Raw genomic sequence first — 72,089 nt, forward strand, 5'->3', positions numbered from 1 at the left:
GTAATTCTTGCATTCCTTTTACATTTCGTAAACATGTTCATGTTTCATGATTTTAGTTGAGAGATACTGTAAGAATTATCAGTTTTAAAGTAAGACACAACAAATTTCCGCTTTCTTGAGACTCATTTAGTCGAACCGGGTTTTCGGGTGACGAGTGAACGCTTTAACCACTAGGCTACCCTACCGCCCCTTGAACTGGTCGAATAACAAACGTAATGGTCTGTCATACAGACCCTGAAAAAATACAACCAAGAAATCACATGGAACTCTAGATTATGTGGCAAGTCCAGATTATGTGGCAAATCTAGATTATGTCGCAAGTCTAGATTATGCTCCAAGTGTAGATTTCAGTTTCAGCTGATGAAAATGAAGAAGTCTTGTTTGTTTGTTTGTTTGTTTTATTCAGCATTGAAAGGGATTGGACACATATTATTCAACTTATCAAAGCCCTCTCCCGACAGTTACATGGAAAAATACATGTAATGGACAGTGGAACATGGCAAGATACATTACACATTAATTGGAACGCTTATAATAAGTACAATGATTTCATGGACGAGGCTTAAAATATTTTGATTTATATTTTTTGTCAGACTAAGACTGCCGTACAGAATGGTTTTACTATCTAAACTTACTTTTAGGATTTCAAAGCCTTGTGTAAAATCAAACCGACAGCTGATATACTTTGGACATTTTAGAAAGAATGGATTGGCTTCTTCCACAAGAGCACCACAAAGGCAAGCTTTACTTTCAGAAAATTGACACGGAAAAGATCAGCATCTAAACAACTACATGAATGTCATAACTTAGTGTGTAGAATAATTATCTTCCTTTCACCAACTAGGAAATATTCAGGAATTTTATCATTTTTTCTGATAACTTAAATTTATACCATTCTAATGAATTGGTGCATTTTATTGTGGGTGAGAGATTACTCTATACATAAGTACAGTCATAGATAAGAGAGTTTGGGGAAATGTGATTCGATATTTTGAGGTAGCCAAATATAACTTGTTACTTGTTAAGACCTGAAACGCTCGGGGCTATATTGATAGATAGATTATGAACTGTTATATCTGTAAAATATGTTCATTTCAGAGACTCGTTGTTAGTCTACAAATATGATATTATATCAAGGTAGAAATATGTAGAGTTGTTCTTAACATACAGGAAGTGTAAGCATATACACTTGTTAAAATCAACTTGAATTTACCTTCAAGGAAATAGCCTTTCAAACCGATATAGAGTTCTTGTTAGATGATATATCTGCATTCTTGGTAGGTCGTGTTATCAAATTTATCCAACTGGTTTATCTTCTTACGAAGCAAGACAACTAGTACTGAAGACAAACATGAACGTTGCCAGAACGAGGTGGCGATGACTACACTGAAATGAATATGCACCCGTGGTAGGAGGTGTAGCAGCAATTGTCGTCGTTGTAGTGTCAGGTGTAGTTGCCGGTGTTGTGGTGGGTGTAGCAGATATTTCGCAGTTACAGGATTCAAAGCCCAAGAGACACTTTGCAAAACTAGTGACGTTGGACCTTTCATAGAGATAGCGCCGTCCATATTCCCACTCCGTGCCCTGGAAACACTTGTGCTCCTTCGCAGCCATGACAGGCTGCACGAATTCCTTGAGACAGATGCCTATAGTAATACAGTTGCTAGTGATGTTGCTGATCTGAGCGCCGAGTGGATTATCTACAAATAAGGGATCTAAGCCGGCCCAGTCACAGGTGCTGTTGTTCGGCTTGACACGAGCGCCACTTCATCAGAAACGTGACAGTCCTCTTATCCATGGAAAGAGATCTCATCAGAAACCTCCACATGTCACCTTGCAAACACTTGTGCTGCTTTGCCGTCTGAATGGCGTTGTAACATGAGGGCGAACACTTCTCGAAAAGGTTACAGTTTTGGTCGATGAGGAAATACAGGCTCAGAAGTTTGGGGCCAGTTAACGACAATGCTGCCCTCCAAGGACAACCTTCATATGTGTCCAGCATGTCAAGCATACAGTAATGAATACTCAGGAAGCTGTTGAAGAATAATCTCTTGGCGTTTTGTCGAGGGTAGTAGACGATGAAGCTGTAGCACATCTCGTTGGACGTCCTACACCTACACCTACACCTTCACCTACACCTACACCTACACCTTCACCTACATCTACACCTACACCTTTATCTACACCATATATTGTTGTCGTTAACTTCTTGGAAGACTCGAACTCACACCGTGTCCGCAGTTCGTCCCCAGGTTGGATCTCAATGGATCCTTGAATCTGCAGATATACATTACAAATGAACAATTCAAAGTTTCATTTACTCTGTTTTACTTCCCACCGAACTGATTATTACGATTGATATTTGTAAACCATTTTGTTTGACGTCAGTGAGAGTTCTTTTCTATGGCCACTTCAGAGTAAGCCACGCTGATGCAGAGGTGCAGGTCTACTGTGGTTGTAGCTGTAGTTGTAGGTGAAGGTGTCGTGTAGTGTAGGTGTAGTGTAGTTGTTGTATGTTTAGGTGTAGGTGTAGGTGTAGGTGAAGATGTAGGTGTAGTGTAGGTGTAGGTGTAGGTGTAGGTGTAGGTGTAGGTGTAGGTGAAGGTGTAGGTGTAGGTGTAGGTTTAGGTGTAGGTGTAGCTGAAGGTGTAGGTGTAGGTGTAGTGTAGGTGTAGGTGTAGGTGAAGGTGTAGGTGTAGGTGTAGGTGTAGGTGTAGGTGTAGGTGTAGGTGTAGGTGTAGGTGAAAGTGTAGGTGGAGATGTAGGTGAAGGTGTAAGTGTAGGTGTAGGTGTAAGTGCAGGTGTATTTGTAGGTGTAGGTGTAGGTGTAGGTGTAGGTGAAGGTGTAGGTGTAGGTGAAGGTGTAAGTGCAGGTGTATTTGTAGGTGTAGGTGTAGGTGATGGTGTAGGTGTAGGTGAAGGTGTAGGTGTAGGTGTAGGTGTAGGTGAAGGTGTAGGTGTAGGTGAAGGTGTAAGTGCAGGTGTATTTGTAGGTGTAGGTGTAGGTGATGGTGTAGGTGTAGGTGAAGGTGTAGGTGTATGTGTAGTTGAGGTTGTAGCTATAGTTGTAGGTGTAGTTGTAGGGCTTTTTTCAGAGCAAGCACCACCATATTGGCCTAACTGGTAGTAGGAAGCGTGATACTGAGAAATATGAACATAGGTGTGAATCTTCCTACAATAGGCCGTTCTTAGTCGATAAGTTCGTTTTGGTTCCATTTCAATCTATCAGTTTTTCATTACAGGATGTTTGTTTATTTTAAACTTTAACATTTTTGTTCTGTTTTGGTTTCATGCCAGATAGATAGATAGATAGATAGATAGATAGATAGATAGATAGATAGATAAACAGACAGACAGACAGACAGACAGATAGATAGATAGATAGATAGATAGATAAACCGACAGGCAGACAGACAGACAGATAGCTAGATAGCTAGATAGCTAGATTGATTTGATTGCCCACATGACCAGTATGTGTGAAGCTCATTTCTGGTGTTCTCCGCAGTAATGTTGGAATATTGCTAACAAGCGGCGTAAAACCATACTTATTCACCCTACTTCATGACTGAATGAAGTGATTTTTAACTCTCTGTTGAATTCACAATTGTGTGCACTCTCTTCACCAACATATGGAACATTAGTGGAAAAGAAATGGGTGCGACAACATTTTCTGCAGATGCAGAACAAAGAGGCTTCTGTCGTGGATATCCGTGGTTAGTGAGTGAGAAGGGTTTTAAGCCGCCTTTAGCAATGTTTCTACAATAGCAAATCGTTGAACACTAGAAATGGGCTTCACACGTTATGCACATGTGGGGAATAGAACCCGGGTCTTCGGTGTGACGAGGGAAAACTTTAACCACTAGACTACTCCACCGTCCCTCGCGAGCGCCCTTGCGACAGAGGGCTTGCGAGTAGGCACATTTTATACATTGATTTGAATATATCTAGGAGAATAAATATTATAATATTTAGATTGGATAAATTACCTTGATGTGATGACTCACCTGTGGATTATAGGGTTGTCATAGTTATATTTGGGGTCAGCTGAAAGATCTCTGATTTTCACACCATTCCTGTACAGCTCAAGAGTCTGGGAAACACCTTCGTAAAGTAACAGATATTGCAGTTATTTTAATCAATTCTCAACCGTTAGTGGGATATATGTGTAGGAGAAAACAAGGTGGAGAGTTTACTGACACCGATGGTTTCACATTGTCTACCAAAACCGAGAAGTGTTTTCTCTAACACATATACTGTCAATGGTGGATAATTACAATTAATTTAGAGTTAATGAACCTACACAACAAAAACTAAAGCGCACGCGAGTTCGGCATGTTTACAACGGCTTTCCTGAATCATGTCAGTCACATTGTTGTCAAATGGAAATAATTTTACTATAAATTATAGATTTAAATAATTAACTAATTAGTTACAAAGGCGACTACCCAGTACACTACCAAATACATAGATGTCCTATTTAGTGTATTTTACAATAACTGTACAGTTTCATAATAAACAAATGTTATGAGGAAGTGATCCATATGAATATATGTCCTACAACATACAAATACTCGAAGTTCCGTCAGCCGCCACCCTCACAATATCACACGTCAGGCAATTCCGAAAAAACAATCAGGAATATAATGTTACTTCTTAGAAATTGTATCTCAGCAGGTGCTCAGTCAGCCTTGGGAGTCTAAGAACAAATTCAGAGCTGCTTTACTTGACTAACTAGCATTCAGAATCGTTCGGGTACAAACCTTTTCGAGGTAAAAGTTCCAAAGTTATGTGCGAATGTCAACGGTTAGGTACCGTAAGGTGTGTTCTGATTGGTCAATCCCAAAGATTACCTGACGCAACCTCATACTAGGATTTGTTAGACTCAGTGTAGGATTGTAGCTAATAATACTGAGGCTACCTTTACTTTGGCGATTGTTTTCTCTTGTTTTACAAGCTGGACTATGGTATATGTTTGAAAAGCTGCGGCCGCATGACATAAACATTTCTGGTCCCGACAACGGTAACATCATCAACGTTTCTAATGTATTTCCCAAATATTGATTAAATATTTTTTGAATCGAAGCGAGAAAAGTACGTTGCCAAACTTTGCTCGCATGTAAGAAGACACGTCATTTTCTGTATGCTGCGCAACCCATTTGCGCTACAGTTAGCCTGTTCTTGACTGGAATCACTGTGATGGCTGAGAGCTTGATTGATGAAACCAAGAGTAAACATGAAGTTTTGTTACAATGAGTTACGAAACTTCTAACAACAACGACGATAGAAAAGACAAATAAATCCCAACAGGTTCATGAAAAATTAGGCAATAAGGTGTTTCTTTTTTATTTTTGCTTATTCTTGTTCCGTCACTCCGTTCAACCGGAAGGTGGCGAAGGGAAATCGCGGCGAAAAACGATTTGAATACCAAGTTGGGCTTAAAATGTTGAATAAAATATATTTCACGTGAGTAATTATCAAATATGAGGTTGGAAATATGTGAGCACAACCAAGTGAGGAAATGCAAGCGTACCTTCGATGGTGGCGATATGTTATTTCGACATGTAAAATATTTTTCGAACCGAAGCTTCGCTCACAAACAAGTATAAGAAGACTGGTCATATTCTCTGTGCTGCGCAACCCCATTTGCGCAACAGTTTGCCGGTGGTTGTACTTTGTATAGCAGTGTAATAAATAACACTGAGCCCACGTTTACTTAGACTGAAAGTACATACCTAGGTAATGCATATGGTTCATTGCCGCTGTCACATATATTGTCCCTGTAAAGAAGCGGCTAGTACAGGCACTCGGAACGATAGAATGAGCCTTCACACTTGTTTCTCCAGGTGGGATCAGCAGTGCGTCTTGACCAGTGGTCAGGATACCTGCATCGTAAGTTCGCAGGTTCGGGGTGTAGTAGATCCTCATTCCTGATTGGTCGAAATAGTCACTTCTCTTCTTGGGATTGTTCCAGTGCACCTTTGAGAAGAGCGAATGGGTCAGAAATATTTTGACAAGCTGTTGACATATGTTGGTATACCTTTGAAAAGCTGGGGCCGCATGACACAAACATTTCTGGTCGCGACAACAGCAACATCATCAAAGTTTTTAATGTATTTCCCAAACAGGCAGACGCGTTTAAGCATATCCCGGTCCAGTCCCAAAACAACCCATTCATGTTGCACTCGCTTATCGTTATTTTAAAAGAAGTATGGATAGCTTGGGTGAAAATATAAATGCTATTGACTCACGCATGAGTGCCTCTCTCGAACTCTCTCTCTCTCCATCTCAAGTGTGCAACTTACCTGAAGAGCCAGCTTCTTAAAGCCGTTCATCCCAAACCTGATTCCCACATTCTCGTGTTTACAATCACCATTGTTGCCCAGTGACCAGAGGCTAACGATGGCATTACAACTCAAACCCGGCAGCATACCACACGGATAAGGGTGGGGGGTTGCAGCTTCATCTGAAAGATCCCACAGCGTCCGGTGGTTCATCATATCCAACATGTTACAATCTGTACATCTTACTTTATACTTCTTGCAACCCATGGAGGTCCGGGTTAGAATGTTGGGACTTCAGTCATCCTCGTGAGAGGCGACTAACGGGATATTGTGGACAGACTCGCTGACTTGGTTGGCACATGTCATCGGAGCCCACTTGCGCTGAACGATACCGTTGATGACTGGATTGTTTACAGATCGCTGCCATATAACTGGAATATTGCTGAGTGCTGCGTAAAGCTAAACACACTCACTCACCCTTGGAGAAAGTGAATCACATGATTCTAATAGCAAGTCTACATTGGATCTGTTTGCATCCAGAATGTCTACAGATGGGAGTTATGTATACAGTTGTGGCGGGCGTCAAGGGTCGGGGTGGATGTCCACAGACAGGACGGATGTCCACAGTCGGAATGGGTGTCTAATGTTAGAGCGGATACCCATTGTCAGGATGGTTGTCTAATGTCAGAGTGGATGTCCACAGTCAGGATGGGTGTCTAATGTTAGGGCCGATGTCCACAGTCGGAATGGGTGTCTAATGTTAGAGCGGATACCCATTGTCAGGATGGTTGTCTAATGTCAGAGTGGATGTCTACAATCGGGGTTGGTGTCTAATGTTAGAGCGGATGTCCACAGTCGGGGTTGGTGTCTAATGTTAGAGTGGATGTCCACAGTCGGGTTTGGTGTCTAATGTTAGAGTGGATGTCTACAATCGGGGTTGGTGTCTAATGTTAGAGCGGATGTCCACAGTCGGGGTTGGGGTCGAATGTTAGAGTGGATGTCCACAGTCGGGGTTGGTGTCTAATGTTAGAGTGGATGTCCACAGTCGGGTTTGGTGTCTAATGTTAGGGCGGATGTCCACAGTAGGGATGGGTGGCTAATGTTCGAGCGGATGTGTACAGTTTTAAACAGACGGATTACCATTGTGGGCTTTACAGTTACCTTCAGTGCAGCCGAAGACGATGGCGTGGTGCATGATGTTGACGTTGTCGATGAGGGGCTGGGTGGCAATGATGTGGTAGTCTGTGTCGTTGGGAATGGAGAAGATCTGACACATATAGGTAGTTTCTGCTGCAGGCACAACAGTTCTGGGTAACTTCAGATCCTTTTTTTTCACGTCTAGTCAGGAAAGAACAGATAAAGTTAAACAGCGTGTACCGAAACAACGTAATTCCGGAATCATTTACCGGATGCACGGCGAGGGTATGTGAGCATGTTAATGCGGCTTTCGAATACCAATATCGTTTATGTGAGTTAAATACCGCTATATTCCAGCTTTATGATACCGCTCTGTGATGCGTGAGTGAATTAATGAGTGTGGTCTTACGTCGCTTTGAACAATAGCCCATACAGATCACGCCTGGGGACACCGGAAATGTGTTTCATTCTCTGTGATAAGAAAATTCTAGACCGGACAATCTGGTGAATGACTTTATCACGAACTGCACTCTACGAAGGGTGAGTCTAACCACGTGTCATATCTAGTCTCTTGCGACAAGCATTGGTGGCTGACGACAATTATTCCTACACGGAATACTCACGGGGTGCGTGGATACAAAGGAAGCAGCTCCTTTTCAGAGAACGCATGTATGTATGTGCGACAGAGGGATGTTCCTAAAAAGAACATGTGGCACAACTTTTCATTTGACCTTCTGTCCTTTGACAATCGCTCTTATGAGTATGTTTCTCATCCATTTTTACCAGTTGGAAGATCACTATGACAGGCGACTATATGTGTGAGTGAGTTCAGTTTTATCCCGCACTCAGCAATATTCCTGCGAATTGTAATAATCGAGTCGGGACCAGACAATCCAGTGATCAACAGCATGATGATCGATCTGCGCAACTGGGAACCGATGCCGTGTCATCCAAGTCGGCTAGTCTGACCACCTGATCCTGTTAGTCACGACAAGCATGCGTTACTGAAGGCCAATATTCTAGACCTTCACGGGTGCGAATTTATAAAATAAATTGGTGCCACTTGCTGACTTAGTTGATACATGTCATCATATCGGAGTTGCGTGGATCGGTACTGCTGCTATTGACCACTGGATTGTTTGTTCCAGACTCGAATGTTGCTAAGTGCGGCGTAAAACTAAACTCAGTCTCCCACGCAATGTGATGGATACGTACTGACGTCATTGATGCCGTTACAAGTGAATTCCGAATTCTGACAGGTTGGCAGTACCCAGCTCCCGTCTCTGGCCAGACACTTAGGGTCGGTCCAGGGGTCACAAACACCTAGGAACAGTGGACAGAATGCGGCAATGAGAATAAGGATAGTGGAGAGAGAGAGAGAGAGAGAGAGAGAGAGAGAGAGAGAGAGAGAGAGAGAGAGAGAGAGAGAGAGAGAGAGAGAGAGAGAGAGAGAGAGAGAGAGAGAGAGAGAGAGAGAGAGAGAGAGAGAGAGAGAGAGACTCATACGAGAATGAAACAGATGCAATAGCAGTACACTGCCGCTGTTACAGGTCATTGGCTCCCTCCCACTGCGGGCAGTCTGCGCTCTGCTGTTTATTTTGTTGACACTTACATGTCTGACAAAACATCCACTGAGATCGATACGATCATTGGATGAAGAGATATTTACAAAAAACCGCCCACATGCATTTCATGCCAAACTATAAGTATTTGTATGACGCAACAATTTTCAAGCAACTGTCCATTCAAGAAGAATTAATGTCTTAGTCGACCAGCCTTGCTGAATACAATAAATTTGCTTTTATCAATATTAATTTTCAATTTCTACTTGTTACAATACGAAACTAGCTTATCTAGCCTCTTTTGCTAACCTTTAATTGTAAAATCGAAAAGCGCAATATCATCACCAAACAATTGGATGAACAACTCTACTAGGTATATTGATACCCCTCTGACCATCAACGGATAGAGAATCAGCAATGTCGTTGATAAAGAAGGCGAATAGAAAGGAAGAAAACTGCCATTCCTGACGAATTCCTGATAAACAGTCAAAGATCGGTGAGCAACCTACACACAAGCTTTAACATTTTGGTATATGTTTTTTTTGTAAATAGGACGACAGGTGAATGACGGCAGGCCATGCATGGGGTTTTGTATTGTCTGTTTGATTAAATCCCAGCTATCATATATCTGGCAATGGAAGGCCATGTCGCGCGGAACATGTCTATTAACTATTTAAGTTGTTGGACTGTTCTAACACTCACCTGGATGGGATAGCGGTGAACCCGTGGAGTTAGTCGTCCCCTGGGACCAGGTACAGTTGGGGTCACCCAGCTCTTGGCCATTTGTCCATCCGTCACCATCGGAATCCTTTTCGCACAACGCTCTGGTCCATTCCTCGGTGAAAAAGAACCCATTTCCAAGTTGTTTATAATTGTTTGTTTATAGGAGTCATGCAATCACCCATTTTACAAATGTGTCATAAATTCTTGGAAACAATCAGACAACATATTGTTGAATCTGGTTTGTATATGGTTATTATGTGATACTATTTTGTATTTTCAATCTGTGCATTGGGTACCATATGTAATAGTACTTTGTATGTTTAATCAGCGTTTTGTGCTGTGGACTACACCAGTTGTAGTAAAAGACTGGAGATATTTAACATTAGATAACTCTGGATGGGTTCAGGCACGGAGAGTTGAAACTTCCAGATAAAATGTTGACGGTGGGGAAATGAACTGACCATACCTGATTCACTGTCGACACACCAAACATATTATTAGCCTACAACATTTTCATAACAAATGCCTGTTGTTGCACGGAGATCTCACCCTGCCGCTGTCTGCAAAGTCCTGTCCGAAAGCGTTCCTGGCACCGCCCCCGGACACCAGTTTGTGCCCCACGCCTGGCCACGTCTCCCCAGCTTTGCAGGGACTGGGGACATTGTTGCCGTTGGGTATTTTAGCTTGGTAGTCAAAGTACCCAGAGGCCGTGTGCAGCAGTGTCACGAGAAATAGAGTCCATCTGAAACAGGTCGCATGATATAATGTACATAACAGTGAGTGAGTGGGTTTACGTTTATGCCGCGTTTAGCAATATTGGAGTGACATCACGGCGGGGAACTCCAGAAATGGACTTGACACATTGTACCCATATCGGGAATCGAACACGGGTCTTCGACGTGACGAGCGTACGCTCCGACCACTGCACTAGATCGAAGATCTTCTTCCTTGAAGGGTTCACCTGCAATGATCTAACAGAACATGTGGATCGAGAATCAAAGATTCATGACAGATAAATTTAATGTCTATGACAAGAGATCTGTGGTGCTGAGGAGTTGATTTGTGGCAGAGATAAGTCCTCGATAGTGTGAGATCCGTGACATAGGGTAAGAATACATTGTAGAGAGGAGTCCTCGGTAGAGAGAGATGCTGGTGGATAGATCTGTGCTCATGGTAGAGAGAGAGATCCGTGATATTGGTGGATAGATCTGTGCTCATGGTAGGGAGAGATCCGTGATACTGGTGGACATAGGGGTTAGATCCATTGTAAAGGGAGGTCCTCGATATAGAGAGATGTGAGATACAGGTGGATAGATCCGTGGTAGAGAGAGCTTCCCGATAGAGAGAGATCTGTGATGTTGGTGGATAGATCCGTGGTGAAGAAAGGTCCTTGGTTGAGAGAGACCTGTGACAAAGGAGGTAGATCCATGGTAAAGTGAGTTCCTTAATAGAGAGATCAACTTCATAAGCAGAGATCCTTCACACGTAGTCATTACTGCAACATGTGCTTTAGTTCCTGTGATCAGAGACCATATAATATATTATATGGTCTCTGCTGTGATGAACCATCAACGGGATGGCCTAAATATCGGGCCGGGCCGGGCCACGGCGGGCCAAATATATTATTGGATAATGAACCCATTAAAGAGCACCATGTCTACAAATGATGAATGCAACATACATCTTGACAATAATAATGAATTTTAAGCCACAAACGCGTGCCATATACAGTTTACTACGAATAAATCGGCTAAACCTCGTGAAGACGAGTTTCCTGCGAGCTGGCTGACCGAGGTTACGTCTAAAAGTGGAATCGATAATCGAAACATGATTTAAAATGCATAAATATTTGTCTTCATTCGGACACAGGTTTCTATCCGCACGAAAACGTTTTCTACGTCTACATCCAATTAATACCATCCCATAAATTCACTATTCATAGTATTTAAAGCATGCAAGATATGAACTCTTCCCCACACTCTAAACATCATCTCAACCACAATAGTTCATCCCGGCTTGGCCCGACTTCTCAAACACAGCTTAAACCTAACACACGTGTACTGTTTTGTGTTTACAATGACAGATGACTATTCTATCTGCCTAAATACCTCTTTGTTGAGTCTCAAAACGTAGTATTTGAAGCAAGCACGTCGCTTAAAGTCAACCCTATTTTCTCAATAAAGACACAGTATCACAATCTTTCGGTCCGGCTTGGACCGACTCCTCAAAAGCAACTTCAACCTAACTAATGACAACGGAAAGGAGTAGCACAGCACTGTGAAATTTAGTATACAAAACATTATGTGCACCCATCCGATCTTTTCCCCGCCCGCTGAAATCTGAAATATCGAATTTATCTGAATAACTAGTCTGTAGTCGGACAATGCCTTGGCCTTTAGACCTTACTTTGCAACCGCTTGTATAAGTAAATGTCAGATCAAACCGTTCTTATTCATAAAAACGTAACAGGCATTCAAATGTCATGTTTTAAATAGATACATAAAACTAGATGAAATACCCTGGGTTCCGTTTCCTATGATGTCAACCAGTTTCGAAAAGTTGACCAAGACCTGTCCAGGCGTCCTAGGTATGTACGCCAGGTCATTAATCCCTGCGTGGACGATGATGAACTGGAAACAATTTAGAATTAAAAAGTTACTTCAGAAATGAATCGATATGGGCGATCAAAATATGATATGCGCTTTGTAGCTTGCAATATCCAATGATATATTACGACCACGCAAGTGAAATAATCCTCCTTCTGTGCAAAATCCTACATACTTCAACTGTTTCCTACGTTAAAGTTCTCAATGTCCCGCAAGAGATCGGGAATATCAGCCACCTTGGCTCCGGACAGAGACCTTGTCACGATCCCTTCTTTCTCCGTATAACGTTCAACATACTTCAACAACGAGTCGCCAAGATGCAATGTAGAAATTTTGAGATCATATGACTTGAAAACAGTGTTATAGTGATACATTTGGAGAAGGTTACGTGAGACACTGAGGGTTTATGAAAATATACTTCTCCCACGGCCCTCTTTAATGTTTTTATTGTCTGTATGTGTGTTCAGGAAAGCAAGTGTATCTGAAAGGTTGGATGTTTACAACATCCGGAAACAGCATCTCCGAGTAGTCCTTTGTGTTGCAAAGCTCATGCAGTGAAACCAAATTTCTATTGGTCCGGAGCTGGACAACCTAGAGACGTATTGGATGTGTTTTCATAGTTTCGTATGTTCAAATTATGTAACCATGATATGTCATACTCAAATTCCGTAAGATGTCTCGTGTTACCTATCTTCTGATCTGTATTAAGTTTCTGATATGTTTAAATCATGCCATGAATAGCCTCACTCGTCTGTCTGTATCTGTGATAGTATTCATTGATGTCTATGCTATAAACATGTGCGGGAAAGTTCTATATTCTTAACCACTGAAATAAAACCCAAGCCTTTCAAGCATTTCATGTCATATAATTGGGTGTAATATCTTCTACTATTTTTCTCATTTTAATATATGTGTACATGCTCATAAATATATAATGAAACAAATGTCTCATTTTAGTATTTGTAATTTAGTCATTTATTGTGAAAAACGTTATAAAGAAACGGTGGAGTAATCAACAACTCTGAAGGCCCCTGACAGGTAATTAAGGGCAACAGTATGTTGATTGAATCGCAACACCTAGCTGATTGCAATTAGACAAGGGTAATTAAGCAAGCTGGATGCAGGTGTAATTAACAGGTCCATCAAGTTCCCCGTCCTCGGTGCTGACCATACACTGGGCGTCACTTTGAGCAAGGTGCTTGCTTCAAATACTCCGTTTTGAGACTCTATAAAGAACTAGTAAGGCAGATATATTACTATTCCATGGATGTAAACATTAATCAGTATACGTGTGATGTTTAAGGTGTTCTTGAGAGAACGGGCCGAGCCGGGTTCTCGTTAAACAACGTGTTTGTTTCCAATACAACCGTCTGAAACTCTATAAAGTGATATCTAGGTAGATATGATTCTAACCTATGGAATAAAACGAATTTAAGATACATCTATGAGCCTTAAATTTGACGGCCAGAGAAAGTCCTGAGTGTCTTTGTTGAGAATATATGGAAGAGAGTGTTGCACTTTGAGCAACAGTTTTTCCATCAAATACTTCGCTTTTAGACTCTAGAAAGGATTAGTTAAGTAGATATAAGACTATTCTATGTATATAAACACTAATCATTATCCATGCGTGGGGTTTAAGCTGTGTTTGAGTGCTCGGGTCAAGTCGGGCCGAACAGAGACTTAACACTTTTGAATGAGGCTATGTTGAGAATGTAGAGCGAAAAGGGCTTCGATGGATTTCAAATATGTCTGGATACATATGTCAGGTTTATGCTGCTTTAGTGAGCTTGGGCCAAGCCGGACCGAAAGCTTGTGATACTGACTTGGGTTAAATTCTTCACCATGTATTGGAACAAGTCGGTCGAAATTCTCGGATCTTCCTTGTGGAATCCTGTCAATAACTGATCATAAAGTCCGAACATTCCTCCCTCACACTTGCCTTGATTTCCGTTTTCTAGTTGTGGTTACGCTTTCTTCCATGGCCTGATCTTGCTGTATTTGCTGGTCTTCAAGATGTAATATTCAAAATGGAACACTCTATTCCGTATCCGTTCTTCGATTCCGCAGTTTAAGAAAGAAGTAAAACTGTTCGCCATGTGCTTAATGGCCCGATTTCAAGTGTGTCTGGTTGTTTTATAGAATGTGAACATAAACCATCAGGTTCACATAACTTGCACAGACGTGTGTTCTCTACCGTGAAGATACACCATCACAGCGGGGACAAATCTTAGGTATTCAACGAATGTCGTTTGTATACAATAGCTGCCGTTGGTGTGTGTTGTTACAGAAGACTGTCTTTATACATGTCCGCCAGGACGAACCAGTAAAGCCACTCTGACACTTGCACGAATTTAGTACCTTCCCTGGTACGCAATTTTCAGAACCTTTAGAAACCTCCTTCCGCTCCTTGTCAGTTTGGGTGCACTTGAGTACTTTGTTGTTGTGGATCTAAATGATGGTTTTGAAGACCTCTATTATGAACTCTTTAGATTTACTAACTTCAACTCTGAAGATGTACTGTAGACAAAGAAGTGCGATTAAACAGGATATTGTGGACCCCTTGCCCTTGTTTGGTCACATCTCTTATATTCTACAATGAAAATAGTGATAAAATAGTGTGACACGGCTTGCGGTTGGATCGCTATGTATTTCGTCTGGCAGGGTGGCACAATTTAAGAGAAAACACAAAAAAGCGCACTAGAACATGTCTCAGCACCAGGGAGGGTAACAGATCCTAACAGATCGCGATAGATTATGGAAAGTTATCGTAATAGGCGTGTTAAAAAGCTCATAGAAATGCGTTGAGTATTATATCGAGATAGATTACGTACAGCGATCTTTATAGATCGTAGTACATCTTGGCAAAATCGTGGGACAATAGAAATAAACATTTGATTATTGTTATTACGATATATACTCTTCCAAAAAAGAAAGTGTACATGCTAAAAAATAACACTTAAAAAGTAATGTATCATTTTTTTTCATGGAAATTTCATTAAATCACAGATCAATCAATTTGTGATCAACTCAAATGTCATTACGCCTTGGTGCCATGGAACGTCAAAGACATTAGGGGTCAAACACAAAAATCACACACTCAATATCTGGTATGACCTCCATCTGCATCGACTACTTCTGTGCATCAACGCCTCATGAAAGCGAACATGTTAGCATGGAAGTGTTGTGGGATGTTGTTCCATATTCTGATAAGCTGTCTTTGGAGTTCCATAAGTGTTGACGGTGCACGAGGAGGCCGGAGTAGCTGACGTTTCATTTCGTCCCATACGTGCTCAATGGGTGAGATATCGGGCGAATTTGCGGGCCAGGGAAGAACAAGCACTTGTTGTTGCTGCAGATACTGTTGAACAACACGAGCTGCGTGGGGCCCTACTGTAGAATGACGCCGGGGCCGTGACGTTGCAGAAACGGGACAACATCAGGTGCAAGCACTTCATCACGACATCTGGCTGCATTGAGGTTGCCATCAATAATGACCAGCTCAGTTCTGTTACGGGCAGTGATGCCACCCCACACCATGAGAGATCCTCCCCCATAACGCTTTCGCTCCACGACACATGGATCTGCGTAGCGTTCGTTTCCACGTCTGTACACTCTCTGGCCATCTGATGGTGAAAGATGGAAACGACATTCATCTGTGAATAAAACACCAGTGTAGGGGATGCCTGAGATGTTGTCTACACCACTGCAGACGAGCACAATGATGACGTAAAGTCAAAATCGGGTGTATTGCAGGTCTCCGATGACGTAAGCCGTATTCTCTCAGCCGGTTGATTACTGTTTGGGGATGTATCCGTCTCAGGTTAGGGATGTTCCTGGTTGTCGTCTTTGCCGTTTGTTGCCAGTTCCGCAGATGGGTGACACGGATATACCGGTCTTGTGCGGGGGTGGTAACTCGGGGTCTCCCGGAGTGGGGTCGGTGTCTAACGTCAGCATGTTGTGCATGTCAATGGACTTGCCTGTCTACAGTGTTACGGTGGCAGTTGAAATGCTGGGCAACCTCTCTGTGTGTTCTGCCAGCTCTAATCATACCCAGGGCAAGGAGACGTTGATTTATTGTCAATCTTAGCATGCTAAATTGGAGTCGTTTTAACAGCAGCGCAAGTTTAAATGTGAACGATAGGAAGATCTTACTTTTGTGTTTAAATACCCAAGGTTTCACACTGTTTCATGAATTTTCACTCTCTCCACGTGCAAAACATGCCTTTTCACAAATGGGCAGTAAGTCATTTAACGTTGCCGTAATTTTAACGGGGAAAACCGTTTTTGTGTTCCACATAACTTATCCATGAACAGGTCAACATTTTTTACACATACGAATTTTTTTCGGGGTGGGGGTGGGGGTGGGGGGTGGGGTGGGGATGGGGGTGGGGGGTGAGTTTGATCAATTTCTTCAATGCACACTTTCTTTTTTGGGCGAGTATATTACGATCATCCCGTTACGCTCCAGTGCGCCTTTTCACGCTTTTCGACGCTCTTATACGATTTGTTCTGGTGCTCACAGTCTACTACGTTATCAAACGACAGCTAAAACATCGGCACGATCGTGGCGAATTATTGAACATGTTTATAATATCTTGAAACGATTATCAATATGCCTCACCATCATGGAGATCACTTGGGATCACCACGGTTTGGATCTGTCACGCTTTATAGTGTGAGTGAGTTTAGTTTTACGCCGCCCTCAGCAATATTTAAGCTATATGGCGGCTGTCTGTAAATAATCGAATCTGGACCAGATAATCCAGTGATCAACAACATGAGCATCGATCTACGCAATTTGGAACCGATGACATGTGTCTACCAAGTCAGCGAGCCTGACCACCCGACCCCATTATCCGCCTCTTACGACATGCATAGTCACCTTTATGGCAAGCATGGGTGGCTGAAGACCTATTCTACACCGGAACCTTCACGGGTCGCTTTATAAGATGAGTTACAATTTTAAAAAATATCTGAATCGTTCCTGTCGTAGCCTAATCGTGGTCTTGTCTAAACGGAGCAGGTGTCTTGACTGACCATGACGAATCCATCTTCAAGTACTCCATACAGTAGTGATATTCATTATGTAAGCGCTTATCTTCAGAACAGCACAATGCCATGTCCGTGTTTCTGTGCCGTGAAAACATTTTACTCGTTACCCTTCCTTCTTAACAGTAAAGCAGTAAAGAAAGGTAAATGGCGCCCTACCTGGACGAGAGGAAAACTGCATCCAACATGTTGAAGGCACGTCGGTTTTAATGACGTGAGGCTCAGTAGCAGTAAGTATGAACATCTGGTCAAACAGACCGTGACTTCATGTGATCTGTCATAATCAAAGAGATCACGACATACCTTTTGACTACAGGATACGGCTTGGTGATTGTGCAATAGGATAATGGGATGTGTGTGTTTGTAAAGGGGTCTGCTGCTGCTAACCTGAATCTTCATAAGACAGAGTTAAACGAATGAGTGAGGTTACTGTTATGTCGCTCTCAGCAATAAGCCAGCAATAGCACTGCAGAGGACACCAGAAATAGGCTTCACACACTACATCCATGTGGGAGAATCGAATCCGGGTCTGGCGTGACGAGTTAACGCTTTTACTACTGGGCTACTCCGCTTCCCCAAGGAAAAGAAAAATTAAACTAATATTCAAAATTTTATATTTTCATCATCTACGTATGCGGTGTATTGTCCTTCAAATCACAGGCCCTCGTGTCTTTGCGAGGATTAAGGGTGATAAAAAATTGAGGTGACCCCCTCCCTCCCACCACCGACTCGAAATAATCCCAAAACGTTCAAATTACCCCATTTTCACCGTTTAAAGGTTACAAAATAACAGAGCACATTCCAACTGTAATTTCCCACATCTGGAGAGGTTTCTGTGATATGTTGGCTGAAAGGTCGGTTTGACGTAATCCGTAATGGGATGGCTTGAGATCTTTGTTTAGCGGTAGCCAGAGATGTGGTGGGATTATAATGAACCTGACTCACACCAAAAGCTGACCATGACCGCTGTACCCGTCCTGCTGGCTCTCCTGTTGATGACCATCTCGTGTAAGTGTTGCCGACCCTATCCTCATAGTGTTAGACACACAGCTAGTACCTTGTATCATTAATCATTTTTAGTGATCATTTTCTATCTTCCATCATTTTCACAGCTATATTCCTATTAAATACAATAACACAATGTCATCTGGACAGTGGCCAAATATAACATGTTATATTTGTGATTACACTTTCCCAGTAAAGTGCAGATTGTGGTACTTTGTAAGGTGGATTTCCATCCGGGATTCGAACCTACACTCACACAGTCAGGCCCCTAATCGCCAGGACACAAAGTGAGCCGGCTAACCGACTCAGCCACATATTATATCCCTAGATATATTTGCTTCTTGGGAATGTGAAGACCGGACATTCTTTTGCACTAACGCTCTACATTCATAATGAAGAATTTTGCGATGACGCTCTATATTCACAATGAAGAATTTTGCATTGACGTTCTATATTCATAGTGAAGAATTTAAAGACATTGTTTAACACATAAATTATTTCATTCACTAAATTAACTTTCAAGGCATTTTATGGGAGTGTAATACCTGAGCATGACTCCCCTTAATATATCGACGGTTTTGTATAACTGCAAAAGACAGTAGACAGTAGACACCCCCTAATATTTTGGGCAAGGCGTTTGATAATCTGTCCGCTGTCTCCAAATTAATGGCGTAGAAACCTTGCGGTATTCGAACAACATTCATTAAATTTAGGTAATTTTAACATTGGTTGACCCTCCGTGTATTGACAATATTGGTGCATAACCTGTGCATGTAGCTGGTGGGCGTCCTTAACATTAACGTTGCTGTTAAGTTGTTCTTACCAAAGACATTTATTTTGAAGAAGAACTACTCCCTGTGACAAGATTGTCGTGTGTTACATTCAAACATCTGATGGTAGTTTTGCCAATTCTATTGGTGCCATGGTTGTGCCAATTCTATCGGCGCCATGGTTGTGCCAATTCCTGTAATCTGGCCACTCACTTGTTTAGATTTTTCATCTTGCCATCCGGGATGCCAACGAAGTTTCAAGATCAGTATTGAATAGTATTGGCGTCCTGGTGAGAGCCGTTACCTTTCAAAAACGATGTTGTTTTACGCCGTCGTCAACACAGACAGGTTTGGTCGACAGAGGGTGGTTATCAGAAGGTGATACAACGTTTGCATTGAGAATTGGGCAGTCAGTCGTCCTATTCTATCGCGCTCTGCGCATGTCTAGATTGAAGAATTAGGACAAGCTTCCCCGCTTGTGTGGGACGAATGTTGTATGGGTTCGTCTGTGACACATAACATCCGACCAGTGCACATGGAGGTTCCTCCATTTTGTTCCAGACATGTCAAACACCTGGTCAACCGGTGTAAACCGCTAAATATCTAAAGAACTGCATGCTGGACGCTTCGTTACTCTTTGATACCAAACTTCCGATTAAAATCGATTCCTTAATGTCGGTGATAATAATTGTCCGATGGTGTATCTACTTCTCCCTTCTTTATACAGATACTTGAGTTATACAGAGGAAACCGGCATCTGTCTAATCCAGCAAGTTGTCAATAACGGCATAAAATCCAAGTCCCTTCCGTGGCTAGTACATTTATCGTCAGCTCTGCAATCCAGCACATTCTCTAAAACGGACTATTTCCCCAGTCCCAATGAGTGCCGGATTAGACAGGTTCCACTGTATAAATGATGATGAAATATAAATATGAATGATGAGGAAATTGCCTGCTTTCTTTGCAAATAACGGTTTGTTAAATTAACAAGGCCCTTTGTGTCCTTTTCTGCATTAATGTACCCCCCTACCCTCTCCTCACGCACACACGCACACACACATACACACACACACGCACACACAGACGTGTTAACATCGTGCTCAATGCCAAGCATTATTGGCTTTTTGTATGGATGTCGTTGAAATGATATCTTGATATGTCAGCGTCTTGTGTGTCATAAATTTGACGTTATACACATCCTGTTATGATATGGTTCGATTCGTCTTAGTATTGACACAGCCTAGTCTTTAGCGTACGTAGCGCTGTTACGAGTGCTGAAAGGTATTGGTAAAGGGTCTGTTAAGCCGTTTTGTAATCGCTGATACCGCTGTACTTAGCACAACCTAATTACTCACAGAGTGCATCCTCCTTAAAAAAAGACTAAAGGTCAACATGCGACACTTGCAACATCAGGCATTCATCATGACTCGGACTTTTTAAGTTTACTCTGCTAAAGTATTAACATATTTTCGGTCTCATGCACGATAAATTACCGCACAGCCAATCCGTTCATGAGCGGGAGACTGTGTCTCGTTTATCCATTAACCAACAATTTGAAACAATTCTAAGTAACGTGATTGGTCCAGAGAAGAGTAATACAGTGGAAGCTGTCTAAACGGGCACTCATCGGGACTGAAGAAATAATCCAGTTTAGACGACGTGCCGGAATAGAGAGCTGATGATAAATGTACATGTCACAAATGGGACTGAGATTTTAGGCCGGTGTTGACAACTTGTCGGAAAGGACAGATGCCGGTTTTTGACAGCTTCCCACTGTATGTTCATTCGTAAGCAAAATACTGAAGCATACATTAGTTCAACTCAGAATATCTATTTATATTTTATTTGAAGTTCATCGAGAAAAATTGGTTAGATTCAGATTTCCTGTTCAGGCGTATAAAGTATAAAGTATAAAGAATAATAACATGTCTTTTCTTGTGTTTTTATTTATGTATTTATTTATGTATTTATTTATTTATTTATTTATTTATTTATTTATTTATTTATTTATTTATTTATTTATTTATTTATTTATTTATTTATTTATTTATTTATTTATTTATTTATTTATTTATTTATTTATTTATTTATTTATTTATTTATTTATTTATTTATTTTTAATTTTTAATTTTGATCGAATTTCACAACCGATGTTAAATGACGCAAATAACGAATATGTCACGAACATTAACTCTCTGGCGTCTTATAGAAATATTCAGTCATGAATTTTCAGTAGGCTAAGTGAAGTGTTTATGAATTAAAGTCGTTTTCGTACACTGTCGACTTTTAGCATACGTCAAGCGTTTCAAACACTGAAAGGTCCAAAATTGTTTGTGTTCGATCTTGTAATCGATTGCTTGTTCGTTGGGCACTGCAACCAATCTTCGATTATTTCAATTAATCGAAACACACTAGTGTGTACTAGTAAGTACTGTAATATCCCTTCTTCTTAAATTCCTACGTTTATATTTCGGAAATACCTTCATGCCCCGGGACAATTGTATTGGGGTTATTGACGCTGTTACTCGTATCCCTTCGTTTTGAGAGTGAAAACACAGCCCAACACGGGAAATTAATGGAATATTTGCCCAAGATTGATGAAATGGGATCAAGGCATGTTATTCAAGGAGAGCGAGTGTGTTGTGCAAATATATTTTCCGTGATAATAGACGTCTTTAACAGGTATATCGCATGCACTTAAGTATTCACTAATTGGTCAAAATATATACTTTCCAACATTCTTTTAATCCAACGCCCTGCAGATGTTAAGGCCCAGATGACGTGTGTTGAGAGTGTGAGGTCCCTCTACACCAACGACTCAGCCTACTGGTTTGGGACGAGGTACGAGTCTGACTGTCCACCTGGCAACAATAGTCCCATGTGTGGAAATACTGAGCCATTCAGAACCTCCCTCCTGTCTCGACTGATGGGGGAAGGCGCCACCGACGCTGGCGGCTTAACCTTCGTAGTCGACGTCACGTACCCCATTATTCTTCCAGATATACATTTATATTTCGGACAACAATATATATATATTGGAAGCTGTCTAATCCGACAGGCATTGGGACTGAGGAAATAATCCGTTTAGAGAATGTGCCGGATCGCAGAGCTGATGATAAGTGTAAAAGCCACGGAAGGGACTTGGATCGTATGCCGGTGTTGACAACTTCCTGGATTAGACAGATGCCGGTTTTGACAGCTTCAACTGTATATATATATACAGCAACTTTTACTTGACCTTACTTAAAAAGGCAGAACTCTTACATGAAAGTTGCTAACCCATGTTTAGCAGAGCGATGCTAATACAGAAGCCTATTTGTTTACGTCAATACTTTGCAGGGGAAATATCCTCAGATCAACAATATACTACTTCCAAATATAAACTGACAAATGAAATAAGTACACATTTGTTGGGGGAGGATTTTTCTAAAGTATCACCGTAAATATTTTGCGTGTGACTTGCAAGTCGCAAAGGACTGTTGTGTTTTGCGTGCGACTTGTAAGTCACAAACGATTGTTGCCATAACATACTCCTAAAGTGCCAGTGTACTTTCTTTTGTACGTCAGTCTATGTGATCTGCATCTTTTCAGATGATGGGTCCTACCGTGAGTACATACTATACATACTTCATTCAAACATGGGATGGTAGGGTAACCTCGTGGTTAAAGCGTTCGCTCGTCACGCCGAAGACCCTTGTTCGATTCCCTCTATGGGTCTGGTGTCGCCTGCGGTGATATTGCTGTAATATTTGCTAAAGCGTCGCAAAAAAACCCCCCAAAAAACATACTCACACTCATAAACACACGGACGCTGTGTTACTATTTGCTTGTAGATACAATATATCTATCTTATTGGATCAACAATTCTTTCATTTCTATCCACATATTCTATCTTAACATATCAGAAAATGATATTTATGATACCATGTCTAAATATTTTTGGTTCAGCGTAAAACGTATTTTTTAACATTAAAACAAACACACAAGATATTTTGATATATTTGTGTCATTACAGATGTTGCAAATCATGTAGATTGCTCTGACTCTCCTTAGGCTCTAAGATGATGTTATATATTTAGCCTTATTTTGTTTAAACTATATCATATGTGTAGCTGAATGTATGACATTCAGTTTCATATATTTGTTAAACACCAGAGACATACAACGGCTGCGGGAGGATAATGGACGTTCCACTGACAACACGGGAAGATTTCTGCATCAATCCCCTCTTTGACTCCGTCTATACCCCTTTTGACCTGCGTGAGCTGCCTGAAGTGACGTGGCCAGCGGAGGGAAATGCCCTGTACACTGTGATGATGTATGACCCGGGTCCGTTTTTCATGCATGCGCTTTACGTCAACGTCCCCGGTGGCAGACTGCAGAGCGGAGATGTAGGTGACATTTCCTGACTACACGTTACACGACCCCAAATGTTTTCCCATACACTTCTGTAGTAACCCTATATTTAAAAAAATATCCAGGCTATCAACAGCCATTCCATATACATAGGGTTGCAGTCTGGCCTTTAAACTACAACAAAACACTCCGTCCAACTTGTCCGGCGATATTTTTTCACACACAGGAAGCGGAACACATCAACCCTCCATTTCAAACCAAATGTCACCTACTTGAAAATATCGGTGCAGTAAATGCTTAAAATTGTTCTCAGTTTTAATTACTGAATGGATGTGGTTTTATAACACAGAAACATCTTACACTATTTCATCCAATCACAGCTGTCACAGGCCTCTGTCCGTTGTAGTTGTTTCCGCACGGTCCTAGCTCGGGGGAGCATATGTGATTCTGATATGGTGTAGTGGAACCTACGCGGGGAACACGGATCGCCCAGTTGTCTAAGCCCAGTTGGAACTACTCCTCGCCTGTATATCCTTTATTCTACCATGACCTCAGTAAATACTGGATTGTGATTGGTTAATCAACGTCATTCAGAGGTATATAATCACGTTATATACCTCTGATTTTCCAACACATTATGTATTTGTTTAAAATGTGAATAACGCAGTTATGGTAGAATGGAGATAAACGCCTTGCGTTGGAAAATCAGAGGTATATAACAAAATTATAATAGCTCTAAATTTTGTATTTAAAACGTAAGGCTACGCGTTAAATTAAATTTACAGCTCTTATAATTTCGTTACATGCCTCTGATGTTCCAACACAGTATGTTTGTCTCCTAAATATCGCCGATATATCCGCCTATTTATCCTTTTGGGAGCTAACCCCTCTTTGCTCATATCCTGTTTCCATGTTCGTCAGCACCACGCCTGTGGTCAGGCTAACACACAATGGCTCAGTGCCTAAAGGAAGCTGCTTTTAGCAATATTCCAGAAATATCACGGCGAGGGACGTCAGAGTGAGTGAGTGATTTTAGTTTTACGCCGTACTCAGCAATATTGCAGCTAAACGGCGGCAGGAACGTCAGAACTGAGGGCTACCCCAATGCCTGGCTAAAAGGGGACTATCAAAGGGAGTGATAGCATGCGAGTAAATGTTAAAATATAGCTCAAAACATCATGGGGGCCCAGTACTCAATCTCTGTTGTGCACCATCCTGAAGTTTATAAAGCTAGTAGGTCGCATATTGTGTGTTCATGGTTACAGCACTGTCATATGAGACCAACATCGTCATGACAACAACGGATGAGTACGCTGCTGTCCTCATCCGGTCAGTTGGATTTATGAACAGATGTCCAGTCTATTGTGGGCAGTGTAAGTAGTGAAGAAATCTATCTGTTAACTTGAAAATGTCATCATTTAGTTATTTCGCCGTAATGGAATGAAAAATGCAAGCATGCAATATCTAAACTCCCTACTCACCGCCATTTGTTCTTTCGCTCATAACACAGTCCAGATCTAATAGACTGGGAATGGGCAATATCCCTTTCTATATAGTGAATCCCAAGGAAGATGAGTGAGTGAGTGAGGGTTTACAGCAGTATTCAATACAGCAATATTCCAGCTATAAAATCGACAATCCAGTGATCAACAACATGAACATCGATCTGCGCAACTGGGAACCGATGACATGTGTCAACCAAATCAGCGAGCCTGACCACCCGATCCCGTTAGTCGCCTCTTACGACATGGCGAGGATGGGTTGCTGAAGGCCTAATATAAACCTAAAGTGTGCTTCTCACTATATTAGGTCATCTCTTGTTTTCCCAGAATAACCGCATTTGAGGTTTTTTTTTTGGAGGGACAGGTTTTACTTTTCGTTAGTAAGACCGCTTCCCAGGGTTTATTTTTCCTAACTTTATGTGAACATCAGCATTCAATTGATACATGAGTGTTTGAAATCAATTGAAAACTATCGTTCATGATTAAAGTCGCAATAGAAAGGTTTTCCGAAACGGGATGGGAGCCACTTTTCTTTCATCCGTAAGCAGACGCTCTACCGCACAGGCCAGAGGGTCGACGAACGTGGAGGGGGTAAATTATCTACTTATAGTTACGGTCATTAAATTGATTTTACGCGCGCTTCAGTTATTGTTACGTAGCTTCAGTAAATGATCATCTACATTGTAAGTACCCACAATTGACGGTATATATGTTAGAGAAAACATTTCTCTTCGGTTTTGGTAGACAAGGTAAAACCTCCGGGTTTACATTGTCTACCAAAACCTCGGAGGCGTGTTTTCTCCAATACGTCTACCCTGGGACCCTCACGGGTCAAGAAGATAAAATAATACCGACAATAGCTGATACCAGCGGTGTATTATATCAAAGATTGGATGATATTGCTAATCATTTTCGCTAAAAAATGAAATGCTGGTATTATAATAGTAAGTTTTCATCCAGGGTTGAGCAGCTACATCCAGGAGAGAGGTGGGCTGCCGTCTCTTCCGGAGTGTCTTGATCTCAGCGTTTCCACTGACGTCACCTTCACGGCCCCTGCTATAACGTACGAATCATGCAGAACCACCTATCAGTAAAGGTGAATCTATTCTTGTCTTCTTCATAAGGCACAGATCGAGCGTACTGTTTGCAGTCCCTGTATTACATTACACACGATGGAAATCTCAGGTCCCGTCTTCGCTATGCGGAGTTATTAACCCAGCGAGCAATGTTCTCTATGTTAGGGTCAAAGTCATTGTATTTTAGGTGCATTATTTTTAAAGGCATTCTCAAATGTTCTTGTGGTCATCTGTGTATAGGGAATAGCCAAGGGCTCATATACTACCATTCAGTGATGACACATGATAATTTATACCAATACCCTGCTGATTTAATTTGATACGAAATATACGTATCTGTCTTATTTCAGTATGGCTGTAATGGGGTATCGGTCTTTAATCAATTTCTCTGTTCCAGTCCTGTAAACGTCACTGTAGATTACCGGAACATGGATCTGTTGGGAGCCGTGGAGACCCGGATGCCCCCACAAGCCAGCCTGGCTCCCCTGGAGATCAGAGATCAACCCCCATCAATCACACTGAGAGGTGAGTGAACTCAGACCGCCACAAATTTTGGGATGGGATAGGATTTTTCTGAAGATAACCTTCACGAAATACGAAATATACGTATCTGTCTTATTTCAGTATGGCTGTAATAGGGTATCGGTTTTTAATCAATTTCTCTGTTCCAGTCCTGTAAACGTCACTGTAGATTACCGGAACATGGATCTGTTGAGAGCCGTGGAGACTCGGATGCCCCCACAAGCCAGCCTGGTTCCCCTGGAGATCAGAGATCAACCACCATCAGTCACACTGAGAAGTGAGTGAACTCAGACCGCCACAAATTTTGGGATGGGATAGGATGTTTCTGAAGATAACCTTCAGGTTAAATACAAATACCACATTGAAATCAGTGTAATAAACTGCGGCCCAGAAAAGAGTAAACACTTCAAAATTTGCCCTGTCAAAAAAATTACGAACGTTGTCAAAAGATATGCTCTTTCTTTCAAAGCTTTTCCTGGCTCATTCGGTAATGAAGGCAGTTATACTGTCTACACTTGATCTTTTGGTTTGACCAAAACATTAAGGCGATGAATGGAATTTCCCAAACACCGGAAACGTAATGTCCACAAGATATGCAGCTATGATATACATCACCATCGGTTAACAATTTTGTTTGTTATATTCATTGCTATCCTCAAACATTTGTGTTTACTCTTTTAGCTCTGCGGACTATCTATGAGTGTTTGTCTTCTTAGAAAGCAATCTTATTTACTAATCATTCATGATTCATTCATGACGTCAGACGGAGTCAAGGTTAAGAAAATGTCATTTCTTGGTTGCCCAGGGCTGTCCTTTTTACCCCAGTCTTTAAACACATGTGAACAAATGCTCTTTGTTTCAGACAAGATGTAGATACTGTTGATGTTCGACCCAACCCCAGAACTGGGACAAACAGAACAGGACTCCTACATCCACTGGATGGTCATCAACATTCGGGGTACTGACATCACTTCCGGTGACGAGGTGTATGACTGGCTTCTACCCATGACATCAAGGTTGAATCAACTCTATCTGTTTGCGTTGTTAGAACAGACGAAACCTATCAACGCCAGAAGAGTACGATCCTTTGGAGGAAAAGACTGTCATCCGTACATAGTCAGAAGGTACAATACACCTCAACACAATACATTTTCTTGTGAAACCGTGTCCATGGTCAAGTGGACGGAATGTTAAGCAGGAGGTTGGAAGGTGGTTGGATTCTATAACCATGCGACATAATGATTGTTGACACGTCCTGAAGACAACTGCGATATGAATCCGCATCAATACGTGTTTTTGTTTGTTGTTGTTGTTTTCAAATACACGGAAACATTCTCTATTACGGGACCGGGAAGATCCAGGTTAGAATTCTACTTCAGTAACTCAGTGCTTATTGTGAAAGGCGAGTAACGGGATCGGGTGGTCAGGCGAGCTGACTTTGTTGACACATGTCATTGTGCTGTTGATCACTGGATTAAAAAATATTGTCTGGTGCTGATTCGATTATTTACGGACCGATGCCAAATAGCTGAAACAAGAACCTACCAATTACGATAATCTAACAGCCATCATTTGCTGTTTTTGTACGCTTTACTCCAGTGAGTGTTTGTTTTTTAAGCTTTTAACAATATTCCAGCAAGGCGGGGGACAACAGAAATGGGCTTCACACAAATTTACTTTCAAACATGTTTTGAAACCTTACCAAAAGGTACATGATTTTGAAAAGATTTTGAAAGCATTTGAAATTTAGTATATCCCACTTGGTTACCAATACTACCGTGGCAATGAAATAATTTGCCATTTGACTGTACATAATTCATTCACGCTCTGTTTTCGATGCAATATACATCGCGCGGACAAAGAATAGTGAGTGAGTGAGTTTAGTTTTACGTCATTCTCAGCAATATTCTGTAAATGATTCCAGTTGTACCAGACAGTAAAAGTGATTAACAGCATGAGCATCGATCTACACTGTTACGATGATATAATATTATGTGTTTCATTTTCATTTATTTCCCAAACGCCTTTTTGTACTAGAGGACGTACGACTGGTGGCAACACTTAACTAACGAAAAAGACATTTTCAGTGCCAGATGCACTTTGTTTCTGTGAGTTTTGTTTTGTATGTTCTATGGTTAATGAAACTGATGATAAGTATAGTAAGTATATACAAATACACTATTGTTTTTATTTAATTTAAACATTTTATTTTCAGCGAAGAAAGGGATTAGGGACATTCATCCAATTCATCCAACTGAGGTATTTACAGCATGATAAATATACAACAACATACTTGTAATATAGAGGCGAATATGCTTGTCGTAAGAGGAGACTAACCTGATCGGGTGGTCAGGCTCTCTGACTTGGTTGACACATGTCATCGGTTCCCATTTGCGCAGATCAATGCTCATGTTGTTGATCACTGGCTTGTCTGGTCCAGACTCGATTATAACAGGAGATACTATGCACGCGGCAGAAATGACAAAGACGTACGTGGGTTAAATGACCTAGAGTGTGGGGCTGTTGAATTAGCAATGAAAATGCACTTAAGCTACCGCTGCCGCAGTAACTACCGTTACCAGGAAACCCTTGCCACTGCGCTACCGCTGCCAGGCACCGAATGTAAAAGAATATTGAGCCAGGGCAACTACCGTTGCCAAGCCAACTGTTTGCTGTAAAGCAGACCCTAGTCACCTGCTGTAAAGCAGAGTGGATATACCTGATCCTTGCTATAAAGCAGAAGACCCTAACCGTGCAAAATGTAGACGTGCAGGCAAATATAACAGCATCCCACGAGCACCCCGTCACAAGCACGAACGTGCTACCCCACACCCAGGCCATGCAGTAGATAAACCCACCATCTTCTTTCGAGAAAATAAACGTAAGGAAAAGGTGAAAACGTTTAAGCATTCAGTCTGGTGATTTTCCTCGGTTAAGGATCAAGTCCAAAGTTTTACCAATGTTGTTAGCAAAAACAGCCATGCCTCTCCGTGACAGGTGTACACCGTCGAAGGCATACAGATCCCTGTCTCTGGCGTTGAACTGGTGATGCGGGACCTGTATACCTCCAACACCACGCACCATGTTGTCAACCCTCCTGTTAAGTTTAGCTCTTGCTCTCTCTAGCATGCCCGACCAGATGATTATGGACTTGGGGAGCGGATCCGGAGCATCGACAGCTCAATCTCATGAAACAGCTCGCAGGTGGTGACTTGCCCTAGGTCGTTTGACCCTAAGTGAATGACGAGGGCCTTGGGGTAGCTGGTCGTCCTGGCCACTTGTCGGTCCACCATCTGCCGTAGTTCTGCCCATGGCATGCCTCCTCTCACCAGCTAGAGCATGTTGTCGCTGTCAAGCTGTTGGCATCGTTGGTTACTGACTCTCGCTAGGTAACTGGACCCGACCAGCCAAACTGAAACACGCGATCACTCAAAGGAGAAGAATGGACCGTACACAATGAAGCCAAAAGGATTATTTATGAACCAGAGAGACTATTACATTAATATTATGTGAAAAATGGAATGCGTATGTAAGTTTTGTAACACTCAGATCTCCATCGACCAAAGTGCTGAACTAGCTCTGAACTTACACCCTTGCACGCTGCAGTGGTAGCTGTTCCTATCCGAAAAGAATGGGATGTATACGAGGAAGTGTCAATCCCACTGAAAGCAAGTAAGTTGGATACTCTACAATGTGGTGAAGTCTGACCATTTGTCATTTGATTTTGTAACATACCGCACATTTCCTTGTTTACTTTGTGCAAAATATCAAATATATCTCACGCAAGGGACATCTACGTGTTACAATCTCACCAGAACTTGCATAAAATCCTACAAAGATACTGCTCCCCCATAGACTGATGTACTAATCCATGCTAGCCATGCGTTGTCTGTCTGGGTTCCTGCAATATCACGGTGGGGAACACCAGAAATGAGCTTCACACATATTGTACCCATGTAGGGTCCGTAAACGGCCTTGGTTGTGACGAGCGAACGCTTCACCCATTAGGCTCACTCAAGTATCCGCCGTAAAATGTCCTTTTCTAGGGGATACGTCTCGTCTTCTCTATGTACGATACACGTGGGTCCACAATAGCTTTATTCCGGTGCAAGTTACAGAAGTAGCTTTGACGCTCATGTTCCGAGTGTCCAGCATTGCTGGTTCACAATAATTCTAGATATACATACTACTAACATATTTTACATTCCTAACCATGATCCTGAAAAGGTTCCACGTATAGGAGAAAACCCGCCTCCGAAGTTTTTGGTAGACAATGTAAAACCGGAGGGGGAGGGATTTCCCGACCCCGATTGTTTTACATTGTCTACCAAAAACAAGAAGAAGTATTTTATCTAACATATATAGCATCCATGATGGGTAATTACGATGTAGATGATCATTTAATGAAATTACATAACAATAACTTAAGTCAATTTAATGACTGTTATTTAACACCTCAACTTTCGATAGCCCGGTGGTCGCGCGGTACAGTGTGTCTGCCCATGGATGTCATAACTGCGGTTCCAATATTAATCCAGTTTGGGAAAATATTAGTATTGTGAGTTTAATCTTGAAAGATATGTTCCAATTGATTTCAAACAGTCATCTATCATTTGAATGTTGATGTTCATATGAAGTTAGGACAAGGAAAACCTGGGAAGAGGTCTTCCTAGCGAAAAGTAAAACATATCCCTCCAAAATGTAAACCACCAGATCAGTAGTACCTCATCAGCAATCCTCTGCGTTCCCACTGCAGTGGTCATCAGTGTTCTAAGACTATTCGTGTCCGAGTCGCTTGGTGGACAATCGTCTGTGGTCAGTCTGTATATTCTGGCCAGGTCAAAAGTGCATCCCCCATCAGAGTGTTTGTCTCATGGCGGAGGGAGTGGGAACTGCTACTGATTAGTGTTTCTCATATGGGTTGGACCTGTAATCTTGACTGTGATATAAGTTCTGCTGAAGCCAGAAAATGTTTTCTCTGCTGTCATATGCATGAATATGTACATAGCAAATAGAATAGAAATATCTTTTGGACCAGTAAGAAGCCAAATGCACGCAACAGTTTTGTTGAGTGACTTCACAACTCGCAAAGTAAAACCCGCTGACGTTTGTTGTACTGTTTACAAAGGCCACTGGACACTAAACGCGCTTGTCCTTTGAGTGAGTGCGTGAGTGTAGTTTTACGTCGCACTCAGCTATATACCAGCTATCTGGCGGCGGTCTGTAAATAATCGAGTCTGGACCAGACAATCCAGTGATCAACAGCACGAGCATCGATCTGCGCAATTTGGAACCGATGACATGTGTCAACCAAGTCAGCGAGCCTGACCACCCGATCCCCTTAGTCTCCTCTTCCGACAAACAGAGTCGCCTTTCATGGTAAGCAAGGTTTCTTGAAGGCCTATTCTACCCCGGGACCTTCACGGGTCGCTGGTCCTTACGAATAAGATGGAGTGAGTGAGTGAGTGTCCGAGTAAGAAAGTGAGTGAGTGAGGTTCTATTTACCCTTTATGTAAGTGAGTAAATAAGCATAATTTCTGTAGCTGCCGAGTAAGCGAGTAAGTGACTGCGACACGCCTATATGACACTGATATTGATGAAGAGCTCAACCCTGTATGGACTGGACACGTCACCAGCAGCCCGTAGTAACAAGGTATTGCCTTTTACAATAATTCGTCAACAATAATTTGAGAAAATGAACGTAAAACGCTGTATGTTATTAATAGTGAAGCTTTTGGGTCAGAATTCTTGCATTCCTTTTACATTTCGTAAACATGTACACATTTCATGATTTTAGTTAAGAGATACTGTTAGAATTATCAGTTTTAAAGTAAGACACTACAAATTGCCACTTTCTTGTGACTCAGTTAGTTAGAAACCTTAATACTAAAACCATAATTTACTCTTAAAGTAAATAATAATTCCATCATCGTTTAATGACAGATTTTGAAGCTAACATGTAATGCATGTTCCTGATGAAAAGACATAAATGATATGATATCACTGCACACAATTAAAATTTCAGAGAAAGTCAATAGAAATGGCCAGAGCACTGGATGACATCTAGAAACAAAGAAAGAAAGGCACCGAGACAAAGAGCTAGGCACATCTCTCCGGAGATGAGAGTGAGTGGGTTTAGTTTTACGCCGCTTTTAACAATATTCCAGCAGTATGACAGTGTGGGACAACAGAAATGGGCTTCACACCTTGCACACATGTGGAGAATCGAACCGGGTTTTCGGGGTGACGAGCGAACGCTTTAACCACTAGGCTACCCTACCGCCCCTTGAACTGGTCGAATAACAAACATAATAGTCTGTCATACAGACCCTGAAAAAGTACAACCAAGAAAGCACATGGAACTCTAGTTTATGTGGCAAGTCCAGATTATGTGGCAAGTCTAGATTTCAGTTTCAGGTGATGAAAATGAAGAAGTGTTGTTTGTTTGTTTGTTTTATTCAGCATTGAAAGGGATTGGGCACATATTATTCAACTTATTAAAGCCCTCTCCCGACAGATACATGGAAAAATACATGTAATGGACAATGGAACATGGCAAGATACATTACACATTAATTGAAACGCTTATAACAAGTACAATGAATTTATGGACGAGGCTTAAAATATTTTCTTTTATATTTTTTTGTCAGACTAAGACTGCCGTACAGCATGGGTTTACTATCTAAACTTACTTTTAGGATTTCAAAGCCTTGTGTCAAATCAAACCGACAGCTGATATACTATGGACATTTTAGAAAGAATGGATTGGCTTCTTCCACAAGAGCACCACAAAGGCAAGCCTTACTTTCAGAAAATTGACACGGAAAAGATCAGCATCTAAACAACTACATGAATGTCATAACTTAGTGTGTAGAATAATTATCTTCCTTTCACCAACTAGGAAATATTGAGGAATTTTATCATTTTTTCTGATAACTTAAATTTATACCATTCTAATGAATTGGTGCATTTTATTGTGGGTGAGAGATTACTCCATACATAAGTACAGTCATAGATAAGTGAAAATTAGGGAAATGTGGTTCGATATTTCGAGGTAGCCAAATATAACTTGTTACTTGTTAAGACCTGAAACTCTCGGGGCTATATTGATAGATAGATTATGAACTGTTATATCTGTAAAATATGTTCATTTCAGAGGCTCGTTGTTAGTCTACAAATATGATATCATATCAAGGTAGACATATGTAGAGTTGTTCTTAACATACAGGAAGTGTAAGCATATACGAATGATTGACAAAGAAACAACATGACAACCTCATCTGCTTCATTTTGACACACAGTGCCAAACCGTGTGAAGCAATGCTTGTTCAAGTCAACTTGAAGTTACCTTCAGGGAAATAGCCTTTCAAACTGATATAGAGTTCTTGTTAGATGATATATCTGCATTCTGGGTAGGTCATGTTATCAAATTTATCCAAATGGTTTATCTAGTACAACTACTACTGAAGACAAACATGAACGTTACCAGAACGAGGTGGCGATGGCTACACTGAAATGAATATGCACCCGTGGTAGGAGGTGTAGCAGCAGGTGTAGTTGCCGGGGTAGGTGTAGCAGATATTTCGCAGTTACAGGATTCAAAGCCCAAGAGAAACTTTGCTAAACTAGTGACGTTGGACCTTTCATAGAGATAGCGCCGTCCATATTCCCACTCCGTGCCCTGGAAACACTTGTGCTCCCTCGCAGCCATGACAGGCTGCACGCACTCCTTGAGACAGATGCCTGTAGTAAAACAGTTGCTAGTGATGTTGAGGATTAGGGCGCCGAGTGGATTATCTACAGATACGGGATCTAAGCCGGCCCAGTCACAGGTGCTGTTGTTCGGCTTGGCGACCGTGTCGGGGGCTGTTGGGGGTGCCGAGGGGGGTTCAGCGTCTTCACACTGACACGAGCGCCACTTCATCAGAAACGTGACAGTCCTCTTATCCATGGGAGGAGATCTCATCAGAAACCTCCACATGTCACCTTGCAAACACTTGTGCTGCTTTGCCGTCTGAATGGCGTTGTAACATGAGGGCGAACACTTCTCGAACAGGTTACAGTTTTGGTCGATGAGGAAATACAGGCTCAGAAGTTTGGGATCAGTTAACGACAATGCTGCCTTCCAAGGACAACCTTCATATGTGTCCTGCATGTCAAGCATACAGTAATGAATACTCAGGAAACTGTTGAAGAATAATCTCTTGGCGTGTTGTCGAGGGTAGTAGGTGATGAAGCTGTAGCACATCTCGTTGGACGTCGCGTCGCCATGTATTGTTGTCGTTAACTTCTTGGAAGACTCGAACTCACACCGTGTCTGCAGTTCGTCCCCAGGTTGGATCTCAATGGGATCTTTGAATCTGCAGATATACATTACACATGAACAATTCAAAGTTTCATTTACTCTGTTTTACTTCCGACCGAACTTTAGTGAGTTAGTTAATATTTATCGTCACATCGGCAATATTTCAGCCATATCGTGACGTGAATCATTAATGATATTTATGATTATTACGGTTGATATTTGTAAACCGACGTCAGTGAGAGTTCTTCTTCTATGGCCACGTCAGAGTAAGCCACGCTGATGCGGAGGTGCAGGCCTACTGTAGTTGTAGCTGTAGTGCAGTGCAGTGCAGTGCAGTGCAGTGGAGTGTAGTGTAGTGTAGTGTAGTGTAGTGTAGTGTAGTGTAGTGTAGTGTAGTGTAGTGTAGTGTAGTGTAGTGTAGTGTAGTGTAGTGTAGTGTAGTGTAGTGTAGTTGTATGTGTATGTGAAGGTGAAGTTATATTTTTAGGTGAAGGTGAAGGTGAAGGTGTAGTTGTAGTTGTAGTTGTAGTTGTAGTTGTAGTTGTAGGTGTAGGTGTAGGTGTAGGTATGGTTTGGTTTGGTTGTGGTTGTATTTGTAGGTGAAGGTATGCGTATAGGTGTCGTTGTAGTTATAGGTGTAGGTGAATTTTTAGGTGTAGGTGTGGTTGTAGTTGTGGTTGTGGTTGTAGGTGTGGGTGAAGGTTGAGGGTGAAGATGAAGGTGTAGGTGTAGTCATAGGTGGATTTGTAGTTGCAGTTGCAGATGTAGTTGTAGTTTTAGTTGTAGTTGTAGGTGTAGGTTCAGGGTGAAAATGAAGGTATAGGTGTAGGTGTAGGTGTAGTTGTAGTTGTAGTTGTAGTTGTAGTTGTAGTTGTAGTTGTAGTTGTAGTTGTAGGTTTAGGTGAAGGTTGAGGGTGAAGATGAAGGTGTACGTATAGGTGAAGGTGTAGGTGAAGGTGTAGTTGTAGATGTAGTTGTAGATGTAGTTGAAGGTGTAGTTCAAGTTGTGGGTGTAGGTGTAGTTGTAGGGGTAGGTGAAGGTGTAGGGGTTTTTTTCAGAGCAAGCACCACCATATTGGCCTAACTGGTACTAGCAAGCGTGACACTGAGAAGTATGAACATAGGTATGAAGCTTCCTACAATAGGCCGTTCTAGGGCTCCCTTGTAGCCGATAAGTTAGTTTTGTTTCCATTTCAATCGATCAGATCTCCATTACAGGGTCTTTTTTTTAAAACTTTAAAATTTTTGTTCTGTTTTGGTGTCTATGAGTTCAGTTTTGAGGATTTGTTGACCGTTTGTATGGTAGGCCTGACTAGGAGACAGTTGGACCCCAACTCGCCACTAGTAGCATGGAGCATGGAATTGCTTCAAAATAGATAGATAGATAGATAGATGGATGGATGGATGGATGGGTGGATGGATGGATGGATGGATGGATAGATAGATAGATAGATAGATAGATAGATAGATAGATAGATAGATAGATAGATAGATAGATAGATAGATAGATAGATAGATCGTTACGCCTAAGACCCAGGTTTGATTTCCCACATGAGCACAATGTGTGAAGCGCATTTCTGGTGTTCTCCGCAGTAATGTTGCTGGAATATTGCTGACAAGCGGCGTAAAACCACACTTATTCATGGCTGAATGAAGTGACTTTTAACTCTCTGTTGAATTCACAATTGTGTGCACTCTCTTCACCAACATTAGTGGAAAGGAAGTGGGTGCGAGAACATTTTCTACAGATGCAGAACAAAGAGCCTTCTTCTCTCGTGGATATATCCGTGGTTAGTGAGTGAGAAGGGTTTTAAGCCACCTTTAGCAATGTTTCTACAATAGCAAATCGTTGAACACTAGAAATGGTTTTTACAAGTTATGCACGTGTAGAGAATCGAACCCGGGTCTTCGGCGTGACGAGCGAAAGCTTTAACCACTAGACTACTCCACCGTCCCTCGCGAGCGCCCTTGAGACAGAGGGCTTGCGAGTAGGCACATTTTATACACTGATTTGAATATATCTAGGAGAATAAATATTATAATATTAGATGAGATAAATTGCCTTGATGTGATGACTCACCTGTGGATTATAGGGTTGTCATAGTTATATTTGGGATCAGCTGAAAGATCTCTGACTTTCACACCATTCCTGTACAGCTCAAGAGTTTGGGAAACACCTTCATAAAGTAACAAATATTGCAGTTATCTTAACCAACTCTCAACCGTTAGTGGGATATATGTGTAGGAGAAAACAAGGTGGAGAGTTTACTGACACCGATGGTTTCACATTGTCTACCAAAACCGAGAAGTCTTTTCTCTAACACATACACTGTCAGTGATGGATAATTACAATTAATGTACAGTTAATGAACCTACACAATAAAAACTAAAGCGCACTCGAGGTTTACAATGGCTTTCCTGAATCTTGTCAGTCACATTTTTGTCAAATGCACATAATTTTACTATAAATTTTTAATTTAAATAATTAACTAATTAGTTACATAAGCGACTACAAAGTACACTACCAAATACGTAGATGTCCTATTTAGTGTATTTTACAATAACTGTACAGTTTCATAATAAACAATTGTTTTAAGGAAGTGATCCATATGAATATGTGTCCTACAACATACAATACAATACTCGAAGCTCCGACATCCGCCACCCTCACAATATCATAGGCAATTCCAAACTAGAATCAGGGTTATAATGTTACTTCTTAGAAATTGCATCTCAGCAGGTGCTCAGGCTACCTTTACTTTGACGATTGTTTTCTCTTGTTTTAGAAGTGTTTGAAGAAATATTCACCAGAACTAGGTCAGAAATATTTTGACAAGCTGGACTCTGTTGGTAAATCTTTGAAAAGCTGCGGCCGCATGACATAAACATTTCTGGTCCCGACAACGGTAACATCATCAACGTTTCTAATGCATTTCCCAAACAGGTAGACTGGAAATGCCAGCGGTATCGATCACTATGAAAGGCAAACGTTGTGTTTAATTCTGTTTTGCCTGGGAAAGTTGAAATCATCATGCTTGGACTGAGTGCCGCCAATCAAAACATCGCCCTAGGCTGCCTCGAAGCCTTGGAGTCGCCGTCTACTACAACTGGGGTCTGTTGGACCACAGGCAAACTGTTGCGCAAATGGGGTTGTGCAGCATAGAGAATATGATCAGTGTTCTTATATGGGAGCGAAGCGAGCAAAGGTTACCAACGCACTTCCCTCACTTCTTTTCGAAAAATATTTTTCATGTCAAAATATAATATCTCCACCATCAAAGGAAAACACCCATTTCTTCACTGCGTTGTGCTCTCAGATTTCTGACCATTGTGATTAATTACTCACGTCAAATACATTTTTATTCAACATTTTAAGGGCAACACGTGGTATGTCAGATCGTTCTTCGCCCCCATTTCCACTGCCAGCTTCCGGTTCAACATAGTGAAGGAACATCGGTTATTATTCCATATGGAGTACTTATAGAGTTACCTCCCCTGCTTCATTCGCCCACTACGCTCAAAATATGTTTATGTAGAATATACTGTAACGGAACGGCCAAGGACTAGTCGGAAAATACTAGTAGACGAACTACAAAAATAAAAATGGATGCGGCCACCTGTCACAAAATGTGACAAAATAAATACCAGAGATCGGAGACGAAGTTCAGTGAAAATATATCACAAGGACCTAACAGATGGTGAGTGTCGAAAGTGGCGAAATGCAGAAGTATCACACAATATGTGATTAAATGCAGCATATCACTGGTATCTTGGCTCACAGGCAAACTGTAGCGCAAATGGGGTTGCGCAGCATAGAGAATATGACAAGTCTACTTATATGCGAGCGAAGCGAGCAAAGGTTAACGTACTTTCCTCGCTTCGGATCGAAAAATATTTTTCATGCCAAAATGAAATATCGCCACCATCAAAGGTACACTGCCATTTCCTCACTTGACTGTGCTCTCACATTTTCTACCCCATGTTTAGTAATTACTCACGTGAAATATGTTTTATTCAATATTTTTAACGCCACTTGTGGTATTCAGATCGTTCTTCGCCTCCATTATCCCTGCCAGCTTCCGGTTGAACGGAGTGATGGAACAAGAGTTAAGTCGAAATTGAAAAGAAATTCCACATTGCCTACTTTCATCATGAACCTGTTGGTGTTTATTTGTCTTATCTGTCGTCGCTATTGTTAGAATTTTCGTAAAATGTATTCTACATAAAACACTTCTGACGTAATGGGTGGATGAAGCAAGGGAGGTAACTGTACGTATTCCATATGGAATAATTGACATGGAAAATAATTTTTGAATCGAAGCAAGGAAATTACGTTGCCAAACTTTGCTCGCTTCGCTCGCATGTAAGAAGACACGTCAATTTCTGTATGCTGCGCAACCCATTTGCGCCACAGTTGGACGGTGGTTGTATTTAGTATAGCAGTGTAATAAATAATACTGAGCCTGCGTTTACTTAGACTGCTTGGTTGGAATCACTGTGTTGGCTGAGAGCTTGATTGATGAAGCCAAGAAGTAGACATGAAGTTTTGTTACAATGTGTTACGAAACAAAAACGACGATAGAAAAGACAAATAAACCCCAACAGGTTCGTGAAAAATTAGGCAATAAGGTATTTCTTTTTTTAATTTTGCTTATTCTTGTACCGTCAGTCCGTTCAACCGGAAGGTGGCGGGGCTAATGGCGGCGAAGAACGATTTGAATACCAAGTTGGGCTTAAAATGTTGAATAAAATATATTTTACGTGAGTAATTATCAAATATGAGGTTGGAAATATGTGAGCACAACCAAGTGAGTAAATGAGAGCGTACCTTCGATGGGGGCGATATGTTATTTCGACATGTAAAATATTTTGCGAACTGAAGCTTCGCTCGCAAACAAGTATAAGAAGACTGGTCATATTCTCTATGCTGCGCAACCCCATTTGCGCAACAGTTTGCCGGTGGTTGTACTCAGTATAGCAGTGTAATATATAATACTGAGCCTACGTATACTTAGACTGAAAGTACATACCTAGGTAATGCATATGGTTCAGTACAGCTGTCACATATATTGTCCCTGTAAAGAAGCGGCTAGTACAGGCACTCGGAACGGTAGAATGAGCCTTCACACTTATTTCTCCAGGTGGGATCAGCAGTGCGTCTTGACCAGTGGTCAGGATACCTGCATCGTAAGGTCGCAGGTTCGGGGTGTAGTAGATCCTCATTCCTGATTGGTCGAAATAGTCACTTCTCTTCTCTGGATTGTTCCAGTGCACCTTTGAGAAGAGCGAATGAGTCAGAAATATTTTGACAAGATGTTGACATATGTTGGTATACCTTTGAAAAGCTGGGGCCGCATGACACAAACATTTCTGGTCGCGACAACAGTAACATCATCAAAGTTTAATTCATGCTGCACTCGCTTATCGTTATTTTTTAGAGAGGTATAGACAGCTTGGGTGAAAATATAAATGTTATTGACTCACGCATGAGTGTCTTTCCCGAACTCTCTCTGTCTATCTCAAGTGTGCAACTTACCTGAAGAGCTAACTTCTTAAAGCCGTTCATCCCAAACCTGATTCCCACATTCTCGTGTTTACAATCACCATTGTTTCCCAGTGACCAGAGGCTAACGATGGCATTACAACTCAAACCCGGCAGCATACCACACGGATAAGGGTGGGAGGTTGCAGCTTCATCTGAAAGATCCCACAGCGTCCGGTGGTTTCATCATACCCAACATGTTACAATCTGTACATCTTACATTATACTTCTTGCAACCCATGGAGGTCCGGGTTAGAATTTTGGGACTTCAGTCATCCTCGTGAGAGGCGACTAACGGGATATTGTGGACAGGCTCGCTGACTTGGTTGGCACATGTCATCGGAGCCCACTTGCGCTGGTCGATACCGTTGATGACTGGATTGTTTACAGATCGCTGCCATATAACTGGAATATTACTGAGTGCTGCGTAAAGCTAAACACACTCACTCACCCTTGGACAAAGTGAATCACATGATTCTAATAGCAAGTCTTCATTGGATCTGTTTGCAACCAGAATGTCTACAGATGGGAGTACAATGGGTATACAATTGTGGCGGGCGTCAAGGGTTGGGGTGGATGTCCACAGACAGGACGGATGTCCACAGTCGGGATGGGTGTCTAATGTTAGAGCGGATGTCTACAGTCAGGACGCTTGTCTAATGTGAGTGTGGATGTCCACAGTCGGGATTGGTGTCTCATGTGAGAGTTGATGTCCACAGTCGGGATGGGTGTCTAATGTTAGAGTGGATGTCCATAGTCGGGGTTGGTGTCTAATGTTAGAGCGGATGTGCACAGTAGGGATGGGTGGCTAATGTTCAGGCGGATGTGTACAGATTTAAACAGACGGATTACCATTGTAGACTTTACGGTTACCTTTAGTGCAGCCGAAGACGATGGCGTGGTGCATGATGTTGACGTTGTCGATGAGGGGCTGGGTGGCAATGATGTGGTAGTCTGTGTCGTTGGGAATGGAGAAGATCTGACACATATAGGTAGTTTCTGCTGCAGGCACAACAGTCCTGGGTAACTTCAGATCCATTTTTTTCACGTCTAGTCAGGAAAGAACAGATAAAGTTAAACAGCGTGTACTGAAGCAACGTAATTCCGGAATCATTTACCGGATGCACGGCGAGGGTATGTGAGCATGTTAATGCGGCTTTCGAATACCAATATCGTTTGTTTGAGTAAAATACCGCTATATTCCAGCTTTATGATACCGCTCTGTGATGCGTGAGTGAATTAATGAGTGTGGTCTTACGTCGCCTTGAACAATAGTCCATACAGATCACGCCTGGGGACACCGGAAATGTGCTTCATTCTCTGTGATAAGAAAATCCTAGACCAGACAATCTGGTGAATGACATTATCACGAACTGCACTCTACCAAGGGTGAGTCTGACCACGTGTCATATCTAGTCTCTTGCGGCAAGCATTGGTGGCTGACGACAATTATTCCTACACGGAATACTCACGGGGTGCGTGGATACAAAGGAAACAGCTCCTTTTCAGAGAACGTATGTATGTGTGTGTGACAGAGGGATGTTCCTAAAAAGGACATGTTGCTCAACTTTTCATTTGACCTTCTGTCCTTTGACAATCGTCGACGTAAAGCATATCAGCGATTGGATTGTTAGTGAACAATATAAGACAATAATTTACCCCTATCATATCGGCAAGTCACGTTCCCGGGAGTGTTGTGTGCCGATTACCACACATGTCACTTGCATTGGCGGAGAGTTCACGCAAACTCACGGAACTTATGAACATCCCAAATGAAGTCATGGGTGGTATGGTAGCCAAGTGATTAAAGCTTTCGCTCGTCACGAAAAAAAGAACCCAGGCTCGATTCGCCACATTGGTACAATGAATGAAGTCCATTTCTGATGTTCACCTCCGTGATATTGCCGAAATACTGGTAAAAGCGGCGTAAAACTAAACGTATTCCCTGGATGAAATAGCAGGGGACGTGTGTCATATCCACTCTTATGAGTACGTTTCTCATCCATTTCTACCAGTTGGAAGATCACTATGACAGGCGACTATATGTGTGAGGGAGTTCAGTTTTATCCCGCACTCAGCAATATTCCTGCGATTTGTAAATAATCGAGTCGGGTCTAGACAATCCAGTGATCAACAGCATGATGATCGATCTGCGCAACTGGGAACCGATGACGTGTCAACCAAGTCGGATAGTCTGACCACCTGATCCTATTAGTCGCGACAAACATGCGTTACTGAAGGCCAATATTCTAAACCCGACCTTCACGGGTGCGAATTTATAAAATAAACCCATGCTTATCGTAAAGCGGTTGGTGACACTTGCTGACTTAGTTGATACATGTCATCATATCAGGAGATCAGTACTCCTGCTATTGACCACTGGATTGTTTGGTCCAGACTCGAATGTTGCTGAGTGCGGCGTAAAACCACTCTCCCATGCAATGTGATGGATACGTACTGACGTCATTGATGCCGTTACAAGTGAATTCCGAATTCTGACAGGCTGGCAGTACCCAGCTCTCGTCTCTGGCCAGACACCTAGGGTCGGTCCAGGGGTCACAAACACCTAGGAACAGTGGAAGGAATGCGGTAATGAGAATAAGGATAGTGGTGAGAGAGAGAGAGAGAGAGAGAGAGAGAGAGAGAGAGAGAGAGAGAGAGAGAGAGAGAGAGAGAGAGAGAGAGAGAGAGAGAGAGAGAGAGAGAGAGAGAGAGAGAGAGAGAGAGAGAGAGAGAGAGCCTCATACGTGATTGAAACTGATGCAAGAGCAGTACGCTGCCGCTGTTACAGGTCATTGGCTCCCTCCCTCTGCAGGCAGTCTGCGCTCTGCTGATTATTTTGTTGACACTTACATGTCTGACAAAACATCCACTCACAAAGTTTGAGATCGATACGATCATTGGATGAAGAGATATTTACCAAAAACCGCCCACATGCATTTCATGCCAAACTATAGTATTTGTATGACGCAACAATTCTCAAGCCACTGTCCATTCAAGAGGAATTAATGTCTCAGCCGACCAGCCTTGTTGAATACAATAAATTTGCTTTTATCATTATCAATTTTCAATTTCTACTTGTTACAATACGAAACTAGCTTATCTAGCCTCTTTTGCAAACCTTTAATTGTAAAATCGAAAAGCGCAATATCATCACCAAACAATTGGATGGACAACTCAACTAGGTATATTGATACCCCTCTGCCCATCAACGGATAGAGAATCAACAATGTCGTTGATAAAGAAGGCAAATAGAAAGGAAGAAAACTGCCATTCCTGACGAATTCCTGATAAACAGTCCAAGATCGGTGAGTAACCTACACACAAGCTTTAACATTTTGGTATGTGTGTTTTTAACTATAACGACAGGCGAATGAAGGCGGGCCATGCATGGGGTTTTGTATTGTCTGTTTGATTAAATCCCAGCTATCATATATCTGGCAATGATAGGCCATGTCGCGCGGAACATGTCTATTAACTATTTAAGTTGTTGGACTGTTTATTTTGTATCTGAGCTTAATGCCTTCTTTAGCTTTCTGACACTCACCTGGATGGGATAGCGGTGAACCCGTGGAGTTAGTCGTCCCCTGGGACCAGGTACAGTTGGGGTCACCCAGCTCTTGGCCATTTGTCCATCCGTCACCATCGGAATCCTTTTCGCACAACGCTCTGGTCCATTCCTGAGTGAAAAAGAACCCATTTCCAACTTGTTTATAATTGTTTGTTTATAGGAGTCGTGCAATCACCCATTTTACAAGTGTGTCATAAATTCTTGGAAACAATCAGACAACATATTGTTGAATCTGGTTTGTATATGGTTATACTATTTTGTATTTTCAATCTGTGCATTGGGTACCATATGTAATAGTACTTTGTATGTTTAATCAGCGTTTTGTGCTGTGGACTATACCAGTTGTAGTAAAAGATATTTAACATTAGATAACTCTGGATGGGTTCAGGCATGGAGAGTTGAAACTTCCAGATAAAATGTTGACGGTGGGGAGATGAACTGACTATACCTGATTCACTGTCGACACACCAAACATATTATTAGCCTACAACATTTTCATAACAAATGCCTGTTGTTGCACGAAGATCTCACCCTGCCGCTGTCTGCAAAGTCCTGTCCGAAAGCGTTCCTGGCACCGCCCCCGGACATCAGTTTGTGCCCCACGCCTGGCCACGTCTCCCCAGCTTTGCAAGGACTGGGGACATTGTTACCGTTGGGTATTTTAGGCTGGTAGTCAAAGTACCCAGAGGCCGTGTGCAGCAGTGTCACGAGAAATAAAGTCCATCTGAAACAGGTCGCATGATATAATGTACATAACAGTGAGTGAGTGAGTGAGTTTACGTTTATGTCGCGTTTAGCAATATTCCAGTGATATCACGGCGGGGAACTCCAGAAATGGACTTGACACATTGTACCCATATCGGGAATCGAACACGGGTCTTAGACGTGACGAGCGTACGCTTCGACCACTGGACTAGATCGAAGATCTTCTTCCATGAAGGGTTCACCTGTAATGATCTAACAGAACATGTGGATCGAGAGTCAAAGATTCATGACAGATAAATTTAATGTCTATGACAAGAGATCTGTGGTGCAGAGGAGTTGAAGAATACATTGTAGAGAGGAGTCCTCGGTAGAGAGAGATACTGGTGGATAGATCTGTGCTCATGGTAGAGAGAGATCCGTGATATTGGTGGACACAGGGGTTAGATCCATTGTAAAGGGAGGTATTCGATACAGAGAGATGTGAGATACGGGTGGATAGATCCATGGTAGAGAGTGCTTCCCGATAGAGAGAGATCTGTGATATTGGTGGATACATCCGTGGTGAAGAAAGCTCCTTGCTTGAGAGAGACCTGTGACAAAGGAGGTAGATCCATGGTAAAGTGAGTTCCTTAATAGAGAGATCAACTTCATAAGCAGAGATCCTTCACACGTAGTCATTACTGCAACATGTGCTTTAGTTCCTGTGATGAACCATCAACGTTATGAAGAGAGATCCTTGATGTAGAGATCACCTTCATCAAGAGAAATCCGTGATAAGGAACGCTCCTCTTAAGGAGACAGAAGTCAGCCGTATGAGACAGAAATCAATGAATATACAGATGTACAAATCGCCGTAATGTCCTTGGAAGTGTGCTGGAGTGAAGCGCCAAGCAACATGTAAACAAACAACAACACTGAGTTAAATGTGTTTCACTGTTTCAGTAATACTGTTTTTAGAAATGTACCCATATCCCGCCACAGCTGAATGCATATAGGTCAGGCAGCTGGGGTTTGCTGAATCACTCAGTGATAGTGTTAAGCCACCCTGACACTCGCACGAATTTTGTACCCGCAGTGGCAGACAATCTTGCGTCCGGCACTTGTATGGTCCCGGCTTGTTCTCAGCTTCTGAGTGGTTCTTTAGTGAATGTGGTCTTTTCTCAAGTTGAGGGGTTAAATTCTTCACCATGTATTGGAACAAGTCGGTCGAAATTCTCGGATCTTCCTTGTGGAGGCCTGTCAATAACTGAGTCCGAGGTCATGTTTTCTCGTCAAGCATTCCTCCCTCACACTTGCCTTGATTTCCGCCTTCTAGTTGTGGTTACGCTTTCTTCCATGTCCTGATCTTGCTGTATTTGCTGGTCTTCAAGATGTATTATTCAAAAAGGAACACTCTATTCCGTATCCGTTCTTCGATTCCGCAGTTTAAGAAAGAAGTAAAACTGCTCGCCATGTGCTTAATGGCCCGATCACAAGTGTGTCTTGCTTTTTATAGAATGTGAACATAAACCATCAGGTTCACATAACTTGCACAGACGTGTGTTCTCTACCGTGAAGATACACCATCACAGCGGGGACAGATCCATATCACTCTCTTAGGTATTCAACGAATGTCGTTTTTATACAATAGCTGCCGTTGGTGTGTCTTGTTACAGAAGACTGTCTCTATACATGTCCGCCAGGACGAACCAGTAAAGCCACTCTGACACTTGCACGAATTTTGTACCTTCCCTGGTATGCAATTTTCAGAACCTTTAGAAACCTCCTTCCGCTCCTTGTCAGTTTGGGTGCACTTGAGTACTTTGTGGACCTAAATGATGGCTTTGAAGACCTCTAGTATGACCATTTTAGATTTACTAACTTTAACTCTGAAGATGTACTGTAGACAAAGAAGTGCGATTAAACAGGATATTGTGGACCCCTTGCCCTTGTTTGGTCACATCTCCTATATACTACAATGAAAATTGTGATAAGATAGTGTGACACGGCTTGTGGCTGGATCGCAATGTATTTCGTCTGGCAGGGTGGCACAATTTATGAGTAAACACACAAAGCGCACTAGAACATGTCTCAGCACCAGGGAGCGTAACAGATCCTAAGAGATCATGATAGATTATGGAAGGTTATTGTAATAGGCGTGTTAAAACGCTCATAGAAATGCGTTGAGTATTATATCGAGATAGATTATGTACAGCGATCTTTATAGATCGTAGTACATCTTGGCAAAATCGTGGTACAATAGAAATAAACATTTGATTATTGTTATTACGATATATACTCTTCCAAAAAAGAAAGGATGCATGCTAAAAAATAACACTTAAAAATAATGTATCATTTTTTTTCATGGAAATTTCATTAAATCACAGATCAATCAATTTGTGATCAACTCAAATGTCATTACGCCAAGAGGAATATTCTTGGTGCCATGGAGAGTCAAACACACTAGGGGTCAAACACAAAAATCACACTCAATATCTGGTATGACCTCCATCTGCATCGACTGCTTCTGTGCATCTACGCCTCATGAAAGCGAACAGGTTAGCATGGTAGTGTTGTGGGATGTTGTTCCATATTCTGATAAGCTGTCTTTGGAGTTCCATAAGCGCTGACGGTGCACGGGGAAGCCGGAGTAGCTGACGTTTCATTTCGTCCCATACGTGCTCAATGGGTGAGATATCGGGCGAATTTGCGAGCCAGGGAAGAACAACCACTTGTTGTTGCTGCAGATACTGTTGAACAACACGAGCTGCGTGGGGTCAAAGTCAAAGTCAAAAGATTTATTGTTCAAAAGGCCTCCGGCCCATATACAAGAGAGTATGAATATAACAAAAAGTTACGCACAGGGAGTAACACGTTCTTTAAGCAATTCTTTTCTTTTAACTAATGCACGTTTAATGTATAGTGAAAGGTTTAATATTTGAGATTCGTTCTTAGCAGTTAAAACATATGCGAAAGCTTGCGATGGTGGCATCTTTATCAAATGATCTTTAATATATTTCTTTCGAAGGTCACTATAAAATGGACAGACGAACACAAAGTGAATTTCATTCTCTGTTTCTATATTGCATAACTGACAAATTCGTTGCGATTTTGCAATGGTCACCTTTCTTCCCTTATTTTCGACAAGGTCTAATAAACCTAGTCGATATTTAATGAAATGTTTCTTTAAAGTTTCCGTCGTGAGTATTGATAAATAAATTTCTGGTTGGAGTAAAGTCTTGAAAGCTCTGTAATAAGCATAATGTGAGCTATCTTCTAAAGTTGAATGAGTTGAACTGCGTGGGGTCGGGCGCTGTCCTGCTGTAGAATGACGCCGGGGCCGTGACGTTGCAGAAACGGGGGAACAACAGGTGCAAGCACTTCATCACGATATCTGGCTGCATTGAGGTTGCCATCAATGACCAGCTCTGTTCTGTTACGGGCAGTGATACCACCCCACACCATGAGAGATCCTCCCCCATAACGCTTTCGCTCCACGACACATGGATCTGCTTAGCGTTCGTTTCCACGTCTGTACGTCTGATGATAAAAGACATTCATCTGTGAATAAAACACGTCGCCACCAGTGTAGGGGATGCCTGGGATGTTGTCTACACCACTGCAGACGAGCACAATGATGACGTAAAGTCAAAATTGGACGTATTGCAGGTCTCCGAGGACGTAAGCCGTATTCTCTCAGCCGGTTGATTACTGTCTGAGGATGTATCCGTCTCAGGTTAGGGATGTTCCTGGTTGACGTCGTTGCCGTTTGTTGCCAGTTCCGCAGATGGGTGACACGGATATACCGGTCTTGTGCAGGGGTGGTAACTCGGGGTCTCCCGGAGTGGGGTCGGTGTCTAACGTCAACATGTTGTGCATGTCAATGGACTTGCCTGTCTACAGTGTTACGGTGGCAGTTGAAATGCTGGGCAACCTCTCTGTGTGTTCTGCCAGCTCTAATCATACCCAGGGCAAGGAGACGTTGATTTATCAATCTTAGCATGCTAAATTGGAGTCGTTTTAACAGCAGCGCAAGTTTAAATGTGAACGATAGGAAGATCTTACTTTTGTGTTGAAATACCCAAGGTTTCACACTGCTGCATGAATTTTCACTCTCTCCACGTGCAAAACATGCCTTTTTGCAAACGGGCAGTATGTCATTTAACGTTACCGCAATTTTAACGGAGAAAAACGTTTTTGTCTTCAACATAACTTATCCATGAACAGGTCAACATTTTTTACACATACGAATTTTTTGGGGGGAGGGGGAGTTTGATCAATTTCTTCAATGCACACTTTCTTTTTTGGGCGAGTATATTACGATCATCCCGTTACGCTCCAGTGCGCCTTTTCACGCTTTTCCACGCTCTTATACGATTTGTTCTGATGCTCATAGTCTACTACGTTATCGAACGATGGCTAAAACATCGGCACGATCGTGGCGAATTATTAAACATGTTTATAATATCTTGAAACGATTATCAATATGCCTCACGATCATGGCGATCACTTGGGATCACCACGGTTTGGATCTGTGATCTGTCACGCTTTATAGTGTGCGTGAGTTAGGTTTTACGTCGCCCTCAGCAATATTCAAGCTATATGGCGGCGGTCTGTAAATAATCGAGTCTGGCAAGCATGGGTTGCTGAAGGCCTATTCTAACCCGGGACCTTCACGTGTCGCTTTATGATATGAGTTACAATTTAAAAAAATATCCGAATCGTTCCTATCGTAGCCTAATCGTGTCTAAACGCAGCAGGTGTCTTGACTGACCATGACGAATCCATCTTCATACGGTAGTGATATTCATTATGTAAGCGCTTATCTTCAAAACAGCACAATGTCATGTCAGTGTTTCTGTGCTGTGAAAAGATTTTACTTGTTACCCTTCCTTCTTAACAGTAAAGCAGTAAAGTAAGGTAAATGGCGCCCTACCTGGACGAGAGAAGAAGTGCATCCAGCATGGTTGAAGGCACGTCGGTTTTAATGACGTGAGGCTCAGTAGCAGTAGGTAAGAACATCTCGTCAAACAGACCGTGACTTCACGTGATCTGTCTTAGTCAAAGAGATCACGACATACTTTTTGACTACAGGATACGGCTTGGTTATTGTGCAGTAGGATAACTGGATGTGTGTGTTTGTAAAGGGGCCTGCTGCAGCTAGCCTGAATCTTCATAAGACAGAGTTAAACGAATGAATGAGGTCACTGTTATGTCGCTCTCAGCAATATTCCAGCAACATCACGGTGGAGGACACCAGAAATGGACTTCAAACATTGTGTCCATGCGGTGACTCGGGTTTTCGGCTTACGAGCGAACGCTTAAACCACAGGGCTATCCCACCACCCCAGAAAAGGAGAGTCATTAATAAAACTGACTAAATTATCAAATATATTTTTTAAAAATAGTTCAAGGAAAACGAAATGTAACACTATCAGTTTTCGATATGGGGAAAAAGATATTGGCTTCACACACTGCACCCATGTGGGAGAATCGAATCTGGGTCTGGCGTGACGAGTTAACGCTTTTACTACTGGGCTACCCCGCTTCCCCAAAGAAAAGAAAAAATAAACTAATATTCAAAACTTTATATTTTCATCATCTACGTATGCGGTGTATTGTCCTTCAAATCACAGGTCCTCGTGTCTTTGCGAGGATTAAAGGTGATAAAAAATTGAGGTGACCCCCCTCCCTCCCACCACCGACTCGAAATAATCCCAAAACGTTCAAATTACCCAATTTTCACCGTTTAAAGGTTACAAAATGACAGAGCACATTCCAACTGTAATTTCCCACATCTGGAGAGGTTTCTGTGATATGTTGGCTGAAAGGTCGGTTTGACGTAACCCGTAATGGGATGTCTTGAGATCTTTGTTTAGTGGTAGCCAGAGATGTGGTGGGATTATAATGAACCTGACTCACACCAAGACCCGACCATGACCGCTGTACCCGTCCTGCTGGCTCTCCTGTTGACGACCATCTCGTGTAAGTTTTGCCGACCCTATCCTCAAAGTGTTAGATATACAGCTAGTACCTTGTGTCATCAATCACTTTTAGTGATCATTTTCTATCTTGTATCATTTTCACAGCTACATTCCCTATTAAATACAATAACACAATGTCATCTGGAAAGTGGCCAAATATAACATTTTATATTTGCGATTACACTTTCCCATTAAAGTGCAGATTGTGGTACTTGGTAAGGTGGCGTCCCATCCGGGATTCGAACCTACACCAACACAGTCAGGCACCTAACCGCCAGGACACATAGTGAGCCGGCTAACCGACTCAGCCACATATCATATCCCTAGATATATTTGCTTATTGGGAATGTGAAGATCGGACATGCTGTTGCACTAACGCTCTACATTCATATTGAAGAATTTTGCGCTGACGCTCTATATTCATATTGAACAATTTAAAGAAGTGTAATACCTGAGCATGACTCCCCTTAATATATCCACAGTTTTGTATAACTGGAAAAGACACTAGACAGTAGACACCCCCCTAATATTTTGGGCAAGGCGTTTGATAATCTGTCCGCTGTCTGATGGTAGTTTTGTGCCATGATTGTTCTAATCCCGGTGCCATGGTGATGCCAGTTTCATTGGTGCCATGGTTGTGCCAATTCCTGTAATCTGGCCACTCGTTGCGATCTTGCGATCCGGGATGCCAACGAAGTTTCAAAATCTGGCCATTGAATAGTATTGGCGTACTGGTGAGAGCCGTTACCTTTCAAAAACGATGTTGTTTTACGCCGTCGTCAACAAAGACGGCAGAGGGTGGTTATCAAAAGGTGATACAACGTTTGCATTGAGAATTGGGCAGTCAGTCGTCCTATTCTACCGCTCTCTGCGCATGTCTAGATCGAAGAATTAGGACAAGCATCCCCGCTTGTGTGGGACGAATGTTGTGTGGGTTCGTCTGTGACACATAACATCCGACCAGTGCACGTGGAGGTTCCTCCATTTTGTTCCAGACATGTCAAACACCTGGTCAACCGGTGTAAACCGCTGAATATCTAAAGAACTGCATGCTGGACGCTTCGGTACTCTTTGACACCAAACTTCCGATTAAAATCGATTCCTAAATGTCGGCGATAATAATTGTCCGATGGTGTATCTACTTCTCCCTTTTATACAGATGCTTGAGTTATACAGTGGAAACCGGCATCTGTCTAACCTAGCAAGTTGTCAATAACGGCATATAATCCAAGTCCCTTCCGTGGCTAGTACATTTATCATCAGCTCTGCAATCCAGCACATTCTCTAAAACGGACTATTTCCCCAGTCCCAATGAGTGCCGGATTAGATAGGTTCCACTGTATATCTGATGTTGAAATATAAATGTGAATGATAAGGAAATTGCGTGCTTTCTTTGCAAATAACGGTTTGTTAAATTACCAAGGTCCGTTGTGTCCTTTTCTGCATTAATGTACCCCTCCCCTCTTCTCACTCACACCCGCACACACGCACACACACACGCACACACACACACACACACACACACACACACACACACACACGCACGTGTTAACATCGTGCTCAATGCCAAGCATTATTGGCTTTTTGTATGGATATCGTTGAAATGATATCTTGATATGTCAGCGTCTTGTGTGTCATAACTTTGACGTTATACTCATCCTGTTATGATATGATTCGATTCGTCTTGGTATTGACACAGCCTGGTCTTTAGCGTACGTAGCGCTGTTACGAGTGCTGAAAGGTAAAGGGCCTGTTAAGCCTTTTTGTAATCGCTGATTCCGCTGTACTTAGCACAACCTAATTACTCACAGAGTGCATCCTCATTAAAAAAACACTAAAGGTCAACATGCGGCGCGAGACACTTGCAACATCAGGCATTCATCATGACTCGGACTTTTTAAGTTTACTCTGCTAAAGTATTAACATATTTTACGTCTCATGCACGATAAATTACCGCACAGCCAAGCCGTTCATGAGCGGGAGACTGTGTCTCGTTTATCCATTAACCAACAATTTGAAACAATTCTAAGTAACGTGATTGGTCCAGAGAAGAGTAATACAGTGGAAGCTGTCTAAACCGGCACTCATCGGGACTGAAGAAATAATCCAGTTTAGACGATGTGCCGGATTAGAGAGCTGATGATAAATGTACATGTCACAAATGGGACTGAGATTTTATGCGGGTGTTGACAACTTGTCGGAATGGACAGATGCCGGCTTTTGACAACTTCCCACTGTATGTTCATTCGTAAGCAAAATACTGAAGCATACATTAGTTCAACTCAGAATATCTATTTATATTTTATTTGAAGTTTTGTAATGCAAAGAAACCTATAAAAATAACAAACATCGATTCGTTTCGACATATTTTTCATACATTTGTGTATTTACTAGTGTTGAAAATCGGTTGAAATTTCACCACTGACGATTGGTTCATTACCAACGAGCAATCATCGAGAAAAATTGGTTAGATTCAGATTTCCCGTTCAGGCAGTTGATGCATATAAGCATAAAGAATAATAACATGTCTTTTCTTGTGTTCTTAATTATTTTATTTATTTTTAATGTTATTTTTAATTTTAAGCGAATTTCACATCCGATGTTAAATGACGCAAATAACGAATATGTTAGGAACATTAACTCTCTGGAGCCTTCAAGAAATATTCAGTCATGAATTTTCATTGAGCGAAGTGAAGTGTTTAGAAAATGTGATCGATTGCTTGTTCGTTGGGCATTGCAACCAATCTTCGATTATTTCAATTAATCGAAACACCTCTAGTGTGTACTGGTAAGTACTCTAATATCCCTTCTTTTGAAATTCCTACGTCTATATTTCGGAAGTACCTTCATGCCCCGGGACAATTGTACTGGGGTTATTGGTGCTGTTACTCGTATCCCTTCGTTTTCAGAGTGATAGCCCAACATGGGAAATTAATGGAATATTTGCCCAAGCTTGATGAAATGGGATCAAGGCATGTTATTCAAGGAGAGCGAGTGTGTTGTGCAAATACATTTTCCGTGATAATAGACGCCTTTAACGGGTGTATCGCATGCACTTAAGTTTTCACTAATTGGTCAAAGTATATACTTTCTAACATTCTTTTAATCCAACGCCCTGCAGATGTTAAGGCCCAGATGACGTGTGTTGAGAGTGTGAGGTCCCTCTACACCAACGACTCAGCTTACTGGTTTGGGACGAGGTACGACTCTGACTGTCCACCTGGCAACAATAGTCCCATGTGTAGAAATACTGAACCATTCAGAACCTCCCTCCTGTCTCGACTGATGGGGGAAGGCGCCACCGACGCTGGCGGCTTAACCTTCGTAGTCGACGTCACGTACCCCATTACTCGTCCAGGTGAGCTTCACTTGTTATGATCCGCCTTGTCTCTTTCAGTTTCTGATTCAGGAAGAAATAAACACAGATAGTATATTTTGAAATGCAGCGATATTCCTACTGACAGCACAATTTCGGACAACAGATATACATTTATGTTTCGGACAACAATATATGTATATATTGGAAGCTGTCTAATCCGGCAGGCATTGGAACTGAGGAAATAATCCGTTTTAGAGATCGTGCCGGATCGCAGAGCTAATGATAAGTGTAAAAGCCTATTTGTTTACGTCAATACTGTGCAGGGGAAATATCCTCATATCAACAATATACTACTTCCAACTATAAACTGACAAATGAAATAAGTACACATTTGTTGGGGGGAGGATTATTCTAAAATATCACCGTAAATATTTTGCGTGTGACTTGCAAGTCGCAAACGATTGTTGCCATAACATACTCCTAAAGTACCAGTGTACTTTCTTTTATACGTCAGTCTATGTGATCTGCATCTTTTCAGATGATGGGTCCTACCGTGAGTACATACTATACATGCTTCATTCAAACATGGGATGGTGGGGTAACCTCGTGGTTAAAGCGTTCGCTCGTCACGCCGAAGACCCTGGTTCGATTCCCTCGATGGGTACAATATGTGAGCCCCATGTCTGGTGTCGCCTGCGGTGATATTGCTGTAATATTTGCTAAAGCGCCGCAAAAACATACTCACTCACTCATAAACACACGGACGCTGTGTTACTATTTGCTTGTAGATACAATATATCTATTTTATTGGATCAACAATTGTTTCATTCTCTGTCCACTTATTCTATCTTAACATATCAGAAAATGATATTTATGATACCATGTCTAAATATTTTTGGTTCAGCGTAAAACGTATTTTTAACATTAAAATAAACACACATGATATTTTGATATATTTGTGTCATTACAGATGTTGCAAATCATGTAGATTGCGTTGACTCTCCTTAGGCTCTTAGATGATGTTATTTATTTGGTCTTATTTTGTTTAAACTATATCATATGTGTAGCTGAATGTATGGCATTCAGTTTCATATCTTTGTTACACACCAGAGACATACAACGGCTGCGGGAGGATAGTGGACGTTCCAATGACAACACGGGAAGATTTCTGCATCAACCCCCTCTGTGACTCCGTCTATACCCCTTTTGATCTGCGTGAGCTGCCTGAAGTGACGTGGCCAGCGGAGGGAAATGCCCTGTACACTGTGATGATGTATGACCCGGGTCCGTTTTTCATGCATGCGCTTTACGTCAACGTCCCCGGTGGCAGACTGCAGGGCGGAGATGTAGGTGACATTTCCTGACTACAGGTTACACGACCCTAAATGTTTTCCCATACACTTCTATAGTAACCCTATATTAAAAAAAAATATCCAGGCTATTAACAGCCATTCCACATACATAGGGTTACAGTCTGGCCTTTAAACTACAACAAAACACAGCACTAATTACTTAGAAGTGTGGTCAGTTTTAATTCCTGAATGGATGTGCTTTTATAACACATAAACATCTTACACTATTTCATCCAATCCCAGCTGTCACAGGCGTCTGTCCGTTGTAGTTGTTTCCGCACGGTCCTAGCTCGGGGGAGCATATGTGATTCTGATATAGTGTAGTGGAACCTACGCGGGGAACACGGATCGCCCAGTTGTCTAAGCCCAGTTGTAACTACTCCTCGCCTGTATATCCTTTATTCTACCATGACCTCAGTAAATACTGGATTGTGATTGGTTAATCAACGTCATTCAGAAGTATATAATCACGTTATATACTTCTGATTTTCCAACACATTATGTATTTGTTTAAAATGTGAATAACGCAGTTATGGTAGAATGGAGATAAACATAATTATGCATCTTGCGTTGGAAAATCAGAGGTATATAACGAAATTATAATAGCTCTAAATTTTGTATTTAAAACCTCAGGCTACGCGTTAAATTAAATTTACAGCTATTATAATTTCGTTATATGCCTCTGATTTTCCAACACAGTATGTTTTCTCCTAAATATCGCCGATATATCCGCCTTTTTATGCTTTTGGGAGCTAACCCCCTCTTTGCTCATATCTTGTTTCCATGTTGGTCAGCACCATGCCTGTGGTCAAACTAACACACAATGGCTTCACATAAATGCTGTTCGGAAAATCTACAAACGTTTCAGGGGAAAAACGGGACTATAGCGTCAATAGCCTTGGGAACCACCTGATGGCACCATGTACAAAGTAACATCCTAGATACTCTTCTTACAGACTATACTAACTCACATTGGGCCTGGAAATCCCCTGGACCGGGTCAACCCTTACCTCTGGCTCGTGTTTAAACAACGGAGATCACTGAACTCTTCACGGATACCCCGCATCCGAAACAGAGTCTACATGGAGGACCTTGTGTCGCAGCTGGCACTCTCAAGTAATTGCGATAAATATCTCTTACTTCGCATTCTCCGAGTATGAAATATAATGATAACGTCATGAGCTGTTACTATTTTGATTCCGTTAACAGTTATTGGTTTAAAAAATACTGAATATATCCAACAGACAGATCAATGCCTAAAGGAAGTAGCTTTTAGCAATGTTCCAGAAATATCACAGCGAGGGACGTCAGAGTGAGTGAGTGATTTTAGTTTTACGCCGTACTCAGCAATATTCCAGCTATACGGCGTCAGGAACGTCAGAACTGCGGGCTACCCCAATGCCTGGCTGAAAGAGGACTATCAAAGGGAATGATAGCATGCGAGTAAATGTTAAAATAAATACAGCTCAAACCATCATGGGGACCCAGTACTCAATCTCTGTTGTGCACGATCCTTAAGTTTATAAAGCTAGTAGGTCGCACATTGTGTGTTCATGGTTACAGCACAGTCATATGGCATCAACATCGTTATGACAACAACGGATGAGTACGCTGCTGTCTTCATCCGGTCAGTTGGATTTATGAACAGATGTCCAGTCTATTATGGGCAGTGTAAGTAGTGAAGAAATATATCTGTTAACTTGAAAATGTCATCATTTAGTTATTTCGCCATAATGGAATGAAAAATGCAAGCATGCAATATCTAAACTCCCTACTCACCGCCATTTGTTCTTTCGCTCATAACACAGTCCAGATCTAATAGACTGGGAATGGGCAATATCCCTTTACATATAGTGAATCCCAAAGAAGATGAGTGAGTGAGTGGGTGAGGGTTTACAGCAATATTCAGCAATATTCCAGCTATACAATCGACAAACCAGTGATCAACAACATGAACATCGATCTGCGCAACTGGGAACCGATGACATGTGTCAACCAAGTCAGCGAGCCTGACCACCCGATCCCGTTAGTCGCCTCTTACGACAATCATAATCGCCTTTTATGGCGAGGATGGGTTGCTGAAGGCCTAATATAAACCTAAAGTGTGCTTCTCACTATATTAGGTCATCTCTTGTTTTCCCAGAATAACCGCGTTTGAGGTTTTTGTTTTGGAGGGACAGGTTTTACTTTTCGTTAGTAAGACTGCTTCCCAGGGATACTCTAAGCACCGGATATGGAAACTAACAAGAAGCTATGGTCATGTATACACTGTTGGTTTCCATTCCTGACTGAAACTTTGAAGATTAACTTAGAATATTCGCGATTGGATGACATTGCTGAACAATTTCGCTAAAAAGTGAAATGCTGGTATTATGACAGTAAGTTTTCATCCAGGGTTGAGCAGCTACATCCAGGAGAGAGGTGGGCTGCCGTCTCTTCCGGAGTGTCTTGATCTCAGCGTTTCCATTGACGTCACCTTCACGGCCCCTGCTATAACGTACGAATCATGCGGAACCATCTATCACAAAAGGTGAATCTATTCTTGTCTTCTTCATAAGGCAAAGATAGAGCGTACTATATGCAGTCCCTGTATTGAATTACACAGGATGGAAATCTCAAGTCCCGTCTTCGCTATACGGAATAGTGCATCAAGAGTCATTAACCCAGCGAACAGTGTTCGCTATTTTAGGGTCAAATTCATTGTATTTTACGTGCATTATTTCTAAAGGCATTCTCAAATGTTCTTGTGGTCATCTGTGTATAGGGAATAGCTAAGGGCTCATATACTACCATTCAGTGATGACACATTATAATTTATACCAATACCCTGCTGATTTGATATGCGTATCTGTCTTATTTCAGTATGGCTGTAATAGGGTATCAGTCTTTAATCATTTTTTCTGTTCCAGTCCTGTAAACGTCACTGTAGATTACCGGAACATGGATCTGTTGGGAGCCGTGGAGACCCGGATGCCCCCACAAGTCAGCCTAGTTCCCCTGGAGATCAGAGATCAACCCCCATCAGTCACACTGAGAGGTGAGTGAACTCACACCGACACAAATTCTGGGATGGGATGGGATTTTTCTGAAGATAACCTTCAGGTTAAATACAAATACCACATTGAAATCAGTGTAATAAACTGCGGCCCAGAAAAAGAGTAAACACTTCAAAATTTGCCCTGTCAAAAAAAATTACGAACGTTATCAAACATTCTGTAACGAAGGCAGTTATACTGTCTACACTTGAACTTTTGGTTTGATCAAAACGTTAAGACGATGAAAAATTCCTAAACACCGGAAACGAAAAGTCCACAAGATGTGCAGCTATGACATATATCACCATCGGCTAACGATTTTGTTTGTTATATTCTTTGCTATCCTCAAACATTTGTGTTTACTCTTTTTGCTCTGCAGGCTGTGTAAGAGTGTTTGTCTTCTTAGCAAGCGGTCTCATTGACTAATCTGATTCATTCATGACGTCAAACGGAGTCAAGGTTAAGAAAATGTCATTTCTTGGCCTTAGAAATGCCAGTCTAGGATATTCAGGTTGCCCATGGCTGTCCTTTTTACTCCAGTCTTTAAACACATGTGAACAAATGCTCTTTGTTTCAGACAAGATGTACACACTGTTGATGTTCGACCCAACCCCAGAACTGGGACAAACAGAACAGGACTCCTACATCCACTGGATGGTCATCAACATCCGGGGTACTGACATCACGTCCGGTGACGAGGTGTATGACTGGCTTCTACCCATGACATCAAGGTTGAATCAACTCTATCTGTTTGCGTTGTTCGAACAGACGAAACCTATCAACGCCAGAAGAGTAAGATCCTTTGGAGGAAAAGACTGTCATCCGTACATAGTCAGAAGGTACAATACACCTCAACACAATACATTTTCTTGTGAAACCATGTCCTTGGTAAAGTGGACGGAATGTTAAGCAGGAGGTTGGAAGGTGGTTGGATTCTATAACCATGCGACATAATGATTGTTGACAAGTCCTGAAGACAACTGCGATATGAATCCGCATCAATACGTGTTTTTGTTTGTTGTTGTTGTTTTCAAATACACGGAAACATTCTCTATTACGGGACCGGGAAGATCCAGCTTAGAATTGTACTTCAGTAACCCATGCTTATTGTAAAAGTCGAGTAACGGGATCGGGTGGTCAGGCGAGCTGACTTTGTTGACACATGTCATCGTATCCTAACTGCATCGTGCTGTTGATCACTGGATTAAAAATTATTGTCTGATGCTGGTTCGATTATTTACGGACCGCTGCCGAATAGCTTAAACAAGAACCTACCAATTACGATAATCTAACAACCATCATTTGCTGCAGATGCAAGTACAGAGCTGGAGACTTTATCCGCACCAATAACCTGTGTCTGGTGGGTATGAGGCACCTGAGGGTGACGCCGGACACCTACCGTCAGTACATGGCATACGCTGTGACAGAGCTGGAAACCAGAGACCAGGCCTGTTGGGGACGGGACAGTCAGTGTCCACATTGTCCAGCAACTAGAGATCCTGACCAGCATGTAACCAGCCCGTAACTGAATAAAGGTGCTTATGGAACTGAAAACGTGAATACAATGTGTATTTCGTGGCGACATTTCGTGTCAGATTGTGGTTCTAATTTATGTTGTAGCCTTGTGTGGGTCAACCAACTGGTGCTCTTCTCTGTCAGAGACATAATTAAAAAGTGTACAAATCAGTTTAGGTTCCATGGTGCTCGAGCGAGTGAGCGTGTTTGGTTTTACTCTTTTAGCAACATTCCAGCAATATCAAGGCGGGGACACCAGAAATGGGCATCACACATTGTGTCCATGAGGGGAATCGACCCCGGTGTGCCGGGCGAACGTTTTAAGCCTATACAGGCTGCCCCGCCGCCCCTACAGTACTTGAAAGGTGATGTATCCGTCGACTGCAATATGGCTGCGTGACGAATGTCCCGGAGAGTGTCTTGCTGCTAACAACTGCTACAGAACCACGCGTGACGTACGTCTTTTATATGAAGCGTCTGTTTTGGGGTTTTTTAGTTTACAACATATTCTTGCACTAAAGTACGGTGTTTCACATTAAATCTTTTTCACATCACCTCGTAGCCACACGACTTCAGACAGCCCAAGGCCAAAGAAAGACAACGTACAGCACAAGGGATAAACATGCGAGCGCTCAATGGGAATACTAAATCCCGTAGTGACTTTTGTATTGTATGACGCAATATAGCAATATCCAATCAATATGAGACATATGTCCTTCAAACGCCCTATTTTGCCGGCGAAAGGAATTTCACTGTGGCGTATTTAGATTTGTCAAACATACCAAAGCCGACATAATGCTGGTATAGTTAAACGCACGATCAGTTGTTGGTGCTGGCAAATCTAGAATAACTGCGGGAAATCGAAACTGAACCCACACCCATCGGTTTCTAAAAGTGAAAACCCGTATCCTGTGCTTATAAGATTTATTATCATTAGAGTGCGAAGAGTGAGTGAGTGAGTGGATGAGCTTTGTTTGACGCAACTTTTAGCAGTATCCCAGAATATCATGGCGGGGAACACCAGAATGGGCTTCACACAATGTGCCCACGTGGGGAATCGAACCCGGTCTTCAACCTTAACTACTATGCCACCCCGACACCCTTAGAATCCGTGCAAGGATGCATGTATGACACATCATTTATCAACAAATTTACTGTTAAACATGTTTAGAAACCCTACTACGGAGGTACATGCTTTTGAAAAGATCTTGAAAGCATATATTTGAAATTTAGATAATCCCTCTTCAGTACTACCGTGGCAATGAAATAATTTGCCATTTGACTGTACATAATTCATATCACGCTCTGTTTTCTATGCAATATACATCGCGCGGAAAAAAGAATAATGAGTGAGTTTAGTTTTACGCCGCACTAAGCAATATTCTGTAAATAATCGAGTCTGCACCAGACAGTCCAGTGATGAACATCATGAGCATCTATCTAAGCTGTTACGATGATATATGTGTTTCATTTTCATTAACCTCCCAAAAGCCTTTTCGCACTAGAGGGCGTACGACTGGTAGCAACACTTGACTAGTGAAAGAGACATTTTCAGTGCTACATGCATTCTATGTTTCTGTGAGTTTTGTTTTGTATGTTCTGTAGTTAATGAAACTGATGACACGTACAGTAAATATATACAAATACACTATTATTTTTATTTGATTTAAACATTTTATATTCAGCGAAGAGGGGGATTAGGCACAAACCATCTAACTGAGGTAGCCGTCTCCTGAGTATCTTCAATATGACAAATATACAACAACATACGCAATATTGAAATGTAGTACAGAAAATGGTAGACTATGGAATACTGTAAGGGACATTCTCGCGATCTCGCGATCTCGCATTCTCGTGTTTTTGGTACAGTTCAAGTTTTTGTCAAAAGTCGACGACACGAGAATGCGACTTTTAAACATGCTGTCAAATCTCGCAATCTCGACTTGTCAAATAAGGCCACAAAAACACGAAATCGCGAGAACACGAGAATGCGACATTTCCTTTTCTCGCGTTCTCGCGATCTCGCGATCTCGCGTTTTAGACGTTGGCGTTGCGCATGCTTATTATCACAAGGTCAAGGCGCATGCGCATGCTAGTAGTGCTGTGGTCATGCTTCTTTCATGTTTTTCATTGCCCAAGTAGCAGTTAACAAATTTATGACATAGCTTGAAAATACTAAGCATGTAATTTACATTCACGAAGTGTAGGGTAGTGTATATAAGTCCGCTCCTGTTGTTACAATTTCCTACGTGCATAAAATCCTCAACATGTCCTGCATAATTTAACAAACGAAATTGTGAATATCCAATGTAAGTGGAAATATGTAGGTGAGAAATATATTTACGTTAGTGAGAATAAGAAAAATAATGCTAAAAGCCGCATCAATTCGCAGCTAGTCGCAGCAATACCGGCAGTTACAGAAATAATCACAGACCAGTGAGTTTCTCCATTATGTAATATCATATGAGGCCAGCATTAGTCTGTCTCACAGACCCTGAAGACATTATCTTTCTCTACTGCCCAGCCCTCACTGCAATGGTTTAGCCCTAAATGAAGCAAGTCTTGAATTTCCACGGGTTCTGTCTGTCTAGCTCTAGTCTGTCTTTGGCGCGTTTTCAGTTTAAATGGGTATATTTTATGCAATCAAAAATTTATATATTCACAGACAAAACGTTAATGCTAGGCTAACATATACGTTCAAGCAAAATTCTAACACACCAGTTGTATCAATCGGCAAAAATTAACGTGTCCAATGTTTTAGTCGACACCATTTTAACCGCTATGGGCCATGAAATACTAATCAATATATTTTCTTCCGCTCCAGCCTGACTACAAAACACCCTGCCTTGCAGTATTCTTTTGTCTCCACATTCAAAGAAATAGAAATACATTTGTTTCGTAAATATTAGTTTTCCTGTGGTAGCCATGAGTTCCAATGTCTTATTAACCACAGACTAGGGGTTATGTGTGAGATACCCGTTTATTTCTATATATTTCGGGAAGAACACACCCTTTAATAACAATAATATACGCGATGTACATAACATTAAAACACATCTGATGAACATGCCTTCATAATAAACAGAGGGCATATACATGTATTACGCCATGCAATATAACACAGGTCACTTTCGTGATAACATGTTTACAGCGATCAACAAAATGAACGTTGGGTAAAGAGTTTTAGAGCTGAAATAGATAGAATTATTATCGAAACGCCCGCACGTTATCAGAAATGAGCGGTCAATGTTATAAGGGTAACGCTATTATTAATATCAATATCTTTCAATATCTGTGTTGTTCTATGGCGTGTCTATCTTTGTAAAATGTGTGTCATTGATCTCCGTCGTTTGTTGTTAGCAGTAAATGCTTCTAAACCGATGCCGTTGTTTGTATTCTTTTTTATTAAAAATTATATTTATCTTAGCTATGATAACGGTAACGCTAATTTTCAGGGCATTATCATTTACAGGAGCCCTCGGTCCTTCGTTGGGTAGTAATGAAAAACCTCGGGATATGCCCTGAAAAATAGCGTTACCTTTATAATAACATGTGGCCTAATGGTGAAAACAGGGGATAACTGTACTGTGTTTGACGGACTGGGGATGTGTACCGTAGGTTATATGACATAGTTACGTCCCTTATTCGTCAACCACAGTACATTATCCCAATTCGAATTCAACCCGTTTTATGCTGTTTTTAGTGAAAACAAAATTATTGTTTAGATCAGGTCAAAGTTCTCCTAGCTCAAAGGTTAATCATATCACTCCATGAACTTACACAATCACCAGACAAATTAGTTCCCTTCAGCACGGTTGTTGTGTGCACACTGACTAAGTCTGACAACGATGAATAAATCATAGTGTTACAGTTAAAATGAAATGGAATTAACATGAAACCGCCCTCTGGTTATCAGAAATGAGCGGACCGCTGCAAATGATAATGGCCCTTTGACGTCCTTACCGACGGACCGTTACAGGTCTTTTGTCAAATGACGTTACGTCACACTCCATAATGACGTGATGAACCTTGTTTCATGATCTAACAGTGATGGGTGAACAGCCGTTGCGAGTACATTGTTTGATCTTACAACAGAATTTATGCTACTGTGCTGTCTTTCCATCCATTTCTGCGGGATAGGTGAGTTAACTGACCTAGGGCTTCTGCAAATGTATAGTTTTACAAAATATGAAAAAAACCCAGCGTTACCCTAATAGTGTAGGGATTCATTCAAAGGTTTTGATTAATCGGTTTTCAAATTGCGACCGTGTATGCTGATTATGCGGTTGGAAATTCATAGCATTGACCAATCAGAAGTCGTGTTACATACCAAGCTGGATTAGAATATACTATAGTCTGGTTCATAATTATTGAGAATTTTTCTTCTTACTTTGAGCTATCCTAACACCTCAACCGATTCACGGATACTTAAAACTAAGTAATGGTATAAGGGAGGTAACTCATCTTGGCCTACTGAGTATAGTACAATTAGAGTTACCTCCCCTGAATTTGTAGCAGACGTTATTTTCCTCAGCACTGTCAACAATGTCTGCTGAAGATAAAAGAAGGTTGATTTTTGAGTTGTGTAATCAAGGAATTGATGATGTAAATACATTGGCAGAGAGAACAGGAACTCCTCTTTCTACTGTGTATAGGATTAGGAAGAATTTTAAAGAGGGAAAGGATTTTGGGCACCAGAAAGGAGCAGGGAGACCCAGAAAATTGGACTTCTCAGATCGCGTCCGGCTGGGAATTTTAGCGTCTAAAAAGCAAAGGGCAAGCATCTCCAACATCAGGTATGAAATGATAGAAAGGGGATCAACAGTTGTATCAAAATCTACAGTTAGAAGAAATTTGATTGATCTTGGATGGGAGAAAAAGACTGGAATTCGTTCTCCTCTCATGAAACAAGAACATAAAGACAGGCATGTTGAGTGGTGTTTGGCACATGAAAACTTTGACTGGGAAAATGTGATTTTCACTGATGAAAGCTCAATATGGGTATATCCCAATAATGTGGAAATATGGACAAAGTCTGCGTCTGCACCGTTGTATCGACGACCTAAATACAGCCCAAAGTTTCATGTATGGGGATGGATATCCTTATTAGGAACGACCCCGCTGTGTGTGTTTGAGGGAAATCCGACAAGTCAACGCTACACTCACATATTAGATAATTTTCTCCTTCCAGGTGCACATGTGTTTTATGGAAATGACTGGATTTTGCAGCAAGATAATGATCCTAAACACACCGCAAAACATGCCAAGCAGTGGTTTCAGGAGAAAAATGTGACTGCATTACCATTTCCTGCATATAGTCCTGACTTAAATCCCATTGAGAACATTTGGGGGATGATGAAGGAATGTGTGAATCAAAAGGGGTTGACAAAAATTGAAGACATGAAGAGAGAAGTGGTCCGATACTGGGACAGCATAACTCACGAGACACTAACCTCTCTGATAGGAAGTATGCCTACCCGTCTTAGACTGTGCCGTGAAGCTCAAGGAGACTTGATAAAATATTAAATTGTTACCTACACAACATGAAAAGGTCAGTTCACTTTCACAATACATTCAATTTTATCTGATTTGTTCTCGTTTAATAATATGAAATGCTTTAGCTATTCTCAATAATTTTGAACCATACTGTATAAATATTGTACAACGAAACCTATCATGTGGTTGATACGGAAGTGTGTCCACACATCCAGCACCCGGACAGTCAATGCATGCAATAACCACGTGTAAGTGGCATACACTGGTCAAATGTATACATACTTATATAATAGAGAAAATAGTACCAAACACGAACTACTACTATTTGTTAAATGATATTCCGAGTGCTGAGTTTTCTTTGGTTTACAGGCATATTAATACCTGTTGTGTTCAATGATTAATATCAGGGTTTTATTTACTATGTATGTGTCAATAAAAATTTTCCGATATAGTAACTATTATTTTTTCATTTATGTACACAATATACAACCACTTAATTCATCCATCGTACGTTCCTATTCCTTTCCTTGATGAAACATTCTACAAACGTAGGCGACTGAATACGCATGATACATGTGAATCGAATTCTTAGACACAGATGCATCACATCCGATTAGAAAAAAAGGTAAAAGGGAAAAAACGAAAATCAAACTAGTTATTTATTTATTTTGTCCCGTAACATTCACATTTTTACCGCTTTGAACAGTACTTGTCCATTTCGCGACATTTGTCAAGCAAGTTCACGTGCTTTTGTGTCCATGGCCCATACAGTTCCAGGTACTGATTTCTAAAAACGCGAGAATGCGAGATCGCGAGAATGTCCCTTACAGTATTCCATACATCAAAGCCCCGCTACGTACCCCAGGACGTATGTTGACATATATATGCCAGCTGTTGATTATTTACATTGCCTCCTACGGGTGTTCCTATGCAGAGGGGAGGGGGAAGGTTGGAAGGGGAGGGTGCATGTAATCGATCTTATTCATTATCCATATCAAACGGCTGTGCTTCGTGTTATGCAATTCTAAGACCACACGTTCTGCTTGTTATTAGAAACCGGATATTTGCTTCACACGTTGTATACATATGGGGAAATCGAACCTGGGGTGACAAGCAAACGCTAGAACGCTTTAGACTACGGTAGTTGATTGGTCAAACCCGATAAAAATTGGTCAATACCTTTAGTCGAGCATCGAGCAACGACCAAAGCAAGACAACACACGGCCCAGTTCGTCCTTCTTTGAGAAACATGTCATTGCAAGGTTCGAATACACCCGTCAGTATTAAATAGCGAAGGAGGGCGGCGGTAGCTTAGGGGTTAACGTGTCATCTCGTCACGTCGAAACCCGGGTTCTATTCCCCACATAAGTACAATGTGTGACTCCCATTTCTGATGTCCCCCATTGTGAAATTGCTGTAATTTTGGCAAAAGCTGCGTACAGGTAAACTCACTGTACCACTGTTACTCTCTGTCGACATGCGTCAACCTTAGTAAGGTGTACAATGTCTATGCGATTTTAGATAGCGTGATTCTATAGCCAAACTCCATCGATTTACTATGTCTCTTGTCTTGATATTGCGGGAATATTATTAAAAGCGACGTAACCGAAACTCGCTCTAGTAACGGTCCAGGTATTAGGCCTAAACTCGGAGACCGGATGGGTTCGGGTTCACGTCAGGGGAAAATTCGGAATTTACAGTGAACGTGTTAGTGCGCTACTGTACATAACAAACAAACAGATAACTGTACAAACAGATGAAAGTGAAAGTTGTTCTGAGATTGTCTGCCAGGCGTGGTCCGACCGAAGACAGGAAGGTTGCGGGTTCAATACCCGGCAGCATCATACCCAAAGACATTAAAATATGGTTGGTCCCTGTCTGGCGCTCGGCTCAGCATAATGTGTCTGAGTGGGGCATTCATGTTTAACTGTGGCATGGTATCTCAGTGAACAAACACTATAAAAGACACTAAAGTCTAGGGAAGTACATGCAGCCACACATGCACATATGAGCGAAATTTTTAACAATATCGACGTTAAACTAAATTTCACCTGAACTATGATCCCCAACTATAACCTTTCTCACATATGGGCCACTCGGAGTGAGCGATTTCTACTGGCTAACTGGAACCCCTCTATACCTCCATATAACATTCATAATCGTGTAATGTCAAGTAAGGTATAAGAAACACGATCAGCAAAATAACAGATACTTAGGGAACCAAAACATAGAGCAGAAAACATACTTATGCACCAAAACATAGAACAGATCATGAGTCACCCATACGTAGATATACACATTTCCAAGCAGATCATGAGTCACCCATACGAAGATATACACGTTTCCAAGCAGATCACGAGTCACCCATACGTAGATATACACATTTCCAAGCAGATCATGAGTCACCCATACGTAGATATACACATTTCCAAGCAGATCATGAGTCACCCATACGTAGATATACATATTTCCAAGCGGATATGACACAAACTGTAGGTGTGGCCATAAGTACAGCAAATATGTCTACTTCGTCTACAAGATCCTGCTGCTGCTGCTGCTGCTTGAAAAAAAAAACAAAGACACTAAAACCTCTTCAATTCATAATTTACCTTGGCCACCCATACCAAAATACTATCAAAATAATAATAATAATAGTGAATAAAATGTGTGGAGGCCAAAATAAAACACCACACGAAGCCCTAGTGTGTATCTAGCTGGGCCGGACTGAACTAGCGATGTGTAAGCAAGCCAGCCTTGCTAGATTAGTGTGGGTTTGTTTCAGAGTGAGAAATAATCACATTTTATATGAAAAGGAGACGAAAATGGGAGATTCACATACCTAAGGAAATCTATACTTGCTTCGTCTAAAAATCTGTAATCCTCGCAATGACACAAGCGCTTTTGAGCTGCGGCTCGGTTCCACTAACAATCACCCGAGGGCATTGGCCGAGGCAAGACAATAGACTTGGTTTAACGTTATATTCTATTAAACATAGTCGGGGGTTTTCCATTTCGGGTTGATTTTGAAAAGGAACCAAGGCGTATGAGTGTGTATGAATGTAAAAAAACAGCATGCCAGCGTTTTTCAAGATGTGGACGTGAACGTGGTCGACGTAATATCGGGAAAATAATCAGTGTGTTTAAGCACATTCCTGGGACAAGAATGAGGGTGAATGGGTTTTACAGGTCTCAGTGTTGTTAACGGCTACACAAAACGGGCGTGTTAGAAAATGTCACAATGTGGACAGATATACTACACTGATGACAGACGTCAGACAAAATGAACTGTCATCAAATGTTCATCGACTAATGTTAATCACAACCAGATACCTGTCCCTGTTAAACTACTAGTAGTTATCGCATTAAAGTAGCTGTGAGGCATTTCTGATAAATCTATCCTTTCGGTTGTTATTTCTGCGCAGAGCAGAGGCACATGTTGTTGGAGTTTTTTAGTTTTATAATTTAATTTAACATTTCATAGTAGATGGATAAGATCAATGAACGTGCAACAACTGAACAGCAGACGAACAACACATATTGCTGATTACATATCTGACTACACATGTTTAACCATGGTATAATGTGGCGGTGTGCCTGCCCACATCTATGTTGAACGCTGCCCACCAAACCAGCTAAGTAATTTGTTCGCGCTGATCATTTTGATATCAACCGTTTCTCCTACTGTACTATTATTAGTGATGATAGCGGACTGTTGAACACCCTGTGGAAATTAGTCACTTGTGCAGATCAGTCACTGGCAAACCAGTCCACGGCTTCTGGTATATACGTATACAGCTTAACAGTTTAACAATGCGCAAATATTTGGGGGGCTAAAGTTACAAAAGACACGGACACCGAGGGGTACTGATTCCAAGCTATATTTACATCAATTACATCAGCTCCAGGTACTGAATTCAAAGCATGACTCTTTATTCTTAGCATGTGTCAGTTTGGCGACAACTTTACAACAGAGTTGAAGTGTTTAGCGTACGGTCTCAAAGGAAGGCGATCGCGTTTCAATGTTCGATGACTGATTGGGCCGTATTGTGGTACACACCATGATCGTCCACATACAAATCACGATTTTGTTCAGTGTGATGCCCCCACCACCCCTGCCACACACAGGGTACATTGTAATTTGTCTTAGATGATGTAACATAAATCTACCTTGAAATGTCAGATCTGTGTTTATTTAAAACACCGTTCCAACATTACACCGCACAAGCCAGGAAGCGCACAAAGGGCTGGTGCAGTCTTTCAGGGGAGAATACTCTTTCCCAACAATTGTCCCCTCGGAAAATCGTTGACGTGTCAGGTATATAAAATCCCCACAACATCTCTGCTCTCTGGTATATCTGCTCTCTCCACACGATACCGAAGCAAACCATGCAGGTCGTACTGACATTATCGTAGTGCAAATCTTTTAAGGTACTTTTGTCAACAATTTATATGATAATACAACACACTAGAAGTCAATGTGCAACTTCTTTACTATTTGCACGCGGCGTTCCTGGGCTAACGTTTGCCCCTTCACCAGATGAATGAATCAGGTCACCTAATGACTCGGCAAGCATTAGCCAACATATGTCGGGATAAATAATGAGGAAGCTACACATTCATATTAAGTGTTGTGTATTATCCTGCAATCTTCCAAATACCTATCAAGCATCTATGCATATGACATGGCGATATGATCTTCCTTTTGCTGAACAATTGCCATTTTCTCTAAATATAATTTTGTTTTACTGCTTAGACGATTCTTAGAGAATGTGAAAATTAATGTAACTAATATTAATCTAAAGGTGCAATCTACAAGTGTTATCTAAAGGGTGACCTGAAGGTGTTATCTACAGGTGCAATCTAAAGGCGTTGTCTAAAAGTACAATCCAATGGCGCAATCAAACTATATAACACGAAGATGTAATCTAATGTGGCAATCTATAAGTCGTATCTTCAGGTATAAATCTAACGGTGTAATCTAAAGGTGAACTCTAAAGCTGTTATCTGAAGTTGCTGTCTAAAGGGAAAGCAATATTTATGGATATCAGCTTCTTTAATAACACGACGTTTCGACGCTCCCAAACGTCGTGTTATTCACAACAAATAACTTGACATCCATAGATCTTACTTTTCTTACGCATTTCACTTCTAATGCTCTTCAAGATTTTATTTAAAGGGATTCAGCAACAAAGGAGAGGCGTGGCAAGAAACAATATCAATGTTCGTGTAGCGGCCATAAAATGCCCGAGACCCGTGCTGGGCTTAGAACCTTGGACCTTCCAATGCGAGGTCGGACACCTTTTCCACATGACCAAAGAGAATAATCCCCGTCGGCAAGCCGAAAAAGGTGAGGATGTCCTCGGTAGGATGTCTCCACGCCTTGCTACATCAATATAACACTGTCGTTCACTACCGTCAGTCCGGTGCAACGTCACTGTTTCAACATGCTGACACTACTGCAGTGATGACCCACACTGATAAAACATGAACATGTCCCGAAGAAACACACAGAGATAAATCAGGACGTCCTCCTCATTGTAAAAACGATCTTACTATATACGTGATAATATAATCATGTTTTCTTTATTATTCCTTTGTATAAACTAGGCTTGTATTACTTGTTACAGAAAAATCTACTTATATGGCAGCCGAGCACTGTTTCCAACAATCGGAATCACCGGTGAGTAAAGGTGCACCCATCAATACACACAGGGCATAGACCGTGGATGCACCTATACTACAGTGTTCTTATCAAGATAATTAGTCCACTGCGTACTGATATATTTATTTAACAATGAGGTATTTAACAATAACACACCTTCCACAAGTACATCGGGAAGTATGGATCGTTGCTAAGCACAGTTATATTCTGCACGTGTCCTTACCTATAAATAAACGGTAGAATTCGGTGATCATAACCCTCAGTACGAGTGCTTGATTGGTTATCTTCAGACAAAGATTATTCCTCATTATAGACCTACGTGACTATCATTTGTGTCACTTCCTTGTCGGGGACGCTCGCCTAGATTACAGCCTGTACTCAGTATCTGCTGATACCATGTGACTTTTCACAAGGCCACATAAGGAAGGAGCATGCGCACTTTCTGAATGTAAACTTCCCGGTAGTTCACAGTAACACACAACAAACTACATGTCTAGATACGATCAGGTGTCTTATTGTGAACACTTGGGATGACCCTCATTAATTAATCAATGACGTCTTTAGGTGTATGGACTTGTTGTGGTGTTGTGGGCATGTGCACGCTTAACACTCATTGATGTATTCGTGGTCTTATGTTTCACAACAAAACTTGGCGTTTGGTTTCGAGCCAGTATATGATATTTCGTGTTTGCACAACAGTGCAATGATTATCTAAAGAGGTATCCTGTGATGTTCACGATAGATGCACTTCATACAGCTAACGTAAACCTGGCGTACGTCTCAAACGTTTGCGTTCGTGTCCAGCGCTAACATTGTTGATAATGTACGGGTTCACTGAACAAATAGTGTCTTTCAATAAGCAACGATCTATCTTTACCGCACTCAGAGGAATGGATTCAGGGCCTTTGTTTGACGTTCTATTCAAATGCACAATACATAATATCAAGACTGAAATCTAACTCTAATGACACAACAAAGTGTGATTACCAGTTCATCTGACTGTAAAATATTTCCATTGTAAATATGCCTGCGGAA

The 72,089-nt window shown here is 41.6% G+C and overlaps 3 protein-coding genes and 2 pseudogenes across 3 annotated transcripts; 3 read left to right on the forward strand and 2 right to left on the reverse strand.

The window, feature by feature from the left end:
- Nucleotides 1-1,194: 1,194 nt before the first annotated feature.
- Nucleotides 1,195-17,561, reverse strand: LOC137286447 (uncharacterized; annotated as a pseudogene).
- Nucleotides 17,562-21,909: 4,348 nt separating this feature from the next.
- Nucleotides 21,910-24,455, forward strand: LOC137287754 (uncharacterized). Its single transcript, XM_067820145.1, is given in 3 exon segments — nucleotides 21,910-22,101; nucleotides 23,246-23,524; nucleotides 24,411-24,455. Coding segments are annotated over 3 exon segments (516 nt in total).
- Nucleotides 24,456-24,744: 289 nt separating this feature from the next.
- On the forward strand, nucleotides 24,745-29,781 carry LOC137287755 (uncharacterized; annotated as a pseudogene).
- A 3,245-nt stretch (nucleotides 29,782-33,026) lies between these two features.
- LOC137286446 (MOXD1 homolog 1-like) lies at nucleotides 33,027-49,868 on the reverse strand. The gene is made up of 9 exons (XM_067818317.1): nucleotides 49,628-49,868; nucleotides 44,539-44,731; nucleotides 43,984-44,116; nucleotides 42,895-43,002; nucleotides 41,310-41,486; nucleotides 40,431-40,591; nucleotides 39,925-40,168; nucleotides 36,975-37,071; nucleotides 33,027-34,949 (listed from the first exon to the last, which is right to left on the reverse strand). Exons 1-9 carry the CDS (start codon nucleotides 49,711-49,713, stop codon nucleotides 34,034-34,036), a joined length of 2,115 nt encoding a protein of 704 aa, XP_067674418.1. The 5' UTR covers nucleotides 49,714-49,868; the 3' UTR covers nucleotides 33,027-34,033.
- Nucleotides 49,869-50,627: 759 nt separating this feature from the next.
- Nucleotides 50,628-59,906, forward strand: LOC137287756 (uncharacterized). The gene is made up of 10 exons (XM_067820146.1): nucleotides 50,628-50,676; nucleotides 53,797-54,033; nucleotides 54,533-54,547; nucleotides 55,105-55,340; nucleotides 56,303-56,462; nucleotides 56,910-57,017; nucleotides 57,741-57,876; nucleotides 58,256-58,383; nucleotides 58,959-59,220; nucleotides 59,693-59,906. The coding sequence occupies exons 1-10, from the start codon at nucleotides 50,628-50,630 to the stop codon at nucleotides 59,904-59,906; spliced, it is 1,545 nt and encodes a 514-aa protein (XP_067676247.1).
- The last annotated feature ends 12,183 nt before the right edge of the window (nucleotides 59,907-72,089 follow it).

This window comes from Haliotis asinina, chromosome 6 (genome assembly GCF_037392515.1).
Source record: "Haliotis asinina isolate JCU_RB_2024 chromosome 6, JCU_Hal_asi_v2, whole genome shotgun sequence".
Lineage (NCBI taxonomy): Eukaryota > Metazoa > Mollusca > Gastropoda > Lepetellida > Haliotidae > Haliotis > Haliotis asinina.

Coding starts and splice junctions, on each gene's coding strand:
- LOC137286446 (XM_067818317.1), bottom strand. CDS start 49,713: ATGTTCTTACCTACTGCTACTGAGCCTCACGTCATTAAAACCGACGTG. Junction 40,592..41,309: donor CGTCTTCGGCTGCACTAAAG/GTAACCGTAAAG, acceptor GGGATCTTTCAG/ATGAAGCTGCAACCTCCCAC. Junction 40,169..40,430: donor TTAAGAAGTTAGCTCTTCAG/GTAAGTTGCACA, acceptor CTCTTCTCAAAG/GTGCACTGGAACAATCCAGA.
- LOC137287756 (XM_067820146.1), top strand. CDS start 50,628: ATGACCGCTGTACCCGTCCTGCTGGCTCTCCTGTTGACGACCATCTCG. Junction 55,341..56,302: donor GCAGACTGCAGGGCGGAGAT/GTAGGTGACATT, acceptor CTCTTCTTACAG/ACTATACTAACTCACATTGG. Junction 56,463..56,909: donor GTCGCAGCTGGCACTCTCAA/GTAATTGCGATA, acceptor TCATGGTTACAG/CACAGTCATATGGCATCAAC.